The sequence below is a fragment of the Phoenix dactylifera genome, chromosome 2 (genome assembly GCF_051530095.1).
Source record: "Phoenix dactylifera cultivar Ajwa chromosome 2, Ajwa_hap1_PhDact_Kaust_v1.1, whole genome shotgun sequence".
Taxonomy (NCBI): Eukaryota; Viridiplantae; Streptophyta; class Magnoliopsida; order Arecales; family Arecaceae; genus Phoenix; species Phoenix dactylifera.
The window spans coordinates 53,954,154-54,015,824 of NC_143191.1; the positions used below are offsets into that span (position 1 = coordinate 53,954,154).

General features: G+C 39.4%; 3 protein-coding genes and 1 non-coding gene across 11 annotated transcripts; 2 read left to right on the forward strand and 2 right to left on the reverse strand.

Annotated features, from left to right (window-relative positions):
- Positions 1 to 19,213: 19,213 nt before the first annotated feature.
- On the reverse strand, positions 19,214 to 23,032 carry LOC113462018 (putative disease resistance protein RGA3). The gene is made up of 3 exons (XM_089929203.1): positions 19,804 to 23,032; positions 19,619 to 19,695; positions 19,214 to 19,448 (listed from the first exon to the last, which is right to left on the reverse strand). Exon 1 carries the CDS (start codon positions 22,979 to 22,981, stop codon positions 19,877 to 19,879), a length of 3,105 nt encoding a protein of 1,034 aa, XP_089785329.1. The 5' UTR covers positions 22,982 to 23,032; the 3' UTR covers positions 19,214 to 19,448; positions 19,619 to 19,695; positions 19,804 to 19,876.
- A 9,540-nt stretch (positions 23,033 to 32,572) lies between these two features.
- Positions 32,573 to 46,507, forward strand: ATERDJ3B (DNAJ heat shock family protein). 2 transcript variants are annotated; one of them, XM_008798997.6, is made up of 10 exons: positions 32,573 to 32,846; positions 32,951 to 33,099; positions 33,317 to 33,443; positions 40,079 to 40,193; positions 40,541 to 40,657; positions 40,877 to 40,963; positions 42,825 to 42,884; positions 42,989 to 43,066; positions 45,782 to 45,853; positions 45,939 to 46,507. In XM_008798997.6, exons 1-10 carry the CDS (start codon positions 32,776 to 32,778, stop codon positions 46,095 to 46,097), a joined length of 1,035 nt encoding a protein of 344 aa, XP_008797219.4. In that variant the 5' UTR covers positions 32,573 to 32,775; the 3' UTR covers positions 46,098 to 46,507. The 2 variants fall into 2 exon arrangements, with proteins under 2 accessions (XP_008797219.4, XP_089785330.1); XM_089929204.1 differs by lacking the exons at positions 42,825 to 42,884; positions 42,989 to 43,066 and having other exon boundaries at positions 32,616 to 32,846.
- Positions 46,508 to 47,785: 1,278 nt separating this feature from the next.
- Positions 47,786 to 58,315, reverse strand: LOC103712471 (uncharacterized). 7 transcript variants are annotated; one of them, XM_008799001.6, is made up of 13 exons: positions 58,015 to 58,315; positions 56,172 to 56,219; positions 55,971 to 56,057; positions 55,861 to 55,888; positions 55,674 to 55,756; positions 53,961 to 53,993; positions 51,608 to 51,686; positions 51,461 to 51,513; positions 50,936 to 50,996; positions 50,604 to 50,686; positions 49,019 to 49,107; positions 48,654 to 48,767; positions 47,786 to 48,039 (listed from the first exon to the last, which is right to left on the reverse strand). In XM_008799001.6, the coding sequence occupies exons 2-12, from the start codon at positions 56,190 to 56,192 to the stop codon at positions 48,698 to 48,700; spliced, it is 687 nt and encodes a 228-aa protein (XP_008797223.3). In that variant the 5' UTR covers positions 56,193 to 56,219; positions 58,015 to 58,315; the 3' UTR covers positions 47,786 to 48,039; positions 48,654 to 48,697. The 7 variants fall into 7 exon arrangements, with proteins under 7 accessions (XP_008797223.3, XP_008797222.4, XP_008797221.4 ...); XM_008799000.6 differs by having other exon boundaries at positions 47,893 to 48,031; positions 56,160 to 56,219; positions 58,015 to 58,155; XM_008798999.6 differs by having other exon boundaries at positions 47,900 to 48,039; positions 56,160 to 56,219; positions 58,015 to 58,155.
- Positions 58,316 to 59,923: 1,608 nt separating this feature from the next.
- Positions 59,924 to 59,995, forward strand: TRNAP-CGG (transfer RNA proline (anticodon CGG)). Its single transcript has one exon. It is a non-coding gene; the product is annotated as a tRNA-Pro (tRNA).
- The last annotated feature ends 1,676 nt before the right edge of the window (positions 59,996 to 61,671 follow it).

Sequence of the window (61,671 nt, forward strand, 5' to 3'; positions counted from 1 at the left end):
CATCCTCTAACCCAATCCAATTGGGTTAAACCAACTCTCCATTATGTCTTCATCCAACGGTAGATCAAGATCTAACGGTCTAGATTGAATGATTTATTAAATCTAATCCAATTAGACTCAAACCAAGCCAATTAGGTGCCAACTCTTGGCTAACCCATATTAGAATATGATCTAATCAAATTAGATCAATTAAGAATCAGATTCGAATCCAATTCGAATCAGATTCGAATCCAATTCGAATTAGGAGCTAAGGTTTGCAACACCTGCTAGGATGTTTATCTTGCAAACATGATCTAATCCAATTAGACTCTTGATAAGTTTTCTTGTGTGTGACCCATTGGGTTCCATACTTAGCCAGCAATAGGTGTGAGTGCGAGTTGACCCAACTTGATTAGAACTCTTCTAATCAATTTAAGTCCAAACTGCGCGAACCCGAACTTAACAATTAGAATCCTTTCTAATTGGTGATTGAATTAACTCTTTAATTTGATCAAACCTATAAAACAAGATTGACGTCTAGCAACGTGTCATGTCTATCCGAAAAATATGAAATTTGGTGGAAATACCAAAAATACCCTTCAGTGGCAAGTTACCATGCAATTCAATCCTTTAATCAAACTGCATCCCAAAAATGCATATGAGTATGAATATATGTCAAACTCAATTTCATATTCATATTTTTCTCAATCTTTTAATGATAATTCAAATAATGAAACATTAGAAACTCTTTCTAATTTTCATTCTACTTTGATCAAAGGTTTCCTGAATTATCATATGATTAGAATAAATAGGATGCTATCTTCTCTTACTAGAAGTGATAAATTCCTTGTTGACCTACTCATAATCTTCGTACACAATTCACCATATCCAGAAGACCTCGTACATAACTTATTGTCATGAATGAGTGTAAACCAAAATATGGGTTCATGTGCACAAGATACCATGGTGATCTCAGGTCATAGGATCAGTTGCACAACTCCCACTAAGAGAATCATCTTTTGACATGTAAGTAAGACTTCATAAGATTTCTCTTTGTAGGTCAATTCAGTGAACTCATTCCTCTAATGAGCACCCACATCTTTGTATTAGTGTCTCCACACAAATGATTGTGAGATCAATCATCCTCTGCATCGAGCATACATAAGACATGCCAGTCTTTCCGGTAATCATTGATCCCCGACTCAATGTACCAATGACTGGGAATATTTAAGATTAGGATTTTAGGATTTTAAGTCTCACTAGTATGATCTCATCATAGTCTTAAAACCATTGCCATAATCTAAGGAGTTTATCATAAATATAATCAACAGCATATGATAAAATATAACGCCTTTATTCATATTTAAATGTCATGTACATGATTTGGACAAATCAAAAGAAAAAACTTTTCGCAATACATATTGCGATTGGCTTGTAGGGCATCTACTCTTTCAATCTCCCACTTGCACTAAAGCCAATCGCTCTTATATTTTATCCCCATACAATCGAGGTGGCGATCGAACTGCTGTTGTGGTAGAGCTTTAGTGAACGGGTCTGCTAAGTTGTTCTTTGTGTCTACTCGTTCAATGACTATGTCTTGTCTCTCGACGATCTCTCGAACGAGGTGGAAGCGTCTTAGAATGTGCTTGGATTTGTGATGAGATCTTGGTTCCTTTGCTTGAGCAACAGCTCCAGTGTTGTCACAATAAACTGAAACTGGTCCAGCAATCTCAGGAACTACTCCCAACTCAGCGATGAACTTCTTCATCCAGACAGCTTCCTTAGCGCCTTCACTTATAGCGATGTATTCTGCCTCAGTAGTTGAGTCAGCTACAGTTTGCTGCTTGGAACTCTTCCAGCTCACTGCACCACCATTTAGGGTAAAGACATACCCTGAAGTGGACTTGCTATCATCTGGATCTGATTGAAAACTAGAATCAGAAAATCCTTTTAGTTTCAACTCAGATCCTCCATAAACTAGAAAAATATCTTTAGTCCTTCTTAAGTACTTAAGAATATTTTTCACAGCTATCCAATGATTTTCTCCTGGATCAGCCTGGAATCTGCTTGTTATGCCTAAGGCATAAGCAACATCAGGCCTAGTACATAGCATAGCATACATAATTGATCCTACTGCCGAAGCATAGGGAATAGAATTCATTCTATTCCTCTCTTCAGATGTCTTAGGAGACATATTCTTAGAGAGACGTATGCCATGACTCATAGGTAAGTAACCTCTTTTACTTCCTTCCATGCTGAATCTTTTTAGCACACGATCTATGTACTTAGACTGGGACAAGCCTAGCATCCTTTTAGATCTATCCCTATAGATCTTTATACCAAGTATATAGGATGATTCTCCCAAGTCTTTCATGGAAAAGCTTTTTGATAGCCAAGTCTTGACCGATTGTAACATTGGAATATCATTTCCAATGATTAGTATGTCATCGACATACAATATTAAGAAGACAACGGCACTCCCACTAGTCTTCTTGTACACACATGGTTCATCCACATTTTTGATAAAACCAAACTCTTTGACTGTTGTATCAAAACGGATGTTCCAACTCCTCGATGCTTGCTTTAATCCATAAATGGATCTCTTAAGCTTGCATACTTGATTTGCTCTCCCACTTGAGACAAATCCTTCTGGCTGTGTCATGTAAACCTCTTCCTCAAGATAACCATTAAGGAAGGCGGTTTTGACATCCATCTGCCAAATTTCATAATCATAGTATGCAGCTATTGCAAGCAAAATCCGAATAGATTTAAGCATGGCAACTGGTGAAAAAGTTTCATCATAGTCAATTCCTTGCTTTTGCCTGAAACCTTTTGCCACCAATCTAGCCTTGTAGGTTTCTACTTGGCCATCTGCTCCAATCTTCTTCTTATAGACCCATTTGCAACCTATAGGGTTAACACCTTCGGGTGCATCAACCAAAGTCCATACTTGGTTGGTATACATAGAGTCTATTTCGGATTTCATAGCTTCTAACCATTTGTTAGAGTCATTACTCATGATAGCTTCCGAATAGGTCAGGGGATCATCATTTTCGATGATGTGGGCTTCATCATTCTCAATGATAAACCCATACCTCTTAGGTGCATTTCGCACTCTATCTGACCTTTGGAGAGGAGATGTGTGTTGTGGTTGTACTTCATCAATGGGTACATCTGGTTGAAGAATTTCTTGTGTTTCTATTTGTAGGTCTTGAACTTCATTAAGTTCAATTCTTCTTTCACTGCCCTTTTCTAAGATAAACTCTTTTTCTAAGAAAGTGGCATGCCTACTAACAAATACCTTTTGTTCAGTAGGGTGATAGAAGAGATATCCAATACTTTCTTTGGAATAACCTATAAATGTACATTTATCTGATCTAGCACTTAGCTTATGTCCAAAATTTCTTTTGACATATGCTTGGCAGCCCCATATTTTAAAAATATTTAAGATTGGGCTTTCTACCTCTCTATATCTCATATGGAGTACTAGATACAGATTTTGAAGGTATCCTGTTTAGCACATATGTAGCAGTTTCTAAGGCATAACCCCAGAAGAAAATAGGAAGATCTGTAAAGCACATCATGGACCTTACCATATCTAATAGAGTATGATTCCTCCGTTCAGCTACACCATTTAGTTGTGGCGTATACGGAGGTGTCCATTCAGAGAGAATGCCCTTTTCTTTAAGATGATTTAAAAATTCACTAGAAAGATATTCACCTCCTCGATCAGATCGAAGGATTTTAATACACTTTCCGATTTATTTTTCAACCATACTTTGATACTCTTTAAACTTATCAAAGGCTTCGTATTTATGTTTCATAAGATACATAAATCCGAACCTTGATAAATCATCAGTGAATGTGATGAAGTAAGAGTATCCACCTCTAGCTGGAGTTGTCATAGGACCACATACATCTGTATGTATAAGTCCTAATAACTCACTTGCCCTTTCTCCATGTCCAGTGAATGGAGACTTGGTCATTTTTCCCATAAGACAAGATTTACAAGTTCCTAATGATTCATAATCATAAGGATCAAAGAACTCTTCTTTGTATAACTTGTTAATTCTTGATTCACTTATGTGACCAAGTCGGCAATGCCAAAGGAGGGTATTATTCACTTCCTCTCTCTTTCTTTTATTGCTTTTATTAATATGAAAGACATTGTCATTAAGTAATAAAACTAGAAGACCATTTTCCATAATGCCATTGCAAAGATGCTTATTAGAAAAATAAATAAAGCAACCATTGCCCTTTCCATTAATTTCAAAACCTTTCTTTAACAACAAAGGAATGGAAATTACATTTCTAATAATTTTGGGCATATAATAACAATCTTCTAATTGTAGGAGCTTTTCCGAAGGCAATTCCAAGTTGTAGGTTCCAACAGCTTCAGCCTGGATGGACTCTCCTCCAGCGCCATACAGCTCGAAGTCACCTTTCTTCAAAATTTTAATTTTCTGTAGTCCATGCAAAGATTTGCAAATGTGAAAACCACAGCCGGTATCCAATACCCATGAATTTGAATTTGAAGAACTTAATGACAAGTTGGCATGTAACATAAACATACCTTTTGATGCAACTCTTGCATCGGTCTTCATACTTGCAAGAAAACTCTTGCAATTCCTTTTCCAGTGGCCAGCTTTGCCGCAATGAAAACAGGTACTTGATCCGGAGTTTTTCTTTCCTTTTTTCTTTTTGATGATACTCTTGGGGTTCAATCGTTTCTTAGAACCCTTATTTCCCGATTTCCTCATAGAGGTGCTATTTATAAGGAGTGGACCTTTATCCTTCTTAATATGCCCTTCAGCTGTTTTGAGCATATTTAACAGCTCGGGCTGGGAGGTGTTCAGCTTGTTCATGTGAAAGTTCACAACAAACTGAGAGAATGAATCAGGCAGTGATTGCAGGATCAAATCCTGACTGAGCTCACTATCCATAGCAAAACCTAATTGACTTAATCTGGTGATCAAGTCTATAACCATAAGAACATGGTTTTGCACTGGAGTTCCTTCATTCATTCTAGCACGGAACAACTGCTTAGATATCTCATACCTAGCAGTCCTGCTTTGTTCTCCATACAACTCTTTTAAATTGAGAAGTATGGATTGAGTGTCCATGTCTTCATGTTGCCTCTGTAATTCATTGTTCATAGAGGCAAGTATGATACATTTGACAGTCACACTGTCATTTTTCCACATCTTATGTGTGGCAACCTCCTCTTCTGTAGCATCATCCCCTAGATCTCCAAGATCAGGGGTTTCAAGTATATAGGAAATTTTCTCCTGAGTGAGTACTATCTTTAAATTCCTCAACCAGTCCACATAGTTTGGTCCGGTCAACTTGTTGGCATCTAAGATGCCTCTTAGTGAAAGTGAAGAAGCCATTTAATAATTCTACATATGCAAGAACAAAACTAATATAAGCAGACCAATCATGATGACATGTTTGCAACTAGATAAGGACTTTAATCTAATTTGTCTCCTACTATTTTTATCGAATATCATAGTCCTCCCCTATGATAAACGTGAAAATATAATTTTTCTTAGTAGGGTTGAGATCCTAATTCATCATAAAAAGCCTTGTGTTTACACAACAAATTCTTATGAGTTCAAAGGTAGGAAACTCTTTCCAATTGCATCTCATGCAATTCTCAACTTTATCTTGTCCTCTTAAAATACTTATTGCCTTGTGTTAGCACAACAAACAATAATATTTTAGTTAAGTCAAACCCTTCATTTCCATATAGTCATATTCGAATAATATTGCCCTTGTGGTTGCACAACAAGGCAATATATTAAAATATGCCATAAGCATCTTAATGCACCAAGACAGTATAACATCAGTCCCCATTGCAAGTCTTGTGTTAGCACAACAAACTAGCATGGATCTTGACATAATAATATCGAGGCATGAAGGAAGGCTATCAATAGTGTTATATCAATATTAAGCTTATCCATAATAGGCAATCAAACAATTGGCCAGGTAAGCAGGTGGGAGGCTCCCCTTACTCAGAGAGTAAGGTCCTAATTAAGTAACCACCTTTAGTGCTTTTCTTAGACACCAATTAGATTAATTGTTCTAGAATGGGTTAGCTCAAAGTTTTTCAACACTATGACTTAATATAATTTTTATTGAGGGCTTACTAGTCTCTAGCACATTCTTTAATTGTAACATACATTTAACATGTCTAAAATAAACTATTATGCATCATGGCTATCTCATAGCATGTATAAATCATAAGCAATTAATTAACATGCTTCAACATATTTTCATATGGAAAATTTCATATCATGATATTTTATTACATAACATATCATATATTAATCATACATTTCAGCATTTCTCTAAGCATATGACATTACTATCTCATAGTAAATTAATAATCAGACATCATACATAATTATTTGATTGAACCAATTAAGGATGGCTCTGATACCACTGAAGGGTTTTAGCATGTTATAATGCGCAGCGGAAGCTAGGAATTTTAAAAATTTCTTAATAAAGTCCCTATGCATGAAACCCTTTTAAGCCTAGATCACCTTAATGATTACAATCAAATGATATAAAATAAATGCAGAATTAGTAGAATACCTCAAACGCTAATCCAAAGTGTACAATCTCCACGAGGCGTCCAAGTGTCCGCCCTCCAATGGTGATCCACACGAAAACTTGATCAAGACTTTAGCTCCAAAGACTTTTGATCCTTAATGCAGAATTCTTCTAAAGAACTCTAATGGCATGCTTTCCTTCCTTTCTATTTTTCTTTAGCCTTCTAAAATCACTTCTAATCCTTTTGTCCTAAAGAAGACTACCTTGTCTTGGCTTAGGACACACTAGAAGCAATGCTAGAAAGAAACTAATGTAAGAAAGAAAGAAAAGAGGAGTGAGGTGGAATTGGAATGATGAAACCCATGGAGTGCTAACCTATTTATAATAGGTGTAGGGATGCATCTCCAAGGGATGCATCCCATCCACACATCCTCTCATGAAAGGGCATCATCTAAAGGGCCATATCAAATAAGAGGAGGTGCAGATCAAGTGAGGAGGTGCATCAAATGATATGTCCTTTCATGTGGTCCCATATTTTGACCAAGTCAACATCACATGCTAATCACATGTCCATCACGCCTCACCTCTTGATCTTTCATGATGATGATCCAAGGGCTCCAATGCAAGGCGCCATTCACTTGACCCATTATGTCTTCATCCAATGGTGGGATTAAGATCCAATGGTCAATTATGGTAGCCATCCTCTAACCCAATCCAATTGCGTTAAACCAACTCTCCATTATGTCTTCATCCAACGGTAGATCAAGATCTAACGGTCTAGATTGAATGATTTATTAAATCTAATCCAATTAGACTCAAACCAAGCCAATTAGGTGCCAACTCTTGGCTAACCCATATTAGAATATGATCTAATCAAATTAGATCAATTAAAAATCAGATTCGAATCCAATTCGAATCAGATTCGAATCCAATTCGAATTAGGAGCTAAGGTTTGCAACACCTGCTAGGATGTTTATCTTGCAAACATGATCTAATCCAATTAGACCCTTGATAAGTTTTCTTGTGTGTGACCCATTGGGTTCCATACTTAGCTAGCAATAGGTGTGAGTGCGAGTTGACCCAACTTGATTAGAACTCTTCTAATCAATTTAAGTCCAAACTGCGCGAACCCGAACTTAACAATTAGAATCATTTCTAATTGATGATCGAATTAACTCTTTAATTTGATCAAACCTATAAAACAAGATTGACGTCTAGCAACGTGTCATGTCTACCCGAAAAATATGGAATTTGGTGGAAATACCAAAAATACCCTTCAGTGGCAAGTTACCATGCAATTCAATCCTTTAATCAAACTGCATCCCAAAAATGCATATGAGTATGAATATATGTCAAACTCAATTTCATATTCATATTTTTCTCAATCTTTTAATGATAATTCAAATAATGAAACATTAGAAACTCTTTCTAATTTTCATTCTACTTTGATCAAAGGTTTCCTGAATTATCATATGATTAGAATAAATAGGATGCTATCTTCTCTTACTAGAAGTGATAAATTCCTTGTTGACCTACTCATAATCTTCGTACACAATTCACCATATCCAGAAGACCTCGTACATAACTTATTGTCATGAATGAGTGTAAACCAAAATATGGGTTCATGTGCACAAGATACCATGGTGATCTCAGGTCATAGGATCAGTTGCACAACTCCCACTAAGAGAATCATCTTTTGACATGTAAGTAAGACTTCATAAGATTTCTCTTTGTAGGTCAATTCAGTGAACTCATTCCTCTAATGAGCACCCACATCTTTGTATTAGTGTCTCCACACAAATGATTGTAAGATCAATCATCCTCTGCATCGAGCATACATAAGACATACCAGTCTTTCCGGTAATCATTGATCCCCGACTCAATGTACCAATGACTGGGAATATTTAAGATTAGGATTTTAGGATTTTAAGTCTCACTAGTATGATCTCATCATAGTCTTAAAACCATTGCCCTAATCTAAGGAGTTTATCATAAATATAATCAACAGCATATGATAAAATATAACGCCTTTATTCATATTTAAATGTCATGTACATGATTTGGACAAATCAAAAGAAAAAACTTTTCGCAATACATATTGCGATTGGCTTGTAGGGCATCTACTCTTTCAGTATTGTCCGCTTTGGGTCCGGTGTTAGTGGCGCCTCACGGTTTTGCCCCACAAAAGGCGCCTCCTTAAGGAAGGGTTATTGAGCCCCCCATTATATGGTACAGACCTTCCCGCTGAACAGCCGATGTGGAACTAAATTCAAGGAACCCCCCACAACAGAACTAATTACCTTTCAACTTGGAGCATCTCTATTTTACATCAGCCGGTGAAAAGTGACATTATGGGGTGAGCCATAATTAAAGCAAGGTTCCACCTAAAATTGGCAAATACATGAAACTACAAAGCTGCAGATAAATACAACAGTTGCTTAAACTGCGGTAATAACTTTTAGTGGTGCTACTTGTTGCTGGAATTTGGACCCGAGGGCGATCATGGGGCCGAGAGGGAGGAGCTCCGGCGGAAATCGGCGATCGGCGGTTCAACGGCGTGCGACGTCCTCCGGAAGACCTGCAAAAAGCCGGTGGGCGGGGTTTCCGGCGCCGGCCCTCCGATGCTTAAGTTAGAGAGGAGGCTCAAAAGTGCATGAGTCGGGGATCCAGGGGGGCGAGAGTCAGAGAGAGAGCCTTCCATTTTCCAACGGGGAATTTCCCCTTTATAGGTGGGCAACGGATTTACCTGTGATGCGATAGGACAAATAGTATGTCGTACAACCGGACGTACAGTAGGCATTAATGCTGGATCGTGTAAATCATCGTAGTTATTGGAGATCAGGCCGGAGCCATGCCATCTTTTGTAGCCGAGCAGGTTTGCCATTTAGGGCTTGGTGTCCGTAGACAGCAGAGGCCATACGCTTTAATTGTTGAGTAAGCTAAATGCCTGTAAGGGCCATGCGCATTGATTGTTGAGTAAGCTGAATGTATGTGAGTGCCATACTTATTAATTGTTGACAGAGGCAAGGCGTAGTTTCTTGGTCGCGTTGCGAGGGGATGTGACCGCAGCGCGCGGGTCAGGCATCTTTAGATCAGTAAGGCTGCTTGGATACTTCCGGGCTGAAGGGGCTACTCGGGCATCTTTGGGTAAGAGGGCCTGCTCGGGCGCTAATTGCTCGGAGGGGCTGCTCGGAGAGTCTGCTCGGAGGGTCTGCTCGGATGCCTCCAGGTCGGAGGGATTGCTCGAAAACTTATGCGGGTGCGGCGGCTTTTCCCCCAACACTACCCTCCGACTTCCGAGCTCGAGCTGCTCGCAGGCTCGAGCGCGGAAAGTAGTTTCAATTGTATTAATGCGGGTTAGGAGAAATTTTGAATTATCGCGCGCTTCGAGCAATTTTTAATGGGGGTGGATGGGCGGCGTCTTTTCTTTCCCGAAGCATCTTATCATTAGTACTTTCTCACTTTCCGAAGCGTCCTCGCGTCGTGGGCTCATGATGGGGCCACGCGATCCGACGAGGCGTTTCCGTATTCGAAACGTTGGTCCGAATTGAATGCCGTGCTTTAATTTTCGAGAACGACGCGTGTCGTGATCTGGGCGGGGAGCAGCGCTCTGCCTCGCAGATCAGGACCGTTAGTGGGATTTATATAAATCTCTGCTTGGTCGTCTCCAACTTCTTTCCTTAGTCTCCTATAGCCCTTATCTTCTTCCCAGTCTGAGGCAACCGATCCTCCAATCCTCCATTTTCTTTTCGAACTTTTTCTCTTTTCAATTTAAACTTTTCGACTTGCTAACTTTTCTGCTAAGGCTTTCGAGCTCGTTCAAGTCCTCAGACCTGGGCTCTATGATTTCATCCACGTTCAACACGTAATTAGATTTAGGTTTATCGCATAAAGTCCCTGGGCTCCGGATCCCAGCCTTCGCTGCTCGGATTTCCGACCAGGGGAGTTACTGTACTTAGGTCGAGGTGTTCGAGATCGCCAAGCCTCAGTCTAGGCTTAGGTTTTGCCATCATAGAGCTCGGGGCCCGAACCGCAGGGCATCGTGCTCTAGTCATCATGTTGGATTATCGACTTCAAGTTTTAGCGGAGTTCGCTGTTTTCGAACTCTGATGTGAATTTTGTCGAGCCCTCGAGCTCGGATCTCTAGTTGCCGAAGCAAATTATCGAACCCCTCGATTTAAACTCGGGATCAAATTTCACCGAGCTGCTGGCACGAATCAAACTAGGATTCATAAGGCGATGCACGCGGGGTCAGCGAGATCTCAGCTCGCGACCAATCCGGCGAAATGCCTCGATGCTGGTCAGGATCTTATCTGAGCGTTCAATCGGTGCAGGAGCGAATGAAACAATGTAAGCATTGATTTGAGTGTACCTTTTGCACTGTCGGAGCTAGACGATCCGTCTTGCAAGCTGCTTCTGGAGGCTGGTTTTGGCTTGAGATCCGTCCTAAAACCTTGGAGTTTGCCTAGGTACTGAGGTAGGGGACGGCCTTGTAGACCTCGTCCAATATTTGCTTCGAGGTTGAAGCTCTAGTTCTCCAAGCTCGAATGTAAGGTCGAAGCCGAGCAGCGAGGTTGCTGCAAACCAGCACTTGAAGCCAAGAGGTTCGAACCAATCTTGCGGCGCTTTCCGAGGTCGAGGGGTCTGGGAACGCACTGTTGATCTCGGGGCATCCCGATCTTAGTCGAGGTATCGTACGCCAGGTCGAGGGATTTAGGAACGCACTATCGACCTGCGACGCTTTCCGAGGTCGAGGGGTTTGGGCACGCACTGTCGACCTCGAGGCATCCCAACCTTCGTCGGGGTATCGTACGCCAGGTCGAGGGGTTTGGAAACGCACTGTCAACCTACGACGCTTTCCGAGGTCGAGGGATTTGGGCATGCACTGTCGACCTCGAGGCATCCCAACCTTAGTCGGGGTATCGTACGCCAAGTCGAGGGATTTGGGAACGCACTGTCGACCTGCGACGCTTTCCGAGGTCGAGGGATTTGGGCACGCACTGTCAACCTCGAGGCATCCCAACCTTAGTCGGGGTATCGTACGCCAAGTCGAGGAGTTTGGGAACGCACTGTCAACCAGCGACGCTTTCCGAGGTCGAGGGGTTTGGGCACGCACTGTCGACCTCGAGGCATCCCAACCTTAGTCGGGGTATCGTACGTCAGGTCGAGGGGTTTGGAAACGCACTGTCGACCTGCGACACTTTCCGAGGTCGAGGGATTTGGGCACGTACTGTCGACCTCGGGGCATCCCGAACCGTCGGAGCTTTTAAGGGAGATCGAGACCGAGCTCGACGTTGGCACTCCGGATCTTTGGTAAGGCGTCCGGTGCTGCCCGATATGAATGGTAATGTCCGAGCAGGGTCGTATGTATATGAGTTGGGTCGGGTCGTCTGGGAATCATGAACGTTTAAACGTCAGGAGAAACAACACAGTTGAATGATTGCAGATAAATTATTGTGAAAGGCGTAAGATTCGTGTTCCGAATAGAGAGAACCCCTTGAGGTTCTACTGGTAGTACACTCGGAGATTTTCAGAATTCCAGCTTCGGAGGATGGGGGTCCCGTCGAGGGACTCCAGCTTGTACATCCCAGATCGTTGGACCCGCGCGACCCGATAGGATCCTTCCCAATTTGGGGCTAACTTTTCTTGCTCGGTGGGTTGAGAAGCTTCAGCTCTTCTGAGGACGAGGTCCTCCGCTTTGAAAGATTTGGCTTTGACTCTGGCGTTGTAGTATTGTGCCATCTTTTGCTGGTATCTCGCCATGCGGACTCGGGCAGCTTTCCTTGTCTCCTCGATTAAGTCCAAGTTGTTCCTGAGCTGCGAAGAGCTGGAGTCGGCATCATAATACTCCATCCTTGGGGAGGAAAGTCCAATCTCCAGTGGGATGACGGCTTTTGCTCCATATGTCAAGTTGAAGGGCATTTCACCGGTGGGCACACGGAATGTGGTCCGGTAGGCCCACAGGATGTTGTACAGGTCTTCGACCCATTGCCCTTTGGACTGGTCGAGACTGGCTTTGAGCTCCTGCAAAATAGTACGATTTGTTACCTCGGTTTCTCCGTTTGCCTGAGGGTGCGCAACCGAGGTGAAGCGGTGGTCGATGCCAAGCTCGGAGCAAAATTCTCTAAAACGAGCATTGTCGAACTGGTGGCCATTGTCCGATATGAGGATGCGGAAAAGTCCAAATCTACAGATTATTGACTTTCAGACGAAATTCTGCATCTTCTGCTCGGTGATCCGGGTCACTGGCTCGGCCTCGACCCATTTGGTGAAATAGTCGATAGAAATGACCAAGAACTTTCTTTGCCCGGTCGCCAGGAGGAACGGTCCCAGGATATCGATTCCCCATTGGGCAAATGGCCAGGAGGAACTGATCGAAGTCAGCGGAGCCGAGGATCGGCGTTGAATATTGGCGTTTCTCTGGCATCGGTCGCACCTCCGGACAAAGTCTAGTGTATCCTTCTGGAGTGTCGGCCAGTAATACCCCTAGCGTAGAATCTTGTGCGCCAGCGCTCGGCCTCCCAGATGGTTCCCGCAGATCCCTTCATGAACTTTGTGCATTGCATAATCCGCCTCTGACGGGCGGAGGCACCTGAGGAGGGGAGAAGTGAAAGATCTCCGATAAAGCCTGCCTTCATACGGTATATACCAAGCGGCTTGATGCTTAACTCGGCGAGCTTCACGCTCATCGCTAGGAAGGACTTCATCCTGTAGATAACTGGTGAGCTCGTCCATCCAGCTCGGCTTAAACTCGATGCAAAGAGCCGGTTCGGGTTCCTCCGTGCTGGGCATTTAGAGATACTCTAATGCTGCTGCCTTGGGAAGCTCACTCATGCGAGAAGATGCCAACTTTGATAATTGATCTGCTCTGAGATTCTCCGACCTGGCGATGTGTTGAATGTGAAAAGAACTCAGAGTTGAGGCGAGATGTCGCACCTTTTGAAGATACTTCTGCATCGACGGTTCTCTAGTCTCAAAATCTCCCAAGATTTGGCTCACAACCAATTGAGAATCGCTGAAGACCTTTAGGTTCCCAACCTTCAGCTCCTTGGCCAGCTTGAGCCTGGGAATAAGTGCCTCGTACTCCGCTGCATTGTTCGTGGCGGGGAACTCGAAGAGCAGGGTTGTTCCGCGACCACCCCATCCAGGCTGGTGAGGATGAGGCCTGCCCCGCTACCCCCCGAGCTAGAGAAGCCGTCCACATGCAAGGTCCACGGCTGCACTGAGGGTTCTTCTAGTGTAGATGCGGGCTCGAGCTCGTCAGGCACAGTGCATTCCACGATGAAATCGGCGAGTGCCTGAGCTTTAATTGTTGGCCTCGGCCGATATTCAAGATCGAATTCTCCGAGCTCGACTGCCCACTTCGTGATTCGACCAGCTCGATCTGATCGTTGTAGGATCTGCTTTATCGGCTGGTCGGTCAGCACGGATATGGTGTGGGCTTGAAAATAGGGCCGGAGTCTCCGAGCCGAGACGACCAGGGCAAAAATGGTCTTCTCCAATTTGGAGTATCGGATCTCAGCATCCCTCAAGACTCGGCTGGTATAGTACGCTGGTCTTGGAAGCTTGTTCTCCTCCCGGACCAAAATCGAGCTTACCGCAACTGGGGAAATAGCCAAATACAAGTAGAGGAGCTCGCCTTGCTGCGGCTTTGTGAGCAATGGTGGAGAAGCGAGGAGACGCTTAAGCCCTTCAAAGGCTTGCTGGCATTCTGTCGACCATAGGAAGTTCTTCGGCCGCTTGAGAGTTGCGAAGAGCGGAAGACAGCGCTCGGCCGACCGGGAGACAAATCTTCCTACAGTTGCGACCCGTCCCGTGAGTCGCTGCACTTCTTTGACTGTCCTCGGGGGCGCCATCTCTTGAAGTGCTCGGATTTTTTCGGAGTTGGCCTCGATTCCCCGTTGGGTGATCACGAAGCCAAGGAATTTGCCCGAGGTAACTCCGAATGCACATTTTGCAGGATTAAGCTTCATCTGGTACCTTCGAAGCGTGGAAAATGCTTCGTTGAGGTCAGCCACATGATCTCTCGCCATTCGGCTCTTCACCAGCATATCGTCAATATAGACCTCCATATTTCGGCCTATCTGGTCTTTAAAGATTTGGCTGACCAGCCTCTGATAAGTTGCGCCAGCATTTTTTAAACCGAAAGGCATCACCTTGTAGCAATAGGTGCCCCCATTAGTGATGAAGGCCGTTTTTTCTTCATCCTCCTCCGCCATCCGGATCTGGTTGTACCCTGAGAAGGCGTCCATGAATGTGAGCAGCTCATGTCCCGAAGTGGAGTCCACGAGCTGGTCGATGCTGGAAAGTGGGAAGCTATCTTTCGGGCAAGCTTTGTTCAGATCGGTGTAGTCCACGCACATGCGCCATTTTCCGCTGGCTTTTTTGACCAGAACCACATTGGCGAGCCACTCCGGATAGGAAATCTCCCGGATGAAGCTGGCCTTGAGGAGTTTATCAATCTCCTCGGCCACCACCCGCTGCCGTTCTGGGGCAGTATTTCGCTTCTTCTGCCGCATGGGCTTGCAGGTTGGTTTCACTTGAAGTCGGTAGACCGCGACCTCCGGATCTATTCCAGCATATCGTGGGCGATCAGGCGAAGATGTCCAAGTTGGCCTGCAGGAAGTCGACGAGGCGATTTCTTTCGTAAGCGACGGCTTCTTCGGCCTTGGCATACTTCAACGCCCGGACCAGCATCTCGGTGAAGTCGGCAGGAAAATTTTTCTCGATGGAGAAGAGAAATCTATAGGACCGGGCACCAGTCTTAAGCGCCGACATGGCAATTGACTGGTCAAGCTCGCGGACCTCCCATGTTGCGGCAGTAAAACGGTCCAGATATTCTCTGAGGGACTCTCCCTTCCTCTGCTTTATGTCAAGGAGAGAGTCTGAAGTCCGCCGCTGGGGTCGGCTGGCAGCAAAATTGGTGGCGAACTGCCTGCCGAGCTGCTCGAAAGAAGAAACGGTGCTGGATTTCAGCCCGGTGAACCAGAGCCGGGCTGCTCCTCGAAGCGTTGCTAGGAAGGCCTTGCAGAGCATGGCCTCCGAGGATCCTTACAGTGCCATCAAGGCCCAGTAACTTTTCAGGTGGTCGAGAGGGTCGGTCATGCCATTGTAGGGCTCCACTTGGGGCATCTTGAACCTCGGTGGGACCGGCTCATCCTTGATTTGTTGGGAGAAAGAGGACTTCGTGGTAAACTCGAAGCCGCCCTCGCATCTCGCCCTCTTACCGTGGAGTGCCTCGATCTGGCGCTCCAGCTTCTCGACTTTCTTGTCGAGTTCACCACTCTGAGGGACCACCACAGTGGTCTGTTCAGGCGCAGGTTGTCCTAGGACTGACTCGGCCTCTGACGGTTGTGGCCAGTCATCCGGATCCCTTACCAGGGGTTCCCTCCATGAGGATACTCGGGCTGAACCCTGACGATGACACCGCTCCTCTCCATCAGCCTTCGAAGAGGCATGGAGATTTCGGTCCTAGAGAGCTGGCTCACTTGGCGGGGGCGCCGGCTGAACCGGGGCTTGAGGGAGAGGTGCTGCCGGGACGCTCTTAGGCTGCAGGCCTTGGACAACAGCAGCCAAAGCCTGGACTTGCTGCACCAAGATGTCAAACTGTTTCGCTCGGACTTGAGGAGTCGAATCGGCCGGAGGCGGCGAGTTCTGGACAGAGTGTCCGGGGCTAGGCGGAGGACGTCGAGAGGCATTAGAAGCTTCCTTGCTTCTCAGCTTCATGGCCACGACTCGGGCCCTTCCTCTAGCGCCAACTGTTGCTGGAATTTGGATCCGAGGGCGACCACGGAGCCGAGAGGGAGGAGCTCCGGTGGGAATCGGTGATCGGCGGTCCAATGACGTGCGACGTCTTTCGGAAGACCTGCAAAAAGCCGGTGGCCAGGATTTCTGGCGCCGGCCCTTCGATGCTTTAGTCAGAGAGAAGGCTCAAAAGTGCATGAGTCGGGGATCCGGAGGACGAGAGTCAGAGAGAGAGCCTTCCGTTTCCCAACGGAGAATTTTCTCTTTATAGGTGGGCAACGGATTTACCTGTGATGCGACAGGACAAATAGTCTGTCGTACAACCGGACATACAACAGGCATTAATGCTGGATCGTGTAAATCACCGCAGTTATTGGAGATCAGGCCGGAGCCATGCCATCTTTCGTAGCCGAGCAGGTTTGCCATTTAGGGCTTGGTGTCCGTAGACAGCAGAGGCCATACGCTTTAATTGTTGAGTAAGCTAAATGCCTGTAAGGGCCATGCGCATTGATTGTTGAGTAAGCTGAATGCCTGTGAGTGCCATACTTATTAATTATTGACAGAGGCAAGGCGTAGTTTCTTGGTCGCGTTGCGAGGGGATGTGACCGCAGCGCGTGGGTTAGGCGTCTTTAGGTCAGTAAGGCTGCTTGGATACTTCCGGGCTGAAGGGGCTACTCGGGCATTTTTGGGTAAGAGGGCCTGCTCGGGCGCTAATTGCTCGGAAGGGCTGCTCGGAGGGTCTGCTCGGACGCCTCCAGGTCGGAGGGATTGCTCGAAAACCTGATGCGAGTGCGGCGGCTTTTTTCCCAACACTACTTTGTTGCCATGGTTTACCATTTGCCAATAGTTTTTTATTTTAGTGAAATTATCCAAACGATATATTGCATTTATTATTCAAACAAAGTCGAGGAAGAAAGGATAATCTCTAGGATTATGGTCATCCAACCGCATGCATGGCTAAAATGCATACCTTTGACATTGCCCAACTCTGATGCTAAGATCTTGGCACGATAAAGGGTAGATTTCCGCCCAAAGTAGTAATGGATGCCAAGAAATTATACGGGAGGTGGCTGACAAAGCTCCTTAAAGACTTGCTGATTTTCTTAATCTCATCCTCCTTGTAATATGTTCAAGGTTGCATGTTGCAGTCGCTTGGTAATGTAAAATGCAGACTTTAGTATTCAACATGTATGTTGGCGGGAAGTGCCACATCTTTTGCTCCAAACTTGTATGTAGAAAAGAAGAATATGTGGAAAAGAATATATTGTGGAGAACTATTTCTACCAACCTTATGAGATAGTCATCATTTATATTTATAGTTGATAATGTACAAGAGATCACTACTAGGATGATACAAAGATAGAAAAAGAATAAATGGATCCGTAGAATCAATCCAAAATTTATGCTATTTGAACTTCAAAATTCAGAATTCAAAATTCAAAATTCAAAATTGAAAATTTGTAGAATCATAGATCTTTGATATATGGCTTGATATGGGGCTGAGATGAAGATACTGCCAATATTGTGAAATCTCTTTCTATGATGGGACTTAATGAAGCTCAATAATTCAAAGTCCATTTGGGCTTTATAGGTTTTCGACTGATGACCCTGCATGCAGGCTCTCGTGCAACTTGGTTGGTTGTGCCATGCACGATATAGACATGTGCATGGCTAACATTTTTGACTATACTCCATACAATTCAAATTTTAAATTCAAATGGAGAAGCCACACTCCCATTTAATTCAAATTTTAAAATTAGAATTCAGGCGTTAGTCATCCTAATTTTACTATTTCACATGTATCGTCAGAGTTATAGGATATAGTTCACTAATGTATTCCATCTTCACACACCGCTAAAATATTTGAATCCAATAAATAGGTCCAGATGGCAAGTCATCTTGTCCATCCACAATCGGCATTATTTCTCCAACATGCAGAATTTGCAGAATTATAATGCTTTGTCGGCCATGGCAAATGCAAGAAGGCAAGTTCCGTGGTGTGGGGGATCTGCCAATGACACCCAAGGGTCCCATGATTCTTTGAGTGCTGTAATCTTCAACAAATATTGATGAGATACAAATATGAAGGCCTTTTTCTTTTGAGGGGCAAGGCACACCTCCTGGATATGCATGATAAGAAGGGATCGAGGGGAGGTGGCTATGATATTGGAGAAGAAAGCACTCTAAGCCCTAACCTGCGGAATTTTGTATCGCTGAGCACAAAATCCATCATAAAAATAACATCATCATCAAATGAATAACAACCCAATTATCAGGTCTAACGGTTTTCATATGGTCACATTGATAGATGGATCAAAAGAATTCTTTCAATAGATCATAGACATACAACATGTTTTCTCTATCACATTTTTGTTACATAGACAAGCATGACCTCATGTTTTCCAATACTAATTTGCTTTAGAAGAATCTTGGGGAATGCTGGAAGGAATTGAGAGAATTTTGCTGTTACATGCTCTCACGTCCAAGTACAAAATATGGTTTTTGGATTCATGAACCCACCTGCTCATGCATTCATGCAAATACATTCTAAAAAATGTCATTTCTTTCAAATCCTTGTCCATCCAAATGTGGTAATAATACGTCGAACATGATTTCCGCAGTCAAATCTCCAAAACAAATGGTCCCAGTCTTCCAGAATTCGTTAATGTACTTGCTCGCAGGCTCCATACTTTCATTCGCATCTTTCCAATGTCTAATACTCCCATGCATGATACACTGATCTCATGAGATTTTGTCCATGATGCTAACTTCTTCCGGCCAAGCAGGTGAAATAATGAAGTTTAGAACACCATCATCTTGGGGTCATCGATCCTTTCTCTGCACGAGAACAAGAAAGAGGTTTAGTCTTGATTCTACTAATTAGTAATTGTTGATTAATGCATGTTAGCAGACAGTGGTTTTCGGAATTAGTACGATAGATTATGTAATTGGAGAGGAGCTTCTAGAAACACGGGATTTCAGCTGACCTGTTGGGCCTTCTAGATCATACAAAAGCTGAAGGAAGGTTGTAAAAACAAACAACTTGATAGATCTTTAATTATCATACGGTAGCCAACTAATGTAAGGAATTGCTATGCATATCATCTGGGGCAGGACAGGCTTTTCTTCTTTCTTACTGCAGTCCCTGGGTCGAAGTTCTACACAAAAAGCTATAGATCATGCAATATACACACAAGGATTCCATGTATTGAATAAAAGAAGGCAGCCCAAGAAAAGAAAAGAAGAAAAAAACTGATATCTGATATCGTCTCTTGAAAGGATATGCGAAGAGGATTAGGTATCAGAAAAAAAAAACAAGCGATCACATCAGGATATGTACCTAAAAGGACGAGAATGATGCAGAATATCAAACAATTGCCGAGTAGTATAACATCCATCCCTGGCTTGTTGAAGCTGCTGCAAAATATGAAGAATAAATTGATGGGCCTATTTGCCAATTATCTTTCATTCATAGCTATAGAAAGAGGACTGAAAGAAAACACAGAGGTGGAAACCATTTCTGACCTTTTTCTTGTACAATCGATTGGCGTTGGCCCATACTTGCCGATTGCTTCAACATGACGTGGGTGTTGTGTCATCAGATCAGAGGCCAATCAGGTAGCCCTCGGCGATAGATTTTGTTGGGGAGAGTCAACTTGTGGAGGGAAGGGAAGCGCGGTTGTTCTTCACCAGCACCTGCTAACCACTCTGGAAGAGACTCTACTTCCCGATCTTCGAGCTTTATGTGCTCCACGGCATCCACACCCTCCACAACCTTCAATCTCTCACAATCCAGAACAACTAATAGTTTGAGTCTAGGAAAGTTGGACACTCTCTCCAAACTTGAGTTGTCCTGCAAGATCAAATTTGTAAGAGAGGGGAGGTTTTGGATTTCTCTCAGGCTGTGGGCACGAAGCATATATAACTCCCGCAAGGCGGCGGCACGGCAGAGAAGGCTATCCGGAAGAGAATTCAACTTCGGACATCCAATAATGCTTATTGAGTCGAGAGAAGGTAGCAACGATGTTGTGCGGTTGTCCTCCTCCCACCACCATTCTTCCAAATTAGGCATGTCTTCAAATATAAGTATCTCTAGTCTAGGGAAGTAGGAGGAGGAGAAGAATTCAGGCCCGATGCTCGTGACTGCAGAAGCACCTTCAATCCGGAGGTAATCAAGTTGTGGTAGCATTCCCAAGAGTGGAAGTTGCTGGCATAGAGCACAACTAGTCAGTTCCAGCCATCGCAGGGAAGGGCGCGATGACGAGGAAGGTGTCATCATCCAGCTGGGAAACTCACGGCCGAAGTAGCCATGGATTGGAAGCCGTTCGATGCATGGCGGTGGGCAGAGCTCCTCGAATACCTCCCTTATTCTCTTGATATCTTCCTCATCGTAATCACTTGCACGAGGCTGCTGCACATCAGAAGAGCTGCTCGATCGCTTGCAATGCAAATCTAGTTCGATAAGATGGGGCTTGGCTTGAAGTGCAGCGGCTTTTGCTTCAGCCCTGTCTGATACCCTCTCCAAGTTTTCTATTATCAAACACTGAAGCTTGGAGAGGGATTTCAACTCCTCCAAGGTGCAGAATCTCCCGTGTTGATGTCCCTTGTGCTCCTGCTCCCTGTCATCTTCTCCCACTCCGGATCTGCAGCCCTCGCTACCATTCGCTACAAATCCCAATAATTGACTCAGTTGTTTCAGTCTCCCTATTCCCACGGGCAGACCATCATGTAGTGTATTTTGGAGGTCTAGAACCCTTAGATTGATTAACTCCACGACACCATTAGGGAGGTTGTGCAAATATTTACAATCCTCGAGAATCAGGAATTGGAGATTTCTAAGATTACCTATGCTCTCTGGTATCTCTCTTATTGAAGTATGAGAGAGACCAAGATATCTAAGGTGCACAAGATCTCCCAGGAAAGTTGGGAGATTGGCAATGGCGGTTTCACTTAAGTTCAGGACCCTTAAACTCCTCAGCTTTTTGAAGAGATCTTCTGGAAGACCACGAATAAGTGGGGTACCGGAGAATGACAGGATCCTCAAGGATCTCTGTTCCATTATAAAGTCTGGTAGGATTTCTAATTTTTCATCCATAATTAATAAATGGCATAATTTTATCGATGATGATGAGGAGGAGGACATGGTCTTGTGTTCGAATGCTCGTGCATCTCCGACGAAGCACTCATCCCCTGCTATATGCTGAGCTAGAGATCGCAGGAGGTCATGCATCATGCAACTTGATTGATCATAATACATAGGATCTGGCTGTAGGAGGTTCCTTTGCACCAACTCCTTCCAATGTCCTTTCGCTACATCTTCCAAGGGCATATTGTCTTCGGATGTTACAAAGCCCTCTGCAATACAAATACTGATGAAAAATTGTTGAGGAATTGGTTTGTCCTCGGGAATTAATGAAAGGCAAGTGAAGCACTGCTTGAGAAGAGGTGGTAAATGCAGATAGCTCAAGTACAAAGCACCCATCACCCCATCTGGAAGCTTAGTAAAAGACCATGCTGAGCTATAAAGGATCTTTTCCCATTCCGATTGCCTTTTCGTCTTGGTTCGAAGAACCCCTCCAATCGTCCTAAGAGCAAGGGGAAGGCCATCACATTTCTCTACAATTCTCATCCCAACATCTTTTAACACATCTATTTCTCCTTCCTCGCCTTCCTCAAACACCATCTTGCAAATTAATGACCAACCATCATCTCGAGACACCATATGAGTGTGTATGGCACCCATCTGTTGAGCAATGCTTTTATTTCTAGTTGTTATCAAAATTCTACTATCTGCCGTACCACTCTGCAAGGGCTTTCTCAATAGCTCATCCCACACCTGTGCATCCCAAACATCATCAAAGACTGCAAAGAATTTTTTGTTCCTAAGTAATTCGCTAAGCATGGGTTCAAGCACTTCCTTCTCCTTAGCATCTCCAGGATTACCTCCAGCTTGCTTTATGATAGATCTCAGCAAATCGGTCTCTGAGAAATCTTGGGACACGCACAACCAAATCCGTGGCATTTGGTTGAAGTTGTTCCGAAGTTTCTCAACATTATAAATTTTTTGAGCAAGAGTTGTTTTGCCTATCCCACCCATACCAACAATAGCAAAGACTGGGATTTTTTTCATATTTTCTTTGGTCAACAAGTCCACCAACCTCCTTGTATCATCCTCAATTTTCTCTCCCACAAGATCAAGTTCAATAAGTACAGGAGATGTCTTGGGGCTAATTCTACTCCTATAGTAGTCATCACGACGAGCAGGTGTAAGATGGAGGTAGGCTTCGTCCTTGGCAACTTCATCAAGCCTAAGATTGAGATCACTAATTCTATTGCCAATCTCATGGCGAAATTCAACTTTGTGCAAGCAAGCAATAGGAGAACAGCAACAACGTACCCACTCAGCACAACGAGATGAGGATGAGTTAGAGCTGAGAAGCTTTTCGCCCTCGATCCGGCATTCATCGACGAGGTCATCTGCATCGTACATGAGATCTCGCAGCTCGTTCAGCCAAAGGTTAATGGCCTCATTGTCGAAGCGTCTATTCTCTGCATCAGTGAGAACGGCCTGCATCCTCTTCAGCCTCTTATGGAGTTTCTTGATTTCATCAGGCACACCCAAGATCTTGGCAGCCTCTTCTTTTGCATAGGTTAATAGCATCTCACACAATTTGGAGACAAAGGCATCCGCGATCATGGCCATCTTTTGTTTCTCCAAGTGCAAGGTAATGGGAGGATGGAAAGCCGAAAATGGCAGTGTACTCCTCGCACTCTCCACGAAGGTAACTATTTAATGACCGCTAATACCCTTCCACTCATCCGAAACAAAGATGCCATTCCTTGCCCAAAAAAAAAAAAGAAGCAAAGATGCCATTCCTTGCTTGATAAAAAAAAAGGGCAAAGACGCCATTCCTTGCCGAAGAAATGCAAAGATGCCATTCTTTACTCCAAATTGCTTGACTGGGTTATCAAAAAAAAGTTTTCTTCAACTGCATGATTGGGTTATCAAAAATATTGATTCTTTCCAGAGAGGTTCCGATGATGCCTATATTGTGTCTTGTAAAGTAAGTTAGGATAATGTAAGCCTTTCAAAGGAAGAAGGAGATCTCCGTATCAAAAATCTGCGAGGATTTAACCAGGCCCTCCTCTCTAAATGGGGTTGGAGGTTACTCAAGAATGACCAAAGGCCGTGGAGGCAACCCATTTCTGCTGCCTAATTCAAAAGAGTGAAGTTTTCTCCTAGTTGGTCTCCCAAGAAGTGCTGCTCTTTTCTTTGGAAGGATATTTCAAGCCGCCTTCTTCCTCACTGTCATTTATGCGCTGTAGTAGAAACAAGAATACTGGAACAAAAAAAAAAAAATTAAAAATTTGAGTCCCTGTTTGGTACCCTTTTTCTTCCTATTTCTATTTTTATAAACAGAAACACAGAATACGTTGGAGAAAATATGCCATGTTTCTATTTTTTTTTCTAAACAACTTTCATTATTTTTATAAACAGAAACATGGAATCTGATGCCGCCATCCTCTCTAACATCGTTCAAACACGCTCCTTCCTCGAGACCCTTAGCAAACGCACCAACCACGAGGCTATCGACGATGCTCGATCTCATTGTCAATTGCTCCCAGCTCTGCCTCATGGCTCCTCTCATTAAAAAAAGAGAGCAATCCAAACATATTTTCACTAGAAAAAAATCAGACATTGCTGACGTTTTTTATTATATATACCGACGCTTTTAAGCATCGTTAGTTTTATTTCCGATGCTAAATAAAGCATCGCAAAAGCGTCGGCAATGTAATCATTGAAAATCAATTTGCCGACACTTTTGCAAAGACAACGTGCTTATTAGCATCGGCAATTAGTGACGCTTATAAGCATCGGCAATTAGTGATGCTTATAAGCATCGGCAATTAGCGACGCAAATAAGCATCGCTAATTCGTGACACTTGTTAGTGTCGCTCATTGCCAATGCTTTTTACATTGGCTAATAGCGATGCTTAATAGCGTCGACCATTAGTGACGTTAAAAAGCGTCGCTAATATTTATTACAACGACGCTTTAAAGCATCGTAAGAGTTTTTTTTTGAAAAAAATTATTTTAAAAAATTTTAAAAATTTGTATACCTATATATACACCAAACACATATAGAACAAAAGTCATATTATTATATATATCACAATCAAACAAATTATTCAAAATATTCATATTGTCAAATATGATTACATTTACATTGTCAATTTATATTTACAATATGCTTCGAAAAACATAATCTACGAGGCTATTAAGCATCATCATCATCTCTATGAGTAGAGAAAGTATCAAAAACCTACAAAAAAAAGATAAAAAACTTTATAAGTTAAGAATCCAAAAATCATTATGCTAATACAAAAATACATGATAATTATATAAAATATTCAAATGGATATAGTTACTTACCCGAAGAGGGACAAACCTATGTAACATAGATGCAATCAGATCAAGTTGAGCCCTCAAAGATTGTATCTTTGTTTGATGGCTCTGCCTCATCTCCTCCATCGCTGCCTTCAGATTACAAACTTCTGTAGTGTTACTACTTTGTCTGGCATCTTAGGTATATCTGTTCACTATAGACAATTGAGTGAGGGTAACTCTAACACCATAACCTCTCACTCGACTATAACGCTCCGGGCCCATCAATTCGGAAAACACTTGAGCTTCAACGCGACTGGTCTCGCCGGATGATGATGACTCTCCGACACGCTCTAAAATAAGGGATATAGCCCTATCCCATATTTTAGAAAAAAAAGTCATATATTAATGTTTGAAAAAATGAAACTAATAAAAAATCGTTGCACAAATCAAATATGAATACATACAACTATATCTCTCTCTTTCCGGACAAAATTGCTATCTTGATGGGTGTGAATCATCCTGTAGAACTCCACCTCACCGGGCTTCTTTCCATGCTCTTCCATCTACAACAAAAAGTATATTGGTAAGCTATAGATCATCCATGATACGTGATATATAATAGAAAATTTTCAAAGAGTTTCAAAAAACTTACAAATTTATCTCTACACCTCGCATAACTCTTCGAGCTTGATGTGTGAGGAACTGCCTGAGATGCTCATGCAGCTCTACCAATGTCAGGATATGTCTGCCAAAAAAAGTAAACAATGTAATATATTCAATGTGTATATTTAGAATCTATAATAATAATAATAGATATAATATAAGGTATTCAGAGTGTATACACAACCTGTCCCCTTTTGGAAAACTATGTGTAGGTGAGATACCCAAGTCGGGAGGCACCAAAATCAAGACTTCAAACTATGATGTCAGACCCACAACCCATCCCCCCACCCCCTTTGTGTGAACCCTTCCATTTGAACTAAATCGGGTAGGAGCAAGAAATTTAAGAAATCTCCGGGGTTTCTAAAATTCTAGACCAAAATTAAAGTAGCAACTCAAAAGAAAAATATTCTAGAAATAGAAACTTATCAGCATAGAGGAAGGATGGCTGAGATCCGCATGCGAGGAGGCAGTCGACTGAAGGAGGATGGTCGGTCTGATCTTCGAAGAACATCGCGGATTGGCGGTGGGTATGGGCAGCGAGGAGGAGGAGAAGGAGAAGAAAGTTGGCAAGAGAGAAGGAGGCATCGGAGAGGGAGAGGGGGAGGAGGAGGAGACCGCCATGGATGGGCGGAGGCGGAGCTCGACGGAGATGGAGGTAGCTGAGTCGGGGAGGAAAGGGGGCTGAAAATGGGATGATGGCGGCTGGGTTGGGGAAGAATCGAGATATATGGAACCCGATGACGCTTATAAGCATCATCGGTACTTAACCTTCCAACGATACTTATAAGCATCGTCTTGGGTAGCAAGTTAAAGTAAGAAGACGCTAATAAGCATCATTTTACTAGGCTTCCGACGACACTTATAAATGTCGTCTTAGGTCCCCTTACTAGGCTTCCGACGATACTTATAAGCATCGTCTTAGGTTAGTATTTAGAGGAAGTTAGTGTTAAGAGGAGGTTAGTGTGAAAGATTCTGACGACGCTTATAAGTGTCGTCTTAGGTCCTTTACTAGACTTCCGATGATGCTTATAAGCGTCGTCTTAGATTAGTATTTAGACAAGGCTAAAAGAAAGTTACTGTTAGAGGAAGTTAGTCTCCTAGAATTCCGACGACGCATATAAGCATCATCTTAGTTAGCTATTCTCTTGTTTCCAACGACGCTTATAAGCGTTGTCTGTTGCTATGCTTACCACTTCTGATATTTTTAAGCATCGTAATATACCAATGCAACTAAGAAACATCGGTAAATTTTGGTGCAGTAACTAAATTACTACGATTCTTTTTAGTATCGGCGGATCACCGTTGGAAAATTTTCTTTTTCCTATAGTGTTTCTGTTGTCAGAAATTTTAAAAAAACAACATAGTTTTGTTTCCAAATTTTTTAAAAAAGAAAAGTGACAATAATGCCAAATGTTCAACCTTAGAAAGCCACCCACTTGCTCATTGATACAACTGTCATCTCTATAGTTATTAAACGGATAGGAGGGAGCAACCTCTCCCCTCTCTAGATATTCACCAATATTTTAAAAAAAATCTGAGAAAATAGTATCCCTACCATGTTATTAGGAAACCACATCATTTCAGATTTTAGGAGTGAGATTTTGAAATTTAAAATCGCACAACTATTAAGGACTTTTCAAATAGATAGTTAAATACATGTGGAAAACTTGGCATTGGTTAAAAAGGAAAGATTTATCATTTTTTTTAACTAATCATGATTTGTCTTAACTAAAATCAATTGAAATTCCTCTCATGTAATTCCTGATTTTTGGAGTTGGATTTTAAAATTTAAAATCACATGCTAATTAAAGACTTTTCAAATAGATATAAGTGAAAAAATTGGCATTAGTTAAAAAGGAATGATTTACTATTTCTTAACTAATCAGGATTCTTCTTAACTGAAATCAATGAAAAATCCTCTCCTTCATTCCTCTCACAAGGATGGCCTTTATTCAATCCCTGCTTCTAAATGAGAGAGCAGTTCATATGCCCAAAGAGGCTAGCCATCCTATAGGGAGCTTGGGGGCTGCCCTCCAAAGAGGGATCTAAACATAATTTAGTGTATGTCATAGTCCTCTTCCAGCATCCCATACTTCATGTTGGTGACCTTTGAAGGGGTGGGCTCCAGAGAACCCTAGTGCTTTTGCTTTTTTATACTTTAATATCTTGCGTAAGTCATAAGTTTGGGCTAAGGATCTTGATTATGGTTTGCTTTTGTGGGCCAAGGAAGAGTGTCTCTAGGTAGCATGGATTGTGTTACCAAAGTCCTTGTAAGAGGGCATTAATTCGATTGGAAGTAGACCTGACCATGGTTCGGTTCTAACCGGAAAACCAGACCGGAACCGAACCGGAAAAAACCGGACCGGAATCAGAACTGTGTCTCACGATTCTTAACCGAACCGGAACCTTGAGGAATACGGTTCGGTTAAGGTTCCAGGTTTGATGGAACCGGAACCGGCGGTTCGGTTCCGGTTCGAACCAAAAAAAACGACTATTTTACCCCTCCTAACAACTAAAAAACGGCTAGTTTGAGGGGCATTTTGAAAAACGACTCCTAACAGCTAAAAAACGACTAGTTTGAGGGGCATTTTGGAAAACGACTATTTTACCCAACACTATATATACCTCTCCAAATCAATTTTTTCACCACACCACTCAATGACCCAATCTTCCAATCTCTCTCTCTCTCTCTCAATTTTTGACTCTCTCAATTATTCAATCTATTCTAATTCTCTACACATTTCATAACCTTCCCATATTTTCATTTTTTCCAATCCAATTATCAAAAATGTCTTCCTCCCGTTCAAATAAAGGCAAGAAAATATATGTTCCAAACCCAAATTCTTGGGATCCAAATTACCGACCCTCCTCTATTGATGAGTAAATAATAAAATGAGGTACAAATTATCATTTTTTATTAATTACACAATCTATTTGTATTTAAAATTTTTTTCCAAATTAATTACACAATCTATTTGGACAACAATGCAGTAACCCTCTCTCTTTATCTCTCTCCCCTCCCCACAAAACGTACATCGAAGCATTTGTCGCTCTGATGCAAAACCAAACATGGCTATCTAATATTATGGATCCACACTATTTATGATGATTTACGAAATCTAAAGAACCTAGAAGTAATCATGCATTTAAAAGGTCCGGTACCTACAAAATATGGTCTGCAGTGGTAAATTTTTTGAAATTTGTTCTAGATTATAATTGATAAATCCAAGTAAGAATATGATGATTGAAACTCAACTCATCTGAATGTCTTGAACCACATACTTTATCATGTTAATCTTGTTTGATTTATGACCACTTTGGTGCATAAGCAGAATGCTTGAATTTTTATTTTTAAGTAAATCATATTTATTGGTCTTAATTAATTTATTATACTCCATTTATTATGCATTTGTAATATTTAGATATATATCATGGCTCACAGTATGTTTATGGCTCACAAACACTGTTCCTTGATCAAATTCCTGCCTTGGCCCCTGCCACATTTGAGGGAGGAAGATTGGATTTTTATGATTAAAATCATATTTCAGATCATCTTCATATAACCGGTGTCATGACACTAGAACATCTACCATAATCCAGCTGCAGTGAAGTATAGAATTCAATGTGATATCAATGAAATTGAGATGATATCTCATTTTGCTCAAGAATATGAAATTACAGCAGCACCAGTAATTGGACAATGCTTCTGTTGCAAGGAAAATATCTGATACAACCATTGAACACTAATGTGGTGAAGTACTAATATAGTTGTGCTGATACCTTATGTGCAGTACACTACAATATATACCTTTATAACTTGGATGGCGAATTCTTGCATGCACAAGACTAGACATCAATTAATGCCTAGAGGTTTATACCCTATTTTTTTCATGACTTCAAGCAGTCCTCATATGTGGGAGCAATAATTTGCAGTAATTTTATTATGTTGACATTAGGTGTGCTCAACTCTACCATGGTTACACTCCACATTGTATTCATGTCTCTCCCTTCCGTGAACCAGGAGAAGAAAATGTAGCGCCAGGGAAGGTTGGCCTTTATTCAATCCCTGCTTCTAAGTGTATTCAAATGAGGGAGCAGTTCGTATGCCCGAAGAGGTTAGCCAGAGAGGGATCTAAATATATTTTGGTGTATATCATGGTCCTCTTCCAGCATCCCATACCATGTTTGTGGCCTTTGAAGGAGTGGGCTCCTGAGAGCCCTAGTGCTGTTACTTTTTTATACTTTAATTTCTTGGGTAAGTCATAAGTTGGAGCGAAGGATCATGATTATGGTTTGCTTTTGTGGGCAAGGAAGAGCGTCTCTAGGTAGCGAGAATTGTGTTACCAAAGTTTTTGTGAGAGGGCATTAATTCGAGTGGAAGTATTTGAGATTCGGAAGGAGGGTGGATGGTGGAAGTGTTCTTGAAGGAATATTTGGACGTGGAGGTGGTATTAGCATGGGAATTGATGGTGTTTGGTTGGTCTTATGCTGACTAGATGGAGAGTTTATTCTTTATGGAGTTGATTGTAGGAGAGAAGCAAATGGAAGAAATCATGCAAGTAAATCTCTCTAAGGGCTTGTTTGATTTGCAGAAAGCATTTTTCCTCCTAGGAATATGATTCTTGGGAAACAAATTCATAAGAAGAGGATGCCTAGAAAAGTACTTTTGGCATGTTTGGTTGACCATGGAAAAGTGATAAATTTCCAAAGTGCTTATGTTTGGTTGGCCATCCACTTTTCTAGGAAAGTTATGTATAATTTCTATTATGCCCTTAATAAAAACTAGGTCTTTAATGCCTCTTTAATGCTGAACGGCCTTTTTGGGAAAAAATAAAAATAAAGTGATTTCTGCCTCATGGAAAGACTTTTCCATGAAATGTGGAAATCATATTCCTATGGGAATACAACTTTTCCATCTCTTTCCTTTGAAAACTCCAACCAAATAAGAGGCATCTCATTACTTTCCCGTTCATCATACTTTCCCCCCTTCTTTTCCGCGAATCAAACGAGCCCTAATTGCATGCGAGGTGAAAACGACTTCATTGGAGCACATAATCGGCCCTTACATCGGTTGTCGGAACGTTGTGGAGTGCTGTCGCCGCTTCCTCGTCAAGGCCAATGCCTGAGAGCTCGCCACCATCCTCTCCTTCGCCCCCGGGCCCTTGGCAGCCGGCAGGTCGATGGGGATTACGAGGAGAAAGATAATTTTATGAATTTATCCCAGTTGGGATAACTTATCTCAAGGATGATTTTTAATGCCAATTAACTTATCCCAACTTTAGGCTAACTTATTAAACATTTTTTATGCAAAGGCAAACGTAAAAGTATCCTTGATGACAGCGTTCCTATGGTCTTGGCTACCGCAATCATATTGAATTACTTAAATAATTCCAAAACCGGATTGAAACTCTTTAAGAAGATGTTTTGATAATTTTTTAAAAAAATTTCAATCCTGTTAAATAATATCAAAAATTCTTTATATTAAGTAATATCTACAAAATAAATGCTCAGTGTGGGAGATAAAAAAATATTTGAATGACATTGTGGTGCTAAATAGATAGAGTGAGGCAATTTTTTGGATAAAAGCATGCAATCTTCTTAGTTTGAATTTTTTTTTGCATGAATACCCTTCTAAATATCAAATTTTGCATGAATACCTTTGCAAAATTGATATTTGCATGTATACTCTTATCAAACACTTGTTTTGCTATTCTACTTTTTTTTATTCTTATTTTTGCATATATACCCAGGTCATCAACGGTCGTTAAAAAATTAACGATTTCAAATTAAAATAACTAAAATATCCTTAACGGGTAGATATAGAAAAAGAAATATTTATAAGACGATTACAATGAGAACAAAAAAAATAATTTTAAAATTTTAATAAAATGAATATAGTTTTGATTAATGGTGTTAGAAGAACCGTTATATTAGGGGTATTTGTGTAAAAATAGTATTGTATAAGAATACAGAAATAAATATAAATTTTAAGAAAATATTCATATAAATTTAAAGTTTTAGAAGGGTATTCATGTAAAAAAACTTTTTAAGTTTTTCTCAAAAGATAGAATCAAGAATGACAACCTTATTGGATATTTTTGGTTTAGTTAGTTTAACTCAACACATTGAATATGTTACTCCACTCCAAACATGGATGGAACCAGCTTATAATAGATTCTTTTGAATATGATAGCAATATTCATATTGAGACTCATCAATTTTCATATTGACAATTAGGACTATTGTAAATTGACTCCAATATATCTTGTGACATGCATAATTTTCAACTACATGAGCAACGGTCTTGATTAATGATGACAATCATTTTGAGATCAAATGCAAAAATTGTTTGGCCAAACAAAAAAGCATAGACCCGAATAGTGTTTCCACCATGTGCTCATCCTCTAGCTTAGGTTGTTGGTATAAGCGATAGTGTTCATTCTTTGGCATCTTCGTTGTTATTCTGAGAATTAGGATTGGTTTCTCAAGGTCAATTTCGATGGATGCGTACTTGGTGGTAGTGCAGGCTTCGTTATCAGGGATTCGAACTCTAGACTGATTGCTGCTGGTGAGTGCCAGATTCTCGACACCTCTATTCTGGAGGCGGAGTTGAGAGCAGCATAGACTGGTCTAAGTTATGCTCGGCATGTCTATGGGGTAGAGCAGTCCTGTTTGAGAGCAACTCGGCCACAGTGATCGGCTAGATCCAAGGGAAGCCGATGACATAGGTGGGTGTCACCTTCTGCTCCGAGATATCTAGACCATGTGAGAGGCGATGTTGCATTTTAGATTGGGCATATATATAAAGAGGCCAATGGGACCGCAGATTGAGTGGCCTCGTACGTGGCCGATCACTCCGAGGAACCCTATGGGTCAGTGAAAGGAAGCTGCCTCAAGTACTTCGTGATATGTTATTTTTTGATTTGTTTGGATATATTCATACTAAAAATGTATAAGCTATCCGCTATATATATATATATATATATATATATATATATATATATATATATATAAAAGGAGAAGGAGGAGGGAGGGTGTATCGTGTTCCGCATACGGAATTCCATATCGGATACGTTCATCACTACGGGCACCGTCCCGGCGACTCGCGGAGCAGCTTAACGACGGAAAATAACAGCGGCTACGCTCTCGACGTGTCTAGTTCCTATTGGTGTTGACACCTAATTCGCTTCCGCTCATTGGTCCGTTTCCGGAGATCCACGTTTGCACGCAGACGGACTCGTTGACGCCTTCGCCCTCTAAAGGCCGTTGTTGAGAGAGGGAAGGAGAAACCGAGAGGGAGAGAGAGAGCGCGCTCGCAACGGATACTGGAGGAGATCTCGACCTCTCTCCGAACCCTGATTTCGATCTAGAATTCCCCAACTCTCGATTCACAGACCTTGATTCGAATTCCAGGTTTCGGATATCGGAGCTGCTCCACGGCTCCGATGGCGCCGCCGAGAACGAGGCTTCTGCTCCTCGCCTTCCTTCTATTACACGTTCTTGCCGCATTCGGGGGGTACTATTCGATCCTACTTGGATACTTTTTTTTGAGTAGTTTGGATTCGAATCGCTTTGGATTTTGGTAAATTTTCCTCTATTTGGTGGTTTTTGGGATTTTAGGAAGAACTATTATGACGTGTTGCAAGTTCCGAAGGGTGCTTCGGAGGAGCAGATCAAGAGGTCCTACAGGAAGCTCGCTCTGAAGTACCATCCCGATAAGAACCCCGGAAACGAGGAGGCCAACAAGAGATTCGCGGAGATCAACAATGGTATGGATCGAGATTTTTTGTTAGTGGAAAGCAATTTGATCAATTCCTTTTCGCGTCCTCCTTCTAGAGCGATGCGTTTGATTTACTTGTCCTTAAAATCTCTTCTTTTGTGGCCTAAGGATTTCAGTGTTTTCCCCTTTCTTCCTTATAGGTTACTAAAATTTCATTAATTCTTTATTCAAAATCTAATCATTTTGCCAAAATTTACGAATTTTAGCATATGAAGTGCTGTCGGATCGTGAGAAGAGGAGTATCTATGACCGTTATGGCGAAGAGGGTGTGAAGCAGCATGCCAATAGCGGAGGAAGGGGTGGCGGGATGAACATCCAAGATATTTTTAACAAGTAAGAAAATGTTTCTTTTTTGTTCCGTTGAGATTGCCTTGAATTTATTTCAAATGTAAACATAACTAAGCAACACAGACTAATATAGTTTTGAGAGACATCACTGGAATTGCTTTAATTGTTCTTGATGAAATAGCGGAAGAAGGGAGAAAGACAAGGAAAGAAGGATAATGTTTTCTTGTTTTTTAGGAAACAGCCATAGCCCACCTTTTATAAAGGGAAGGTGGCTATCCTATACAGTTACAACGGCTATATTGTTAGGTCATGTACAATCACGTCACTAGCTAAGCTAAAGCTAAGCTAACATCCTCCCTTAAACTCAATATGGGAGTAAAGATGCCATCTTGAGTTTGTGAACCAAATCACGATGATGCCCCGGTGGATGTGCCTTCGTAAAGATATCAGCAAGTTGATCCACAAAAGCAACATATATCAACTGGAGAGTACCTTGCTTGATATGATGCCGAATGAAGTGACAATCTATCTCAATATGCTTCGTTCGCTCATGAAACACATCGTTATGAGCAATCTGCATGGCACTTACATTATCACATTGAAGAGGGGAACTGCTAGTCAAAGGAACACCCATATCATGCAGTAGCCATCGAAGCCACAAGAACTCAGAGGTAGTATCTGCCAATGCACGATACTCAGCCTCTATACTCAAGCGAGAGAACCGTTTGCTTCTTGTTTTTTCAGGAGATAAGAGATGACCAAGCAAGAAACAATAGCTTGTGGTAGAACGGCGATCTGTAGGATCTCCAGCCCAATCAGCATCAGAATAGGCCTGTACATCTAAAGTGGAGTAGGCTGAGAAATTAAGGCCGTGAAACAATATACCCTTAACGTACCGAAGGATACGTAGGACTGCTGCATAGTGTGTAGAGCGTGGAGCATGCATAAACTGACTAACCAAGGTGACTGTACGAGAAATGTTAGGACGTGTCACAGTCAGGTAGATGAGACTGCCAACCAACTGCTGATATAGAGTCGCATTTGTCAATGATTCACCATTTGTGGGAAGATGCTTAGCATTCATTTTCAGAGGACTATCCACAGTCTTGCTATCTGTCAAACCAGCACGAAATATCAACTCGGAAGCATACTTAGCCTATGAAAGATAGTAGCTATTTGAGCTGGATGTCACCTCGAGACCAAGAAAGTAGCTGAGGGATCCTAAATCCTTCATCTCAAACTGCTGGCCAAGAAACTGCTGAAGTGTATGAATCCCTGACATGTCATCTCCAGTAATAACCATATCATCCACATATAGCAAGAGAAGAACGATACCAGCCTCAGATCGGCGAAGAAATAGTGCAGAGTGATATGCACTAGAAGTGAAACTTTGTTGAGTGAGAACTGAACTAAACTTGAAAAATCAAGCCCGAGGAGATTGCTTGAGGCCATATAACGCCTTTCGAAGACGACAAACCTTCTCCTGTGGATGTGCAAGACCTGGAGAAGGCTGTAGGTACACTTCCTCGGCTAAATCACCATTGAAGAAAGCATTCTTAACATCCATCTGATGCATCTTCCATTACTTGACAGCTGCAACTGCAAGTAAGGAACGAAAAGTGGTAAGGCGTGCGACTGGAGAAAAAGTCTCCTCATAGTCAATACCATACTCCTGTGTGAATCCTGGAGCCACCAGACGAGCTTTGTAGTGTTCCACTGAACTATCAGCTCGAGTCTTGATCTTATCCACCCACTTACATCCTACTGCAGTCTTTCCAAGAGGCAAGTCAGTCAGATCCCATGTATGCGTATCATGAAGAGCTTGGAGTTCATCAGACATGGCCTTTTGCCAAAGAGGATTAGAACTGGCCTCGCAATAATTACGAGGCTCATAGAGGGTAGCAAGAGCATAAAAACAGTGATAATCATTGAGATGAGATGGGATGGATCTTACCCTGCTAGAGCGGCAAAGGGTAGTACTGAGAAAAGGCTCGGATGATCCGGTTGTGATGATCGGATCAATGGACGGTCCAGACCTAGTGGAGTCGGTCATTGAGAGATTGTCTGATGAGCTCCCATCACCTGCAACTGAAAAAGGGTTTTGGAAAGAGATCAACAGTGGGGTTATTGAAGATAGGAGAATACTGAGGAGGGCCCGTGGAGAGCGGAGAGATGCTAATAAATATTTTGTGTTCACAAAATTGAACATGTCGGGATATACGAAGTCATTTGGCAATAGAATCATAACAACGATAACCTTTATGTTCGATACCATAACCAAGAAAATAGCAGAGATGTGAGCGTGGTTCAAGTTCAGTACGCTCATGTGAAGGAAGCAGAACGAAACAGACAACCAAAAACTTTTAGAAAAGAGTAATTATGAACCTTCTCATAAAGAACCTCATATGGCGATTTATTTGAGATCGTGGGAAAAGGTACTCGATTGATGGTATAGACTGCTGTAAGAGCAACCTCTCCCCAGAAAGACTCAGGTAAGGCAATAGAAAAAAGAAGGGACCTGACAGTGTCCAAGATGTGTCGATGCTTTCGTTCGGCACGACTATTCTGCCGAGAGGTGTAAGGGCAAGAATGATGGAATACTGTTCCATCTTGTTTAAGTACTTTCATGAATAAGGTAGAGGTATATTCCATGGCATTATCACCACGAAAAAATTTTATGGGTCGACCAAACTGGGTTTTAACTATCTGCTGAAAATTACGAAAAGTGTCAAGTAACTCAGGGCGATCACGTAAAAGATAAAGTCATGTATACCGCGAGTAGTCATCAATAAACAACACAAAATATCGTGATCCTCCCTTAGTCGCAACAGGAGCAGGTCCCCAAATATCAGAGTGTATCAAATCAAAAGGTGGGGTGGAGAAAGAAACGCTTTTAGTAAAGGGTATAGCAATTTGTTTACCTAATTGACAGGAGACACAATCAAAAGGTTGAAAGTTAACTTTTCCCAAATAACTGCTCGAAGCTAAAGACTGGACACGAGACAAGGAAGCATGCCCTAAACGAGAATGCCAAAGACTCGAGGAGACAACACCAACTGATGGAATAGGACTAGAGCTAGGTACATGTAATGATGTGAGCTCAAACAAACGACCAACTTTACGCCCGGTCCCAACGATCTGACCTGTTTTCTGATCCTGCACATCACAACCTTTGTCAGTAAAAGTTACCTTAAGGCCATGTTCCACAAGTTGACCAACAGACAGCAAGTTAAGAGATAGTTTCGGAACAAGATATGTATTTGGTAAAGACAAGGTAGAAGTAGAGACAGAACCTACGTGGCTAACAGTCATATGGGAGCCATTAGCAGTGTAAATAACGGGAACAGGATTCAAGTTAGTTTCCAAGAAAATTAAAGAGGGATCAGAGATCATGTAATTACAACATGCGGAGTCAATAAACCAAGAGAAAGGTTTACCTGAGGTGGTAGAGAGGGTAGTGCGAGATAGAACCTGATAAACTATTGCCTCAATATCTGCTGTAGTAATGGATGAAGTGGGTATAGAAGAAGAAGATGCAGACGCTGACAAACCAATAGAAGCAACAGCCGCAGTCCGATGTGACGAGGCCGTCTGGGCTTTTTGAGCTGCTTTCTCCTTAGCTTGTTTCTTTCTACACTTTGAGATCTTATGGCCTATTTTGCCATAATGGAAACACCGTCCCTGAAATTTACTAAACTTTCCTTCATAAGAAATAAAGGAAGTGGGTAAAATACTAGCTGATGTGGCCATAATTGAGGTCCCAAACAAGACCTTCTCTTTCTTCTTCTTCTTCTTCTTCTTCTTCTTCTTCTTTTGAATGAGACGTGATAGGAACTAGTGACGGAAACTACTTTGAGTCACGTCTCTGTGGCTTCTCAGAGGGGCAAAGTGGCTATTGTGTCACGTCTTAGTGTCAGAAGGGGCTTTTCGTGACCAAAAGCTCTTCTGAGCTTGCAACTATAGGAGGGGTTAAGGGCAAAGTGCAATGATTGAGGGGGGTGGCTCGAGGAGCTGAGGCGGCGGGGATGACCCAGAGGCGCTCGAAGAGCTGAGGTCTTGGGGAAATCTGACCCTAGTAGGTCAAGAATCTGGCTTCCACTACAGCCGATCCAACTCTCTGCTTTCAAGTTTCCCAAGAGAGAGAGATATGGGTGGTAGAAGAAAACAATCAAATTGGTTTGTGGGGGTGAGAGGAAGCGAGCGAGCGAGTGGGAGAAAGAGAAGGCGGAGCACCTAGTACCGGTGGCGTGTCCACCGGCAGCGGCGGCGGCGCTGTCGCAGACGTGGCGGAGGCGTGCTTGTCAATAAAGCGGCAGCTAGAGGAAGTCGGAGTCGGTGACGGGCGGGCTTCTCCTCCGGGCTGCACTGCGATGTAGTCGGCCGATTCTCCACCAAAAAAGGTATGTGTAGTTTGTGTATGTTAGATGTTTGATGAAATGCCACAAAGAATAGAGATATACTCCTGAGAAGAATGGACGTGCCAGATCCCGACGATCCTGACGATGCCTGCCGCCGCCGAAGAAGAAGTGGCTGGTGCCCGGTGGTGGGCTACGAGAGAAGAGATGAGAAAAGGAGAGGACAAAGGGAAGGAAAAACCAGAGACTGCTTCAGGATCTCTATTGCTCTGATACCATGATGAAATAGAGAAAGAAGGGAGAAAGACAAGGAAGGATAATGTTTTCTTGTTTTTTAGGAAACAGCCATAGCCCACCTTTTATAAGGGGAAGGTGGCTATCCTATACAGTTACAACGGCTAAAGTGTCAGGTATTACAATGGCTATATTGTTAGGTCGTGTTGGGAGCTGTATGATAAATAGAACAACCGTCGAATTGGAGCCCCTCCTGACAACTCTATTTGAGTCCGTTCACTCCTCACTCTACTAACGCAGGGTAAGTGATTATTGATATCCGACTGAAGATTAACAATCCAGATCGAACTCATTCATGGTTCTTTCTACTTGGGAGAATGTTAAATGTCGCCAGTAGGCCCGCTTGCTTTGATATCTGAAGAGTTGAAGAAAGTGAAGGGGTCTGGAATAGCAACCGTCGCCTTCGGACTAGCAGCTTTAGCCGAGAAATTTCGAATCCAGGCCACAGGGAGAGCAGTACAGTAAGTTCTTCTATGTGGGCGACTAAAGAAGGGCCGCAGCTCTCAAAGAAGCCTTGTACATAGTGTACATAGTAGGGGTGTGTGGAGCTCTATCTTGACCTTGCCGGCTGTCTCCTCAGTTTGGTATTGCAAAGATTCCATCCTCGGTGTGACCATAAATAAATAAAAGCTCCTAATATTATTATGGAAAGTTTCTTTTTCTTCTTCATCTTACCAAAACCTGATTTGGATAGAGTAACGGGAGAAATCCGCTTTACTGACTGTTTGCAGCATGGGAGCTGATTACCAAAAAAATCCCTGGGAAAAAAGAAAAGATATCTCGGTAACGAAAACCATAGGAGGCTGTATTAGCGAGATCCAACGGTGAACAGCTGCCCAAAAGAAAAACCGCCTGGAAGTCCGAGGACAGGACAATCACGTCACTAGCTAAGCTAATGTACAGCTAAGCTAAAGCTAAGCTAACAGTTCTTTTGATCACCCAGTTTACTGGGGTCAATATGATATCCTTATCTCCACTCAGTCACATAATAAAAATCAACAGTACATCGTAAATTTATTTTATCCGCATCTTAGAGTAATTCTTAAGTTCTTCCTTCTCATGCCCATCCAGAACACATTCATTGGCTTGTCATGCTGAACTGTTAATTGGAAGTGATAGTATACCTTTTTAGTTGGTGTAGGGAAGTGCCTTCTGTCTTGCAGGGTGAGAATCGGTAAAGAAACATGGGAAGGACCTAACTAAAATGATAATGTCCCGTCCATCCTGGAAGCCTTAGATATGTGCAAATGTTGATCTATTGAAATAGTTTAAATCTAAATATACAAAGTAGTTTAGTTGAATGAATGAATGAAAGTGTGACTTTATAGTAAGTTCGGTGCCTAGTTGTTTGTGGTTCGCCGCACCAGATTGTGCCGCCCAGTACCAGGCATACTATACTATATTGGTAGCGAACTGATACTTGGTATAATCGGTATGGAAGGCATACAGAGTGTTGGTACAATGAGATGACCCGATACTGTACTAAAATAGTAACATGTACCTAAAAGAGTACTGCGAGCCATTATCTAGTCATTATAGTAATTGTGTGGGTGATAGCAAGGTCCTTGGCTCAAGGGTCACCTAGACAATTTGACCAATACGGTTGCAACTCTATATATCTCATAGTTGAGAGCATTTAAGATGGTTTTATCATTGATTATCAATTCTTTCTGCTGATTTTATATGCTTTTGTTTTCACACTCCTTCGTATTGGGTTGTTTTTCACAATCTTGTTTCCTCTTTACTGCTGCTTTGATATTTGCAACTGCTTCTATGATGATTTTTGCCTGGCTGTTAATGTGTTTTCAATGAGCCATCTTGCATATGCATAATGCATAATACATTATACATTACCCCCTTTTGCATTACATTTGCCTTTTTTTTTTTTGCGAGTGTTGCTTTCATACATTATCTCATACAGTAAGTATTGCTAGTTTTATCATGTTGTATCTAAAGTACATGCATTTTATTGGCTTACCTAATTATAAATCAAGTATTGCTGGCATTGCTTACATATAAGGTTTCTTTCAGTTTCTTTGGAGGTGGTATGGCTGAAGAAGAGGAAGAGGTGATAGCAAAAGGTGATGATGTAGTTGTTGAATTGGATGCCACACTAGAAGATTTATACATGGGAGGTTCATTAAAGGTAATTTTACTCTCTTCATAATTTTCTTAAGGCCATTCATTATCTAAAACTTCTTCTGCAAACCACCGTAGACATCATTGCTATTATCGTTTCTTTTTAGATCAATGCCTTATATGTGAATTGTGCCACTGTAATTTTTATGGTCCTATATTCTTGTTCAGGATGAGGACTTTTTTGGGTTTTTGATGTTCCCCTTTTGCTTTTCTAGTTTATAACTGCATTATTTCTTGAAACATAATTTTAAATTGATTTTGCATACTATGAACTGGAGCATGTCTTTGAGATAACCTGTTTCTTATGAATTCCAAATCACCTTACTTTGTCTTCTTTGGTGAGATATCTTATAGGTTTGGAGGGAGAAAAATGTTGTAAAGCCAGCCCCTGGTAAGAGGCGTTGTAACTGCAGGAATGAAGTTTATCATAGGCAAATTGGGCCGGGAATGTTTCAGCAGATGACAGAACAGGTTCATTCTCTTTCAAAAGATTCCTTGCTAGGTAGCTCTGCCATGTGTGGATGAGACTTTCTCAAACAAAGAGCAGTTTAGGCCCCGCTATTTTTGTTGTCATTCGAATATGCACTGATAGGGATAAATAATTATATATGAACTTTTATTCTTAATTCACCTTCAGAACATGTTTAAGTTGAACAAGTTTTATTTAGATTTCATATGTTTCTTTTTCAGGTCTGCGAGCAATGTTCAAACGTGAAATTTGAGCGAGAAGGTTATTTTATCACTGTTGATATTGAGAAGGGGATGCAAGATGGACAAGTAAGCTTCTAAGCCTCAAAACTGACTCACACATCATTTATAGGTTATCATTATTCCGAATAAAGTCTTCTTGGGCCAATGTTTTCTATGTATTACACTACTGCTTGTTCCTGCCAGATACATATGGGGTTTTCTATTTTTTTTTTTTACTAGCATCCAGTGGCAGTATCTTCATGGATGTTCTTAGGCTGCTTAGTTTTTCAAAGTTATGATTTGCCACTAGTTTTACTATGTTATTTATACTACGGGACATTGCATCACATTCTTATCAAAAATTATTCATATTTTGGATATTCTCAGTTCCTTTATTTGATCAAACCTTCACACTAATAGACCTACATCTATATTTGAATATGCTTATTAAAATGCATGCTACTGCTGGGCAAAACAAAGTCATTTTGATTAACCCTGATTTGTATCAATTAGCATGTCTATTTATCCATTTTACTGGTAGTTACACTATTTCTTAGGCTTTCATCTATGTTTCATCTTTATGTTTATTTTTGTATATTCTATTTCCTTCATATTAATTATCTCATCTGCATGCTGAACTTCATTTGGCAAATCCTATACCATCTTCATTGTGTTGGCAGAGAGTTCAATCCAGGCTCTATGATATGCGTAGCATATTCTTCTCTTATTTCTTATGAGTGACCAACTAAAAATTTATCTTCGTTTAGCAAAGTTTGCGGTACCAATTGGTACGTACCATATCAGTGCTGAACCAGTACACGGTATTAGGGATGTACTAATTGTCGATGCACCGAAGTGGGTACCGTATCGGATGTGTACCGATAAAGTAGTAGGATGGTATTGGTATAGGTCCGCTACCAAGATGGTGAACCTATTTAGGCCCTATTTGGAGAGCTGTTGGCAGTAGAGCTTTTGGAAGTAGAGCTTTCTGAAGTAGAGCTTTTATAAAAAGTTGTTTGCTGTTTGATAACTACATTTCTAAAGTGTTGTGGCACTTTAACATGTATTTGGTAAACAAACTGAGAAAGTATTTTTGGTATGACAAAATGACCATAAAGGACATTGCATAGTATTATACAATAGAACATAATAAAATATAATATATATTAATACATAAATATATGATACAGTATAATATTATTATAATGTAATATAATATTATTATAATATAATAATATAATATTGTATACTATAGCATAATAATTTAATATAATATTAAATTAATTAACATAACATATCAATGTATTATGATATAATGTAATATAATATTATATTTATAGTATAATACAATAACAAAGGTATAAAATATCATAATTATTAGCGTAAATTAATTTTTCATAATATAACATAATATTAAATTATTTAACATAACATATTAATGTATTATGATATAATGTAATATAATATTATATTTATAGTATAATACAATAATAAAGGTATAAAATATTAAAATTATTAGTGTAAATTAATTTTCTATCCTCCTGCAGATTTTCAGAATTATGAAGGGACATTTTGTGTAATTGTTATATTTTATCATGGGTATTTTGGTCTAAAAAACAGCTTTCCGACGGGGCCTAAAAGTGCTTTTCCGGAAAGCTTCAAAATAGAGCTTCTTCCAAAAAGTTATTCTTAGCTTTCTGAAAAAGCTAAAATAGCTTTTCGAAATTTTTACCAAACACCCTTATTTCATCTAAAAGTGCTTTTGAAGGACCAGAAAGTGCTTTTTGACCCTCCAAAAGCTCTCCCAAACGGGCCTTAGTATGTATGTTGAAGCTGCTCTTCTATCTGAGTTCTAAACTAATTCAGACTTGTTGCATCATAAATATATGTATTTTCCTTATTCAATTTTATTGTGACTCATAAGTGTCAATCTATAAACCTTGCATAGGAGTTGCTTTTTTATGAGGATGGTGAACCCAAAGTTGATGGTGAAGCTGGAGATCTTAAGGTCTCTCTCTCTCTCTCTCTCACCCTCTCTCCACTCCCTTTAAAAAATGAAACTTACCACTTTAAAACTACATTATCATTTAACCCAATCATTTTCATGAGCAGTTCAGGATCCAAACAGCACCACATGAGCGCTTCAGAAGAGAAGGCAATGATCTGCATACAACTGTGACAATTTCACTGGTGACAACTTTTCTTCATTTTTTTTCCCTTTTGTCTGACTATGATTTATTTCTACTGAAGTTGACCACCATTACTGCTGTGATTCATAGATCTACATGTTTTTGTAAATTTCACTTGGTATTTTGTTCCGATCTAGAGCTGTGTGCTGCTATTATGATTTTAATGTAACCGTGTCTGGGTTGTCTGGATTGTGTTTTCATGTCAAGTAAGAGTATGGATTTTGCAGCAATCCTGGATCTCATCTGTTTATTTCCTGATTTAAAGAACTTCTTTGTGTGATTTCTCTTATGTTGCTAACTTTGGAAATCAAAGTTCCAATCATCAAACGAACTTGTGCTAGCAGTTTAGAGGAGGTTGCTCTCAATACAGAAATCTAAAAACATCTTTGAGCATGGCCTACTTTCAGAATATTTTACTGAAAATTAGTATTGTTATGTGGATGAATAGTATAATCATGGGAATAAATCATATTAGGCAGTCCTGACTAAGAAGTATGCATGCTGGTGGGTGCTTCCATGTGTTGATTAGTCAACTAATTACCATATTATTGTCATGCAGTAATTTTAATGAGGGATCAGTGCTATGAGCCCGCATATTCCTACGAAATCAAAAGAACATGGCGTTGCATAGTTTAGCATGTCATTAACTGGCAGATAGATTAACAGAAAACCTACAGTAATGAGTTTTTTGATGCTCTTTTTTTCTTATGTAGTTTTTCTTTTTTAGTGGGAAAGAAGGGGCACTGCTGGTATTTCCTTGTTGATGCCAAACTTATTTTTATTGATCATACAGTGATTGCAGTGTAGTTGCTTTAGTATTGGAGACATAGATGCCTATAGCCTACAATGCCTGCAATATTGACCTTATAAATTATCAATATAATCTACATGGTGAAGTTTGACTTCCAGGGATTTTCTGATGCTTGCCTATTCTATTTTCTCTCTTGGTTTGCCTTGAGGCATGAGCTTCATAAAATTTTTACCTCTGAAGTTTCTGTTTTCTGCCACTTATAAAGAAATACTACACTTTCCAGATTCTTTGGGCTTCATATCTGTTTGTAACCAGGATTTTAAAACTCGGTTTGGTCTCCAAGTTGAGCTTTGGTTTCGGTAGTTTCACTCTAAGTTTCAAAGCTTTGGTAAAGTGAAGAAAAAATCCATAAAAAATAAAAATTAGGATAAATAAAAGAAACTGAGGCAAGTTATTTTACATCATTTTATTATGTTTTGAGTTATTTGCAGTGATAAGTTGTGCAGCTTAGGTAGTTTTAGGCTGAAAATTCTGGTACCCTCTAATAATTTCCCCTCAGAGATTGTTTTTACCCTTTTGGAAGTTTGAGGATTATATATCTTCAAACTACTAAAACAAACCTATCTATTCAATTAGAAACTTAGGATAGACTGAGGATAGAGACACTACACACCAGGTAGAATCCTATCTCTAATGTCCTTAATAGTGACTGCAAGTAGCCCTTTATTTATCAATAATCACATGCTATCAACAAACAAATGAGTATAGATAGAGATAGAAAAGCAAAAAAAAAAAAAGGCATTCCGGGTTGTCGAGCCTAACCACCCCTCTTTTTTCTCTTCTTTTTCTGCAGCATCTAAGCTTTGTTGTAATGTTTCAAATTTGAAATCACATTTCATAAAAAAATTGAGATCACATAAATGTCTTAATGCCTGATGATCGATGCGGTAATGAATAAATTTGTGTTTGAATGAAATTATTGATGAATAATATTAATGATTAAATGATATTAATGAGTTTTATAAAATAGTAAGCACATTTACTCTGGCAATTTGAAAAAAGGAAAAAAAAAACAAAAACAGCTGTTTCGGTCAGTTTTGGCTAAAACTGACCAGAACCAACCGAAACCGACCGAAACTGACAGAAACTTGAAACTCTCTTGTAACACAAGCCTTCTATTCCGTAAAACTGGTCTTACTTTTGTGAACAATTGGAGAGATTTTGCTTCATGTCGATAGACATCAATAAGAAGGTAAGGAAGAGCATCACATGTTTTGAAACTGGTTTTGAATGTTTTGTTTTAGCTCCACCCTAAAGAAGTTTCACTTTCTAAACCTTCTAAAAGTATGTGCAACAACTCATTGGGAATATTGAATAAGTTATCATCAGCTGAAATCTTACGAACTTCAGTACTTAGCCTTAGCTAAGAGGCTTTACCTGTCTCTCTGGGTCTGGTTTTATGATCCTCATGTATTGGGTTTTGCTCTGATCACCATTAATGTTTGTGTTCTTTTTTTAGTTTTGTAACTATTGGGTGAATTTCAGATTTCATTAACTGGAAAAGAGACCTGGAGTCATCATCTCTGTTGTATCTACCCTTGACATACCTTAGAAGACTTGCATCCTAAATTTACCAGATAAATTTAGGGAAGGATATCTGCTAAACCATGGATACTTACAAATCACATCCCTTTCACTGTTTTCGCTCCCCTCTACCAAAAAAAAAAAAAAACAAGAACTGCTAAGGAACAAAGGAAAACAGTGCCGCTTTTCCCAGGTCGATATTTGGAATTATATCAATCTATTGAAAGGAAAGTCACAAATTATCGTGCTTGGTTTTTCAATACTGCAGGTAAAAGGAAGCATTTTATGGACATCTGAACCTGGAATATTTATTCTCCTTTTTTGTTTAACTTCTTGGTTTTCATATATGATGTTGATCTATTAACTCCCTGCTTATTTCAGGTCCAAGCTCTTGTTGGTTTCGAAAAGACCATCAAGCATCTTGATGAACATTTAGTGGAAATTGGCACAAAGGTTTGCAAATAACCATGATCTTGGTCAGCCATATGAACTTGTCAATTTTCCTCCACTTTTTAAATGATTTGGTCAAAATTTGCAGGGAATCACTAAACCTAAAGAGGTGAGGAAGTTCAAAGGGGAAGGCATGCCTTTGCACCTAAGTACAAAGAAAGGAGATTTGTATGTGACGTATGAAGTTTTGTTCCCCAAGTCACTAACCGAAGATCAGAAGACTAAGATCAAGGCAATTCTTTCTTAAAGCTGGCGTTCTCTCCATTGGTACTACTTGGTTCTCCTTTGTACTTTGACTAGGTTTAATTGGAAGGTGTACAGCCCCTGGAATTTTCCCAAGTGGCTCCTATTTGAATGATGTCATTGACTGTAATCCTTGTTGGCTGCCTGTTTCCATAGGATGCTGTCACCTCTTCTCTTTTTTTCCCCCTTTCTTTTTTTTTAAAATTTTTTTGGGCAATAGATGTACTTTAGAAAAGGAAACTGATTAATTGGAATTTGATCCTGATCTTTCTCTCCCTTATCTCAACTAGGGCGAAAGAAAAACATATATTATAGAATCATGCTTGGTTATGTAATTCCATTTCCACGAGACAATTTATGTGGACACTGCTCTCAAAATGTATCCAAAATGATGAATTAAGATTTTCCTTGTTATATTTTGTACTGTTATATTCATTGTTTGGCTGGTTGATAATCTTTTTCTTCCTATTTTTTCTCTTTTTATTTCTCTTTGTTGGTCTAAAAATCCTATTAGTTAATGTAGAACATGCAGTGTCATCCTTTGTAGTATGACATTGATGGTTTTGCTACATTATGATCTTATTATGTCTCCTTTGGGATGTGGATATGTAAGTAGATTTAGGCTCAATGCTGAAAGATCTTATTGGACTCCTGTTAGCGATCAGCGTCCAGGTGACAAACCAGTCCCCATATCATGAAATCATTTTGAAAAAGGGATGAGTTGTCTTTGAAGACCACTGATTTGTTGTTCGCTGGCAGCTCTAATCTCTATTGAATGGTGCCATATTGTTATATTTTTTGAGATAGAATCCTGATCTCCTAGCATTCAAAGCCCTCAAGGGCAAGGGTGCTAAATGCGAAGATGCTTTGGTACATATTTTGTAATCCATCCACCAGCAGACCGCTGATGCCCAACTCGTTCTTGCCAGGGGGATGGACAAATTATCCAACATTTAACCTGCATAGCCTGTGTACTGCTGATTAATTATTTAACCCTCTTGCCTGCATTGCAAGACCATATTTATTAGAGTTGTTTGTATTACTTCTTTCTGTTTTTTTTTCCTTTTCCTTCCTATAGCTGTTTAGGTAAAATCAAATAAATATAAAGCAGTGAAATATAACAGGAGGCACTTCTCACTTACAATAATTTAACAGGAGGCAAAATCTTAAGAAAATTGCAATCATTTAACAGGAGGCAAAATCAAATTCTGAAGAACATTCCCATAAATTGGTGATCAGACAGGTTATTAGAGTTGCAAGTGTAAATGGATCTCATTGGACCACCCTCAAATAATTGTAAAAGAAGATTTAACTCAACTCCCTTGTATCCACTTTATCTATTTAAAATGCAGGAGTACAGTATTGGCTATCAAATTAAAAAAAAAAAAACCGCAATCACACAGTTACCTTTGCATGAATCATTGAGAAAATAAAGCAGTGAAATTTTGTGTGGGGCTCAGAGCCTAATTTTGCATTGCAACTATATCTCCTAGCAGCAACAACAATACCAGCAGCAGCAGCAGCAAGGAAAAGAACAATGAAGCCAAGGATTTCATGTGGGCCTAGATCTAAATATCTTTTAATAAGATATAGTTTTAAAAAAAAACGAGATGGTCATTTTTTTTAATCTTATAAATACCATTATCAATATCCTTTTAACATACTAAAATAATGTACCACCCAAAAGAATCATAAGTAATAAAATTATTACTTATGTTTTGCCATATTCTGAATACAAATGACAAGCTCATGGAGTAAGATGTCCTCTGGGGCTACAGTTTTTGTAGTAATCCTGCATGGTATTCTCCAGAGTTGCCGCCTGGCGAAAAAAAACTTCTGCTCTCTGGAGAACGAGGATCTGGCGGACGTTGGTGCAGGTGGCGAGCCCATGGACGAGCTGCAGAACTCGCCGCCGGCAGAGGATTAGTCTCTCTCCCTCTGCTTTCCTGTGAAGCATAGTCAAGGAATGGGAAAAAAATATCCGCATGGACATACATGGATATGCATGAATTTTCTTATCACCTTGTAATTATGTAAGCATAAATACTTAGAAATGCATCAAAGGCTGCGACTATCAGACTAAGCCTCAGTTTACCTTGAGCACATTAATATCAAAATCCAAAATGAAATTTTATTTATCGCTTTTTTTTTTTTTTGAGGAAATTGAACTATACGATTACCAGACAATGATCAAGACTAATATAATTAGACTCAGGATTTTGATTGATGTACACAGCTAGCATCTCACATATACAATGTGCATGGCTAGTTTTGTGAAATAATGATTTAAGCATATATGAGGTATTTAACTGAAAGGTGCAAATGTACAATTAGATGTAGATTTTTTCAACATTAATGTGAATGTATAGGCAAAAATAGATTTCCCTGCAGGAACCAAAAACATGAAGGACACAAAATAGCTGCTGCTTTAAGTACTGAGGAGAACCAATTTTCAGCTCAGGAGTTGAACAAAATAAAAACATGTTGAAGAATTTTACACATCCTAATTTTGCTATCCTTAAGTTCTGATAAGTGGATGAAATTATAGGAGAAAATGTACCCAGAACAAACAGAGCAATTTAGACTTTTCTTTTCTTCTCAAGATCAGCAACTATGCGGCCATCCATAAAATTGCAGGGATCCTATCCATGAACCATTGAAGAGAGCAGATTCACTGAAAATCACAAATTACAGAGAATTTAGATCATTTTGACTTCAACCGTAAGAGCATCAACATACTAAACCTTCAAATTCTGTGACATTAAGTCTACAGCCCTTCATAATCATTGCAAAACACGTCCAGAAACAAAACAGAGCAACAGCTTTGTCATTTCATAGTCTGCTCCGCCAAAATTCTCATTAAAAGATGGGGTCGGTAAATGTTGCATGTCTAGTGTTGAAAGAGACTGATGAGGCACTTCTCACTTTTTCGATGACCGGAAACCTCCAAAACCCATCATGGCAGCCACATCAGGATCAATGTCCTCTGATTCATCCTGCGCAGCCTTCTCCTTCTGGATTCCAAAGTTCAACTTGTCAGTGACCAAAACAACAGAAATGTGTAGATATATTGTTAAATAATCAGTACATTGATGTCTCCGGAGATGATTTCGTTCTCTGCATGGATGATTTAGGTCAATTTCATGTAATGAGAACATAGTCCAAAAGCATAATTTACCCCTCTTCAGAAAGTACGGAGGTTCCCAACTAGAAGATGGAAAAGAAGCTGATACTTAGCAATTGGTTATGCTAAGATGAATTGCTAATCCTTACAGTTGCAAGTTATATTTTCTTGTTGACGGTGTTCCTAAATCCTTAACTCTGGACACTGTTAAAAGTCACAAAACCAACTTAAAACATCTGTAACTAAGAAAAGTACAAGCAACTATGTGGTCACCATGATGGAGAGAATATTTAACTTATATTTTAGCAAAATTCTCAACTTTTTATAATCATGGAAGGGTCACTTCAACTTTTCTGTCAGCATTTAGATGTTTTGTTTTACATTGTTGGTCTATATTCTTTAAGACTATGTAAACCTAATTTTGTAGTGCATAATACAGATTAGTTTATGAATAGTATTTTCTGTACATGAACGAAACTGGTGGAAATCTGCTTCTCAGTTGTATATTACTCCAGATCCTAGAGATGTGCTTCCTCAGCTACTGGAAAACAGATTGCTCAATAAACATTATAAAATTAATTCTATTCATCCTGGTTACCATTCTTCTGGGTCCAAATAATTTATGGGTTCACCCTTTTCTCTGAAAAGAAGAGCCTAAGCCTCTCCTAGGGTGCAAAACACCAACTTGTAATTTGATCATCAAAGGGATCATATTAACACCACAAAATGACAACCAGTTAGAATAATCACAAAATGCAACTAGATATTGTAATATCAACAGAATGACATATCTCTACTATCCTAATTGGACAATCAGACTAACAGCACAAAAGGACAACCAATTAGAATAATCACAGAAATGCAACTAGATATTCTAATATCAATAGAACAAAATATCTCTACTATCCTAATTGGACAGTCCTCTGTGAGTGGACTCTTCCTTTGTAACCAGGATATTGTTTTGTAGTTGGACTTTCTTACGACTGGACTACTCAAAAGTAGAGTTCCAACACAACCAAGAGAGAAGAAAATCTATAGAATCCAGATATAATGGAGGGGCTGTACTTCTGAAGCCACCGCATGATTTTTCGGCAATTCCATGGTCACCAATTGTTACACCTTTCTTACAGTTAAGCATCGCCCCCCACCCCTCGTGTAATGCATGTGCGTTGCACATGCTGGATACTAGTATGCTCAAAATTAACAGGCAGCACCCCCGACACTCAGTTCTTAACCTCTTCAAGCACAAACTATGGCATCACATCTTGTCTTTTAACAAGCTGAAAAAGATCTATCTAAACATCATTTCAAGCAAAAATGATGATAGAAGTGACTTTTGACATCAGGAAGCCAAAAGCCTGATGAAACAGCTGAAAATGTACTCACCTTCTTCTCCTTCTTCCTTTCTCGGCGTTGACGCTTGCGTTCTTCCTCCTCTTGCTGCTGTTTTAGTATCCTCTCATCTAAATCTGAAGTAATATCGTAACACTTCATCAGAATGACCACGCAGATATATCAATGTTATGCAAGTCCCATATGCTTTCTGATCCATTTCAATAAAACTAGCCAATTGTGGCATAATAGACCAGAATAAGGTTTTACTTTAAGACCCATGGAACTATTTTTTTCTACTATGCAGCAAACAGTAATTGACCAGCCAGCAATACTACAATCACCTCAAGATTACAAAACCAAGAGACTTCTCATTAATTACTTACCTTGCTCAGTAAAGCTACCCGGGGCTTTCCGCTTCTTAAGCACTTCAAATCTTTGTTGGACCTGTAAACAGATTGCTATTTTGGCATAAAAATGATATTATAGAAAGCAATAAGTGCCGATAGGAATGGGAATAACAGCTCTTTGATGTACTAATATGGCTAAAAACTGGTTCCAGCACCTAAAAACTGCTTGGAACATTGTCAAGCAGTCAAATTACATGGTTGACCCCATCAAAGTATATCAGTTTAGCAATGGCTCTTGCTGTGCTCAGAATTCATCATTATTTTATTTGTTAGGGTAACAAATTTCAAATTTGGAGCCGATTACTAAATAAAATAGCACCCACCATACATAATTTAAATATTTAACAGGATAATGAAAGTTGAGGGAAGTATGTAGAAACATAAATGTGTCTGTTACTCCAGGTTATCCTATATAGCTTCTCCAATCTCACTTATTATATTGCTTGTGCAGCCACACAAATTCTAGTACTTTGTTCAGAAAACAACAAAAGTAACATGTACCTGTTGAAGAGTTGCCCTCTCCGACCGCATAGACATACCCAAAGCTCTCTGATCTGGGCAGTATATGACAACCAAGTATTAGATCAACTTCTAAAAGTATGGTTATGGCTCACAACGGAACAAAACAGCAATTTCAGGAACACCTACGCTTTTTTCCATTAATATGGTCCAGGTAGTTTGCTGAATCTTTTACTACACACTCACATACTGCACAGTAGTATCCAGCCTGCAAAGTAGGAAACTTATAATAATAAATAAACAACATCCAGATTGCCTGAAAGCATCTCTTGGTAAGTGGACCGAATGCTAATTTGCAATAATTTCCACAACCAAATACATTGCAATAATTGCTTTAAAATTTCCAGTGCATGGCTTTCACATACATAAATATGTCACTTTCAATATTATGCAGCCTTTTTTATTCTCAGCCTTTTCTCATGAAAAGCCTAAGAAAATTATTGCACATTAAATGTCATCTGTCATGATTCATCCATCCTCAAAGACAATTTCCGACTTTCAGATAAAGTTGACTGATGGAACATATTATATCAACTGAGAATTTGAGATGGATTTTGACTTAAACAGCACAGGCACTACACATGCACAGATGGCAACTTTTAGCTGTACTATAATAAAATATTAGATTTAGTAATAAAATTAAATTTATAATATAAAATATAAACAATTACTTAACCATATTAAGTAATACAGGCCCCTGAGGATCTTAACTCTGCAAGGTTTAGCTTGAAGTGCTAAAGTATATGTTGAAGTAACATACTCAAAAAGCATTGACAATAACATCAGTTTTCTTGATATTATTCTATTGCAGTGACTACTATAATGTTACAATGGTGTCATTTCCATATGAATTAAACAACTTTTTCCATTCAAATCTCAATTCCACCCAGACAAATAATACCTATATATTCAATAAGGAGTGACTTGAGCAACTGTTGTACAAAAAGAAATAATTGCCATCATGTTTTTTCATTCTTCAAATGGATAACATCTTTTAATTCAAATCTCAAATGTTTGTTGGAATTATTAGTTTTTTGTTCAATGAATAGTAACTCAAGCAAAAGAAGTTATGAGTTTTCATGGAGTATTTAAGACAGCAGTATTGTTACAAAGAAAATCAACCATAATTAAACAGGATACATGATAATATTCTTATTTACATTGTACACTTATTACAACAATAAGTACCAGTTTTAGGATCCTTTATTTGAAAATGCTGATGTTATTGAAGTCCTAAGATCGGGATAGAGAACACACAACAAACAGGAAGCACGGGACCAAGATGCCTCATTTATCTTGAAAAGCAGTAATATCAGCAATTCATGGCAATTAATCCCTTAATAATAGAAATGGAGTTCTAGGCTTCAACCAAGCATGAACCTACCTTTCCTTTTGCAAATTGCCTAGCTATTATCCTCAAAATGCTAACTGAAATAGGTGAATCCAGTCAAACCATCACGATCATCTTACTTCAAAACACTTCCAAAACAAAATTTGGACTCCCATTATGAATGCAGCACCAGATAATTGCACTTCAAGAAATCACAGTTCTTATATGTATTTCATCAAACATCTTCATAGCATTGTCCAGGTTTGATTTCCTATACCATGACAGCATCTAAGTTTTGAACTAACACATGATCTTTTGCATCTTCAATTGGCCTCTCCAGCCCACTATGAATGCTACACTTGGCTGCTATAGAAAAACATACGAGCTAATCTTTTGTTTAACCCACATGTCAAAGCCAAACCAGACTGTCACTCAACATAGCTGCTATAGAGTATAACAATAATATAATACAGAGGTTTTCACAAATGCCTAGAAGGCATGCATATTTGTTATGACTCGGGAAGGTTGAGCGAGATTGATCACTCAAAATATACTATAGATTGCTACTGATCAATGACTGCTCATATAGCAGACAAGATCCATAAGATCTATTACACAATTGTCGACCAGAAAAAGAAAGAAAAAAGACAACAACCAATACAAAGAGAAGAGGTAGATCATGGCAAGGCAGAGAAGTGATGGATTGCCCTTGATTAGCAGCCAGGCACAAAAGAGAAAAGGCTCCACAGCAACAGCAAGATAAGGAATGAATGGGGTATCAAGGAGGATGGCTAACTCAAATGTTGCTTCCTAGTGTTATCAGCTCCAATTTATTGTTAAGAGTGTCATGAAAATGCTGACTATAATTCACTCTTCCAAGATAAAGATTGTAAATTTTTTAAGTGGAGAAAGTACTCAGATTTTCTGCCATAAGTAAAGCTGATACAAAATACTTGAGAAAAGGCTAGTTACGCAGGTTTACTACATTCAAGGATACATAAAAGCTTTAATTTATACGAGCACAAGAAGACAGAGGGAAAATATTGTATCGATTTCTTGAGGAACGAAACAAAAATACGATCATAACATGTAGATTATGACATAGAGACAATAATAAGACATTTCATTAACTGGTATGTCAATCAAACATACCTGCTGGCTTAATGGTGCAATTGGAGTAACAACCTGTAGCAGGAAATAAAAAAAACTTTTAGAATGCTTCTAGTGAGCAATAATTAATCATATTTGAGTTGACAACTGTTATTTAAAATATCTAGAATTATTAAGATCCATCATGGTTGCAATAGTTTCATAATTTATATACCAAATAAGATTGAACTAAGAGTAAATTACTTATACACATGACGAGTGTATATTTATATTGACAAAACATGTTATCATCACTAAACATTATACAATCATATTTACTATAAAAATTAAATATTATGCTAGCAGTAACAAGAGTTGCCAATATACCATGCATGGTTCCTTCACTGTGTTATTACAACCAACCTTCTGTTTTCTCCAATGTGAAACCATATGCCAGTGCAAAATATAAGGTTGGTCATGGACACAGATATGTGAGCATGTGCAAATGAATACATTCACATAAGATGCAGATGTACATATATGGGAGTATTCAACCATGCATATCATAACCCTTACAAGCTTATTAATACTGCATACTACACAACAAACAGCCCAACCACCAGCCGTCACCACCCCAATGCCCACCAGATAAAAAGAAAGGAAAGAGGAGGGGGTGAGGATGAACACATCAGATCATATATACGTGGTAAGATATTCTGCTAGCTTTATAATAGAATTCAAATCAACACACTGGTATTTATGATGCATTATTATACATTTTTTGTAATATGATCTTTCATCTGTCACAAAATCCCTAGATTTAACAGTAGAGTCTCCTAGGTTCATGAGTGAAAGTCTGTCTTGAAGCTCTTCAAGACTTCCTCTCAATGCATTTTGCCCACAAAAGTGTTGCCAATGCCAGTGGAGTTTGGACAAGGATCTTTATTGAGAAATCAATGACCATGAGCTGTCCACCATCTCCTCCGTCTACCAATGATATCTCATAATCAGGACTAGATCCAGGCCATGAGGATGATAGAAAGAGAAGCAAGATAGGTATAAATCCAAATGGACTATCCAATAGCCATTCAAATCTAAAACAGATGACAACTAGAATAAGGTTTTGTTTAGCTACGCATCTTTGTGCACGAATTGAATTGGAATATGTAACAATGAAGAACCAAACCATCATGAAGAATAAGTACAATAAATGAAGTCAATAAACTACATTCATCCAGGATAGAGTTGTTGAGAACCAAATATGGTGATAATGAACATGTGCTATGAAAATCTAAGGATGTAGTAAGAAGAAGGTCTTGGATTTATCTGTGTAAGGGTCTCATGATTTAGAATAAATTGGGGAAGACTTATGATAATGGCACAATGGACGATAATTATGAGAAGCACTTGAAAAAGTTTACCATGGATGTAGCCCTCACTAAAGATGATTGGCAACAGATTTTTAAATCTAACCAGTTTATTGGGGATAATGCTTGATGGTTACAATTATAGTTATGGCAAGTGCCAAAGATAATAAAAATAATTAAGTAGTGATGAATGGGAAGCATATCAAAACGGATTAAAAACCTTATAGCAGCGACACCATTATCCCATACAATAAATGAGAGGTGCAAGCATCCTATGCTACAGTGTAGGGGATGGAAAAGGTAGTCAGCATAGTTTATTTAACAAGCACTACTTCAACAAAAATAAAATGCATTAATTGGGATCAATGTCTCAAAAACCATTATACTATTAAAAACTATTATGCCTGACCTGAGTTTTTCCCAGACGAGATTCAAGGTCAACTTCAAAATCCCTATGCTTCAAGGGTTTCCGTTGAACAGGAGGAGCTTTGGCTGCACAATTATAACAGAATAAAAAAATGAAGCATTATCAGATCATGCAGAGAAAGAAGGTAGAAGAAGAAGAAGAAGAAGATCAACCCGAATCTCTGATTTACCTTTGGATTTAAAGTGGCCCTCCTCTCCCTAGTCATAATACAATAATGAATAAGTAAACAAACAAGCAAAATAATTCAACAACAAAATTTTTAGCAATATCTGAGTGTACCTTCTCTTCCCTTTCTCGTTCTCGAGCTCTCTCCAAATATTCTTCTCGGTTCCATTTCCTTCTAAAGGTGTTATCAACTCCAACAGCCTATACATATGAAAAAAGTGGCATGAGAGATAATTTACATCATCAGCTAACTATGATGGCAAATGATTTTTCTTTCTTATTAAAAGAAGGAAGACCAATAACCTCTGTACTCACATTACTGCTGGATTGAGCCATTTCTGTATCTTATCAGGCCAGCTAGTCCTGTGTTGAATAAGTGGCAAAATTTGTTATTGCTTTAACTCTGATGGCAACAATAACTGCAAAACATCTTCATTGAGATTAAAAATATCAACAAAACTAAAATGCATCCAAGGAAAACTTTGGGCATCAGAACTTGGAACAAGGAGCAACTCACTTGCCTGGGCACTGTAGCATACCAGACATGTAAAACCTTAACTCTTATAGAAAATAAATAAAAATATTTCAGCAAGAAGAATGCTACGATATTGTATCAACTAAACAACATAAATCCAAGAATTTCAACAAAAAAGTTCCTTTTTGTTATAATCTACACAATATTTTACAAGTATATTGCCTCTTGTAAAAATTCAGTTGGCCTCTACAGTTAACTTTAAAAGATACAACCTAAAGACACAGTTCTGATTCTCTGAATTTAAAAATAAAAGCTCCATAACCATAAGGTAATGAACTGATCACCTGCAAATCTAGACTTTCTTGTGGCTCTAGTCAATACTCTCTAACAACAGATCAAACTACGTAAGTCAGTAACTACATTAAGAGTTAACCTAATTATAAGAAAAAGCAGCTGATTTCTCAATGAATCAGCTGATCTTCTCCACTGATAGCCAGACCACAGAACAAACGATCATGCTCTCATTGAACTTCAATAGAGTTTCGAGATCATTATAAAGAATCGCATTCTAGGTAAGCGGGTGAAGGGAGGAAAGACAAAAAGAAGGGCTAGGAGGGAAAAAGAAGGTAGATTGGGAGGGAAATCAAACAGTGTTACCACCATGACCAGAGATTAGGGAATTGAAATCCCAATTTTAGAAATGAGGAGATTTCCTTTGAGCTTTCAAAAACAACGAAATTAAACAGTTAGGGTTTTAAAGGGGATGAGAAAGATGCCATTAAGGTGCTCCCCGTAATGCTCTTGTTTTAGTAGATAACCCTATTGTAAATATATGCACAAGCAATATTGTAAGCTTATCCTTTAATTTGAGCCCAGCTAAAAGATCTTTTCCACTGACACGAGCTGAAAACCAGCTATCCTATACTAAAGACGTCAAACTAGTCCAACATTTTGCAACCAACATGTATGGCTTCATAATGCTCTCGCTGTTAGATATACCCTATAAGTATTTTTGAATATACATTAGCTCTCATTATTTTTGATGCAAAATTAAAACATCATGAAAATATAATGCGAGTAGCTTATCAGAATCAATCATTCCAAATACAATTCATGCTTGTTTCCTAGACACCCGCTTGTTTTCCAAAACCTTCCAGTGTACATAATCTCTATGCTCAACGTTCAGAATTTTTATATTGTCATCTATGAACATTATATTAATTTTGTTTCTATCTATATACCTGATGGCATCCATGTTGTCCTAAAAGTTCGACATCAGCAGATTATTGTGTAAAATTCAGAGAAACAAGGTTCAATGTCAGCATATACGAATATCAGCATCTTCTTGCCAAATCAGAGGATTAGGAACTACAAAGTGAACATCAAGAACCCTTATATATAGTAGGTATTACGTCGGATCATACCGTAAACATAATTTTATATCCCATCGATAATGACTTACAGAAATTCTATCAAAAATTGTAACAAATGCTGCTGGTAGTGATGGTATTGTTGTTGAAGGACGGCCAGGTGGTGGTGGTGGTGGCGAAGGGGCAGTGCCAAGGTACGAGAAGAAAAGGGATTGGTGGAGAAGGGGCCGATCGTAGTTGCTGCCTCACTAGCAAGCCCCCCACGGAGTGGGGGGAGGGAGAGGTGGGGAGGGGAACAGAGGCGGCGGCTTACCTAGGGTGGAGACGGCGGCCGGAGGCCGGGAGCGGAGGTGGCAGGTGGGGCCGCAGAAGGCGATCGGAGGTAGGAAGCGGCGGTGGTCGTCGGCGGTGGGTCGCGGTGTGCCCTGGATGGATGTGAGAGAAGGGAGCCGAGAGAGGCTAGAGGATCGTCCGATGATGGCAAAGGGAAAAAGAAAAAAGAAAAAGCCATTTGGGTTGGATATCTTATTCCCACGATTTGATAATCCCCATTACTGGAATTACTTATCCAAGAATGTGTTTTTTTTTTATCCCACCCTGGTTTTTTGGTCCCCGGGATTTCGAAATACTGCGGGCTTGGGTCGGATAATACTCCATGCCTAACTGACAGACTTAAGTATTATATTTATACTTTATGAGGAGTGTTCTGAAAATAATACGGGTGTTAATTTTGAACTAGTCCCGTCAAGCCACTTGCAGGGACTAGTTCGTAAGTATTTATACAAAACACCCTGTCTTACTTAATATTATTCGTTTTTTTTGAATATTTATCATGAGCACGTGAGCTAGAGTGAGGACAGTTTCAAAATATATTTTACATACAACCCCAGATAACCCTACTGTAATTAGAGAGCATGAGGATTTTTCTATTAATTTTCTTAGTATTTTATATTAGGAACTTATATGTATAAAGTTTGTTCTCGATAAAATATCTATGAGCTGGTCATAAGATAGTGTTAGGGCCAATTCAAAACTTAGCATGAAGGTTTTCGTACACAAGGGCAATGCCAGGATTTTCATTTTGGTGGGGCATCATAATTACCTAATTGAATCTATGTCCTTTTGCCCATTTTTTTCATGAATTAAAAATATAGATATCAAAAAATTATGAAATTTACTCTGATGTAAAGTACATTGTTTGGAAATAAAAAAGAATTCAATCTCTTTAATCATTCCATTTGACATTGATTATCAACATAGTGGAGTCTAATTTATCAAAAAAGATCATTGCTGACTTAATATAAATATAACCACATAAGTAGATAAGATGGTAACAAAAGCTGCTTTTTGTTGGTGGTTGTTTACGACATTTAAATCTAAAAATAATTAATAAAATAATTTAAAAATTAAATAAAATCTCGTGCTTTAGCATTAATTGTATTTATTGTTGTTACAAAAGTCCATCCATGAAAGAAAAACAATTAAATAACTTACAATTTAGTCGGCTTGGGATGATGATATGGGCTGCTTTAAAACATATGAGCAATTAATAAAAAAACTTGCATCATTTTAAAATGCAAAATCTATAATAAGAACAATCAACAAATCTAAGTAAACATTATATCATATCTCAAGTTATGGAAAATTAAGGTATATATGTTAAACATAGTAGAAAAAGCATACTAAGCACAACATTACATGATGACTAAGTTTTAAAAAAATCACGAGTATTAGAAAACATAATGAGTGGGAGAGAGGAGAAGGAAAAACCTAAACAAGTGTCCACAATCGCCCGAAAAGGGGGAGAGAGAGAGGGTGCTTAGCAGTGATATCTTGGAGACAAAAACAGCCAATAGAACTTGGACAATGAGTAACAAATATTTGTGCATGTGCATGTATGTGTGTGTGAGAGAGAGAAAAAGATATCGTCTCGAAGAGAAAACATGATATGCTTGAAATTGATGGCCGATGGAGTATCAAAATTTTGTTTTATTTTTGTCCTTATATGTTAGCTTAGTAGCTGAAGGCTTCGACCAGGTAAAGATATGAACCTTGAGCAAACTATTAGAAATTTATTTACCCAGAGAAAAACATAACCTTGGATGGGGAGGGAGACTTGGGATCCGTGCAAAAAGGAGGAAAACTTGGACTAGGTGATATATAGGTGTTTTTTTTATGGTCAGAGATATATACTTCAATTGTCGAATTTTTAAACGCTTGCAGGGCGTTTGGTCTAGTGGTATGATTCTCGCTTCGGGTGCGAGAGGTCGCGAGTTCGATTCTCGCAACGCCCCAGTTTCTTTATTTTTGTTTAAGAATTAATTGATAATACCTATTTCCCCCTTTTGTTTCCTTTTTTTTTGAGTCAAATTATATTACACATAAAATTTAATCCCAATTTAGTTGTAATAATCATCATTACTGAAATGCGAAGCTGGAATACAAGGTGCCAAATGTATTATCACGGCCTTTGATAAAACTATAGATCCTTCAAAATTCTTCCTCACAATAATACCAACTGTAGTGTTGCTTAGTTGTGATTCTCATGGGGACCATCAATGCCTCAATATGTCATGTCAGCTCATAAAGTTTGCATACCAACACTAAGGTCAATACAATCCACTTGCATTAAACATCTATGATGCATGTCACTGATTCATGAGGTACCTACAATAACAATCCATACATCTGTCATCCATTTGAGGCTTTGTTTAGCATTGCTTTCCCAGAGCTAAAAAGAATTTGTTATGGGGCCAAAAGTTTTTTTTTAGAAGTTTTCAAAGTGATTGGTAAAAATCTTAAACAATTTTTTGGGATCTTTCAAAGGCTGAAATAGGTTTACCAGAGAAACAATCCAATTTGGAGCTTTTAGACAAAAGCTCTACCTAAAATATATTGGAAAATTGTTTTCACCCAAAAAAAATGAGTTTTAATCCCAACAAAGAAATTTTTCAAAAATCAATTTAAAATACTTTTTATTATCATAATCATTTAAGGTGGCGGTTTTTATGCCATAATCATCCCATCAAGAATTTTGAATATATTTATTATGTTATTAAGATTAAAATATAAAAACAATTTACAAATTAACAATACTTTGTAATAACATTTGTATACTATAATAATATAATATTGTATAATATAATATTGTGTTGTATTTATTATGTTACATTGTATTTATCGTGCTATAATATTATTAGATTACTATCATTACTATTATTCTAATATAGTAATTATATTATAATAATATAATAATATCATAATGAAAATATTATAATATTAATATTTAGATTGAAATATCTAAATAAATGATTTATAAATTAAAATACTTTATAATAGCAATAATATAGCACGAATAGTTAGATTATTGAAAGTATCATGCAATTTTCTTCATTATCATTTTTTGATGCTAAAAGTTCTTTTTCAGATCGGTTACCAAGCAGGCAACACTTCAGAAATTTAGTTACTAAATAGTAAATATTTTTTTATTAAAAATTTTATTGTCTAAACCCTATAGGTAAAAACTTTACTATCTACGATGATGCCAAATTGGATCTATACATTTTCATCAATGCATGTCTTTGGTTTCTTGCTTTGTAGATAAAATAACAAAGAATATGTAGATGTCATAGATTCAATAATAATAATTATATCAAAATTAAATGAAAAATAGCTTTACCAAAATGATCACATAATACTTCAACTTGACCAAGTCACGATCTTAAAAAAAAGATATTGATCTTTTTCTGACTTGTCGATCCAACTGAATTATAAAAGACTTGATAAATTTCAATCGAGTTCTAATTTTTTTAATAGATTTTTCAAATGTATACCTTTCTAAATATGAAAAATTGCACAAATACCTCCGTAAAGTTGCTATTTGTATGTATACCCTTACAACTTTTTTTTGCATATGTACCCATAGGAATATTTCAGTCATTTTAATTTAAAGCCGTTTATTTTTGACGAC

What these genes read in the sequence shown, in the direction of transcription:
- LOC113462018 (XM_089929203.1), bottom strand. Translation starts at nt 22,981, where the DNA reads ATGGCCATGATCGCGGATGCCTTTGTCTCCAAATTGTGTGAGATGCTA.
- ATERDJ3B (XM_008798997.6), top strand. Translation starts at nt 32,776, where the DNA reads ATGGCGCCGCCGAGAACGAGGCTTCTGCTCCTCGCCTTCCTTCTATTA. An exon ending in AGGGGATGCAAGATGGACAA is followed by an intron (nt 40,964 to 42,824) that starts GTAAGCTTCTAA and finishes AACCTTGCATAG; the next exon opens with GAGTTGCTTTTTTATGAGGA. An exon ending in CAACTGTGACAATTTCACTG is followed by an intron (nt 43,067 to 45,781) that starts GTGACAACTTTT and finishes TGCTTATTTCAG; the next exon opens with GTCCAAGCTCTTGTTGGTTT.
- LOC103712471 (XM_008799000.6), bottom strand. Translation starts at nt 56,192, where the DNA reads ATGGCTCAATCCAGCAGTAATGTGAGTACAGAG. An exon ending in TTGCACCATTAAGCCAGCAG is followed by an intron (nt 51,687 to 53,960) that starts GTATGTTTGATT and finishes CCTACTTTGCAG; the next exon opens with GCTGGATACTACTGTGCAGT. An exon ending in AGAGGGCAACTCTTCAACAG is followed by an intron (nt 50,997 to 51,460) that starts GTACATGTTACT and finishes ATCTGTTTACAG; the next exon opens with GTCCAACAAAGATTTGAAGT.